The sequence below is a fragment of the Mesoplodon densirostris genome, chromosome 3 (assembly GCF_025265405.1).
Source record: "Mesoplodon densirostris isolate mMesDen1 chromosome 3, mMesDen1 primary haplotype, whole genome shotgun sequence".
Classification (NCBI taxonomy): Eukaryota; Metazoa; Chordata; class Mammalia; order Artiodactyla; family Ziphiidae; genus Mesoplodon; species Mesoplodon densirostris.
In genome coordinates, this window is record NC_082663.1 from 80,304,803 (window position 1) to 80,376,891 (window position 72,089).

The 72,089-nt window shown below is 37.3% G+C and overlaps 2 protein-coding genes across 2 annotated transcripts; one reads left to right on the forward strand and one right to left on the reverse strand.

Moving 5' to 3' along the window:
- Positions 1-219: 219 nt before the first annotated feature.
- Positions 220-21,088, reverse strand: RIOK2 (RIO kinase 2). The gene is made up of 10 exons (XM_060093193.1): positions 20,900-21,088; positions 18,125-18,263; positions 17,253-17,369; positions 14,853-15,028; positions 11,969-12,057; positions 9,780-9,971; positions 8,178-8,270; positions 6,591-7,115; positions 5,837-5,933; positions 220-1,328 (listed from the first exon to the last, which is right to left on the reverse strand). The coding sequence occupies exons 1-10, from the start codon at positions 20,963-20,965 to the stop codon at positions 1,164-1,166; spliced, it is 1,659 nt and encodes a 552-aa protein (XP_059949176.1). The 5' UTR covers positions 20,966-21,088; the 3' UTR covers positions 220-1,163.
- Positions 21,089-67,589: 46,501 nt separating this feature from the next.
- LOC132485312 (oligosaccharyltransferase complex subunit OSTC-like) lies at positions 67,590-68,110 on the forward strand. The gene has a single exon (XM_060091824.1). It carries the CDS (start codon positions 67,596-67,598, stop codon positions 68,043-68,045), a length of 450 nt encoding a protein of 149 aa, XP_059947807.1. The 5' UTR covers positions 67,590-67,595; the 3' UTR covers positions 68,046-68,110.
- The last annotated feature ends 3,979 nt before the right edge of the window (positions 68,111-72,089 follow it).

Sequence of the window (72,089 nt, forward strand, 5' to 3'; positions counted from 1 at the left end):
ACATGTACCTAAGAACCCACTTTCACATCTCACTGGATTATAAAGTCTTTGAGGGAGAAACCATGCCTTACGTATTTTCTTTTTTCCCGCACCCAGTGAAGGGAGTACAGCTGAACGCGGGGCCTAATTAGGGACGATGACCCCCAATCCAGTTGAAAATCCACCTATAACTTTACAATCAGCCCTCCCACATCCACAGATTCCGCCAACCTCAGATCATGCAGTACTGTAGTATGTATTTATTGAAAAAAAATCCGTGTATAGTGGACCCTCGCAGTTCAAACTCACGTTGTTTAAGGGTCAACTATATTTGTTATCTTTGACGTGAAATATGTTCTTGACCCACCAGTTAAGAATATCAGAAAGGACTGTTCACTTCTCATCCCTTCTACTTCCCCCCACCCTTAAGTCTTCTACTTCTGTTCAGGCTGCATAAAAACTGGAAACTGTAAAAATCATGGTGTGACTATCTCAATTTTCTGTTCCCATGACCACATTACCAATTTAAGTAGCAGAAAATAAAAGGAGACATTGCTGGCTTATCCTTAATACAAGAGACTAAAAAAATACATGGCAGTGAATTCTTCCTGTGGCTAAATAAAATGCAACCAAGTCATTAGAAGATTTTCTGAGAGATAAACATCATTATAATTACCATTCCAATAACTACACTTTAAAGTGCTAGGCACTGTTCTAAGTGCTTTCTGTGCACTGTCTCATATAATCCTCAAAACAAGGCTACAAAGTAGTTATAAACCCAATTTTAACACTAAGAAAACTGAGGCAGAGAAGGAGAGAAAGAGGGAGAGAGAAATAAGACTTGCCTAAGGTTGTTTCCACCAGTAAGTGGAAAAGCTGGAATATGAAACCAAGCAATCTACCTGTTTGTGGTAGAGAACAAAACCCAGCAAAAACAGTGATATTTAAATTTTAAAAAATACTCAAATATTCCTAACAAAAAATTACTTGGAAAACTGGGTTGCTTTAGCAGAATTACTATAGTTATTCTTTAGAAGACATGTACTGAATGAGTCAAATTTATTGATGAAAGAGGGTTTACTTATCTATTTATATATATATCTGCCTTGGTCCAAAAAATACTAAAGGTGGCTTAAAAAGGGATCATAGTAACTTTCTGAAAAATATTCAAGTTCTTAAATATATTACTCTCCCCAAAAGCTAGCTGCTTCCAAACTTGATTTAATATTTTGCATGTTTTCTCTCCGTTGCTTTGTAAATATATTTGCTTCTCCTTTCTGTAATCGTCGTCTCACAGCTGATTTTTGCTGTTTTGTCAACTGACGCTTCACCTTCTGTTTCACCAATTCCTGGAAAGATTTCATGAATTAGTATCACTGATAATGGACCATTTTGATAAGGAGTAAACATTCAATAAAAAAAAGATTTACATTGCTAATATTTTTCAAATTTCTGTTAAAAGCATGAGTTTTAAAAATTCCAAACACTGACAGTACTATATTAAACAGCAATAAAATAAAACACCGAACTGTTATAAAATAGGAGGAATATGAATTAAATTCCTAACAGAAATACAGATTACAGCAAAAAGTAGCACATAGTAGTGAATAGTCACATTTCTTTAAATAACAAATCATCATAGTGCCACCTAGTGTCTATCAGGAAAACTGAGAAAAACCAACCAACCATAACCCCAAAACCCAAACCCAACAAGATGGAAAGAAAACAAAAACAAAATCAAAACAACCTGCTTATTCCTTTGCTTTCTAGGTAAAAGGAGGCATGGTTTTGTAGCGGAAAATTATGTTTGAAAGCATTTACTACTGGTCAAATATACGCAAGGGTGCCTTCATAACTTCAGGTGTAGAGATGACCTGATGGCAGCAGTTACTCATGGAAAAGTCCTCATACAGTTTCTGGGAGAAACAGTATGTTTTCACACGGTGAATGATCATAAATTCAAATTATTTCTTATCACTTAAGACGCAGGCTGCCAATGTCAAATGACTTACAAGATGAAGAAAAAAATCTGAATATTCCGTTCATATAATTTTTTTCCCTCTGAAGCAGCCTGTTTAATTGTGTATAATCTTGCATCATCCAACCTCTCCTAAAAAAAGAGTGAACGCTGAAAGGGTTGAAGCAAGGGTCTCTTCTTAATATGCCCCACCCTATGCTAGGCACAAAGAAGCATTTATTAAAAATCTGTCAAGTTAAAAAATTAAAGATTAATGGATTTGAGAGGTAAAAAGGAGCTAGAAAAACTAGTCTGCCTAACGCACTGTTTCTTGGACTGTTTATGTATAATATAAACCTCTGGATCAGATAAGTTAAATGCACACTTCAGATATTTTACACAGTTAGGCAGACAGGCTTTAACAAGTTATTTCTCTTTATTTTAGTCTAATGATTCTCAGTGGGAGGAAAGATAAAATAAGAGAAAGCGAAACAGAAGAATAAAAATGCAAGTTCCTGCAGAGGCTGATATCCCAGGAGATGCAGTTCCAGGAAGACCAGAGTCTTAGAAGCACCTGGTTGCTATCCCAGAAATTTCATTACTGAAAGCATTAAGATTGGCTGAAAGTTTAACACAGGAGTGACTGGCCTCTAGGACTTTTCTTTACCCTAGGAAGCCAGGCAACTATCACAGCCTCCTCACCCCAGCAGACCAGAAACCTGAATCAGATCAGCATTGTCTTAATTATCACCAAGAAAACAAAGCAATACCTTCAGAATTCTGAAGGTCAATTATTTCCAAACCACAACTCTAATACTTAAATTCTCAATCAGGTGTGAGGACACGATAAAAAAGACATTTTTAGTAATAAAAAGTCCTCTCCCCCACCCAAATTCGCTCAAAAAACTACTAAAATCTGTTCTGCCACATAAAGAAGTAAACTCAGTAAGGAAAAGAGATAAAACTAGGAAAGAATGTATCCAACAAGAGACTGAGACAACAGTGGAACATGCACCACATTTAAACTAGAGGAGTTCAGACAGAGGCCTCCGGGATAGTTCCAAGAAAAAAAAATCAATTTATTTTCTAAATATTCTGCTTGAACTTCCCCTTCGTTCTTTACTTCAATGAGACCATAAGATAATCATATCAAGCAGCTAAAGAAAATAAGGAGGTAATGAATTACTCTGCATATACCTCCTAATTCAAACAATTTATAAATCCTACAAGGTTAATTTTCATGTTAAAAAAAAGTGGGAGGGCTTCCCTGGTGGCGCAGTGGTTAAGAGTCCGCCTGCCGATGCAGGGGACACGGGTTCGTGCCCCAGTCTGGGAAGATCCCACATGCCGCGGAGCAGCTGGGCCCGTGAGCCATGGCTGCTGAGCCTGCGCGTCTGGAGCCTGTGCTCCGCAACGGGAGAGGCCACAACAGTGAGAGGCCAGTGAACCGCAAAAAAAAAAAAAAAAAAAAAAAAAAAAGTGGGAGAAAAATCCACATTAGTATATTTTTTAACAAAAATGATGAAATGCGAAATAAAATACAGTTGACCCTTGAACAATGAGGGTGTTAGGGGCACTGACCCACTGTGCAGTCAAAAACCTGAGTATAACTTAGAGTCAGCCATCTGTATCAGAGGTTCCTCTGTACCTGCGGATTCAACCAACCAGATCATATAGTACTGTAGCATTTACTATTAAAAAACCCCACATATTCAAACCAATGTTGTTCAAGGGTCAACTGTACTTCTGTATTATTTCAAGGAATACATGAAAAAAATGAATGAAAATCATGTACTTTGTTGTTGTTTTGTTTTTTGTTGCTATTGATGGTGGCCATGTATGTATTTATTTAAAATTAATATACATTAATGTTTAGCTGGAATTTAATTCTGTTACATATTAGAAAGAACAGTGTTCATAAATGGCAATTTTGCCAATAAATAGGGAACTATAAAAGTATTTTAAAGAGGAAAACAGATTTTACAATTTCAAAGAACACAGCAAATCTTTTAGTTTTGCAGACACGAAAACAATCATCAAATTAATGAAGGTAATAAAACAGTTTGTTTTCTCCTGACCCTTTAAAAAAAATGGAATACGACCTCAAGGAAAATAGTATGACCAAATTTCCAAAAGAATTAGAAGTTAATGTGGTCAATTTGTTTCCAGTGATTAGAGGGAAACCTTTGTGATTATGCTGGCTAGAGAGATCTTTTTCCCCCTTAGACTAAAGGCAAATTTGTATTTTATAATGCAGTTTATTATAGGCTTGACCCCATTTGAAATATAAGTTCCTTCTCTTAGCTGTAAGTTAAATGGCATAAAGACAAGACCTAAAGACAGTGTTAGTGTCATCATCTTTATATACAGAAAAGAGCATAATTTAGAATTTAAGGAAGTAGCAGGAGTAATCTAACTTTTCTTTATATGCAATTGCCAATTTTACACCACTGTATTGGGTTGGCCAAAAAGTTCATTCGGGTTTTCCTATAACATCTTACAGGAAAACCCGAACGAACTTTTTGGCCAATCCAATAATTAGATATAATTGCACTTATGTTTTGAATCTGATAAATCAAAGAAAGGAGGATGAATACATCTCAATAAGTACAGAAAAATATCAAAGCCAAGAATGGACAGGCAATCATAAAGTGAGAGAAACTCTTAACCAAGACAGGTGATAATACTTAAAGGGAGATATTATCTTCCATCATAATTAAAAGATGTTTCAAAGATTTCACAGACAAATTTTATGTTCAGAAAATCAGGTAAATTATGAGGCCATCAGAAAGATATAAAATCAATGCATTTACAGAATTTTATTCTTTTATTTTGGTCTCACAAGTTCCAAATGTTTCTATTATCAAGTAAAGATACCAGTACTACTAAAAGTGAACTATATTAATAAAACAGAATACTGTTATTTTTAGCTTGTTTTTTGATAACTGATTTAATTTTGTAAATGTCCCATATTACCCTCCACAGGGTGTACATTTTAACTTGTTAACAATATATTTGAACTTAAAAAATGAGAAGTTCAGGAAAAAACAAAGTTCTTTCCTTGTGAATTCACTTTCTAAATAATAATTTGATTTCCTCCTTTCTACTTTCTAAACTGATTTTCTTCTTTTGCTCATTTTAAGTAAAGTTATCACTAAAAACTACTTTCAATGGTATTCAACTTAGTACCTTCAACCAGAAGGAAAAAACCTACCATACCAATTATGTAATTTTATCTCTGCTTAAAATCTACAAAGGAAACAAATTGATTCTTCCTTCCAGGTAGCCAGGAGAAATGGCCGGCAGGCATAAAAGCTCATCAGTAGGAGCTGGACTATGCGTTCATTATCCTGTCCAGGAAATGTCCTTTATGAAATTCTTTTGGACATTTGTTTCTAAATGTCCAACAAAGCTTGAGACACTGAAAGTTTTACAATTACGTATTTTCCTCTTTCAAAATTTAAGAACAAGCTAGCTAGCGAAGCTCGTGCATTTTCACATTTAAGGTGCAGTGCTGTCACTAGCTGAGTAATCTTGAGCAAAGTCATGTAACTTGTCTGGGCCTCAATTTCCTAATTGTTAAAATGCAGGGACAAGATCACATGAGAATCTACAAAGTCCCCCTTGGATTTAAATTTCTATGATTTTCATCTTTCAAATTCAAGCCAACTTACATGCTGTGTTTTCCCTGAAAGCTCTGATTGTTTCAGCTAAAAGCGAAGTGAACCCTCTCTCCTATTTACTAAATTTGCACTTGTTATCAACTTTATACTATCAACATGTGAAGTCCAAATGGCCAAGGTGGTCCTGTACATTACCTAATCCTCAGAGCGCCTTAGCTTAATAATCTGTCCACAGTAGTGCTAATAACCACCTGGGAAATGCTGAATGAATAGTTACCGGAGGAACTGTTGAATAGCTTAACACACTGCCCGCAGAAGTAACACTCAGAGTTCTTGTTCTATGTTGATTAGTATCTTCCATATTTTCTTCATCTCTAAAATTAAAAGCAAAATTTAGTTAATTTTTAATAGTTAATTATGCTTGATTAATTTATATCATATTACTACTTTGAAATACATAAAGCCATATTTCATCAAACTACCCCAAATCTACAAGTTAAATTTTAGATCTTTTGCTAATCTAAGCTGAGGCTGATTCACTAATATTTGTCCAAAAAAAAAAATCTTAAAAGAAAAATAACAACAGTAATTTTAATTGTACATTAATAAGTAAAGAAGGTTCAAAGCACGAGGGAAAATTCACTGTAAGTAGATATTTTGAGAGCACACTTACTACATGTTTATTGCACTATACATTAACCAAACATACATTAGATGAATAATTATTAAAAATACAAATAATTCATCCATCTAAACCCCCATCAACTTATCAAGAGATCTTATTAACTATTTGAAAGTAATCAGTTTGAATTTGAAAGCAGAACTGCTTAAAATTGAATAAATAGGCTGTCTAGCATCAAGTCAATTATAGAGGGTTATTTGAATTTTAACTATAAAAGGGTTATTTGCTTTCATTTTGCACATGATGCAGAATTATAGCTCTCATGTCATTTAAAAAAAATACTCATTTACCAGAATCAAAGTATAGGTCTCCAGATTAAAGTAAAAAACCAATCAACAGAAGTCTATACCTGAAAGGCCTGAATTCTTTGTTTACTGATGACAAGGCAATCATATGAGGGCACTCATCTTCATACTCCTCAGAGCCCATGAGGATTCCACCTTGACCTGTCTTATCATCTTGCCTGGTGTCATGTTCAGTTCTGCTATTCTCCTCAGAAAACTCAGTTACCGAATTGTTTTTAACAACCTGCCCTTTTATTTCTTCTAAAGGTTGACTGAATTCAGTCATTTCAAAACTATGTGCATCAGCACTGTCCTCTGACAAACTGTCTTCCTTTATTTGTTCAAGGTCTCCAGATGATCTGTAACAGCAGTCAACTGATTCACCTACAGAGTTTTGTCCATTTTCATTATCTGATCTACAGTCCTTTGCTTTTTCTGATATCTCTTCATCAGAAAATGAGAATTCAGATCCCTCCTCTGTTTCAATATTTTTATCATCTGGACCTACTGGATGAAGTAGTTCATTATCTGCCTGCATTTCCTTTGTGTAGCCGCTGGCAGAAACCTCTACATCAAGAGAGTCCTCCCTCCTAGGGAAAAAAAAGAATGTTATGCATTGAGAGAAAAAAATCCACCTGGCATGCTTTCTCCAATTTAATGAGCACTCTAATGAGCCCATTTCAAACAAGCTCTGGAACCCGTGCGCCTCAACTACAGAGCCCACATGCCCTGGAGACTGAGCACCACAACTAGAGAAGAGAAAACCCGCACGGCACAACTAGAGAGAAGCCTGCACGCCACAAGTAAAGATCCCTCATGCCTCAACAAAGATCCTGTGTGCTGCAACTAAGACCTAATGCCGCCAAAAAAAAATTAAATAATGAATCTTAAAAAAATAAAAGGAATAAAATGACTATGAAGAGCAACAGATATTAGTAGAAAAGTTACAGAAACTTCAGTTGATACTGACTTAATAAATTAACTTTCAGAGGAGGCTAAAGATTTTAAGTTATGTCAATCATCCCAAATCAGAAAACAATACCTTAACTACGTATACAAAATGAGAACATTTGGCTGTGAGAATTTACGTATAATTATGTTCCATGAATCAATTAAAGATAGCTCCTATAGTGAATAAAGGAAAAACACAATTTCTGATAAACACTTGGCCTGATTCCTTAAAAATGGGTTATTCACATAGCATCCTATATTGAATAAGCATTCTCGAATTTCTAAGAAACTAGGTTCCTCCTCCAAATTCAGGAAGGTTAATGGACCACAGGCAGGCATAGTTTTTTTTTTTTTTTTTTTTTGCGGTACCTCTCACTGTTGTGGTCTCTCCCATTGTGGAGCACAGGCTCCGGACGCGTAGGCCCAGCGGCCATGGCTCACGGGCCTAGCCGCTCTGCGGCATGTGGGATCTTCCCAGACCGGGGCACGAACCCATGTCCCCTGCATCGGCAGGCGGACTCTCAACCACTGCGCCACCAGGGAAGCCCAGGCATAGTTTTTAAGTTTCATTTGTATATTATACAGCAATGATACTGAACAACAATAATAATGAAAATGTTTTAGATGAAAGTGTTAACTTTTAGAACTAAATAAATCTGGTATTCAGAATTCTATCATTTTATGCAACATAGTATACAAACCTGATATCACTAAAGGTTGGGAAAAGCTCACTTTCATAGCTGAAACGTTTCATGAAGAAATCTCTGATGCATTTAACATCTCTGTCAAAATACCTGCAAAAGCAAGAATCATTTTTTATATAGCCTTTGTTGTTCATCTTTTTCCTTATTAGCCAAAGACAACATCCTTGTTATTTGTTATGACATTCTTATTGTTACATGAAAGAGCAAAGGATGTTACTCAAAAGAAAAAAGAAACAAATCAGCTGCTGGTGTTTGAAAAACTAAAAGCCCAGGAACAAGGACTACAAGCTGTCAATGGCATACAGTTCTTATGGTTAGAAATGTCATATTATCTTTATTACCCATTAGCTAATATGCAGCAAACACCTATAGGAGATAAGTAATGCTGTGGCTTATAAATGGTTATCTGGAGACATGTTAATCTGGACTGAGAGTAGAAGGACCTCTGAATATCAGGTTGCTTTTTAAGGTACCATAAAGCAGCCAAAACAGATTGAATTCTCTAGAAGGTTTCCAGAAAGGAAGAATTAAGAGACAGGATGACATGGAATTGAGAGAACAGGAGAAAAAAAATAATCTTAATTTGATTACACTCAATTGCATCATAGAATACAAACACATAAAGGAAAATATCCTGTCATATTTCACAATTTGGCTGTTTAAATGGTCAAGTAATATGAGAAATAAGATTATCACAGTATATGAAGTGATTCTGCCCTGTGTCAGGGATGAGGTTTTACGTGAATTCCTTTCTCTTATCAAAATAAAAGCTAAAAACAACATAAGAGATATTACCGGTCTGGTAACCGAGTTCAGTACAAAACCACAGCTTTCATCAAGGCCATAAAAAATTATTAAATTATGCCCGGTGAAGCCCTCTTGGAGGCAACCATGAAGCAGAGAAAAGGGGAAAGGCAGACAGGATGTGGTTCTAGGGTTCCTCCTTCCATGTCCCTACTTCTTCTGATCAGGCTTTTGTTTTAAAAATTGGGCTTCCACCTAAACATTTGTTTGAATAAAGAGTTCGATGGCTGAGAAAGTTTGACTTTCGCAAGTCTGTCAGGTTACAAGAGTAATTCAAATTCTTTTGATGATTTATAAAAGTAGGCAGTTTCTTCAGATTTCTAATATACAGCATTATTTTAATGAATAGGTTTTAAATACTGTATCAAAGTGCATTTTTTTTCACCTTTAAAATACCAAGGAGGGGCTTCCCTGATGGCACAGTGGTTGAGAGTCCGCCTGCCGACGCAGGGGACGCAGGTTCGTGCCCCGGTCCGGGAGGATCCTGCATGCCGTGGAGCGGCTGGGCCCGTGAGCCATGGCCGCTGGGCCTGAGCGTCCGGAGCCTGTGCTCCACAGCGGGAGAGGCCACAACAGTGAGAGGCCCGCGTACCGCCAAAAAAAAAAAAAAACAAGGAATAAGAAAAATTCTTAGGGGGAAAATCAGAGCATTTTGACATCCCAATTTTTAGACTCTTAACATCAGCCACTTCAAACCAGTTATTAACCCCAATGACAGTATGACAAAGCTGAAAAATTATTATTAAATAAAAAATGACTGTATCACACATAAACACAGTTACATCCAGAATATACCATTCAGCATTGGTATGAGAAGTTGAAACCATTTGTGGAAAATCGATCATGGTGATGTGGTCATCTTTATCCAAAATGAGATTGAATTCATTGAAATCTCCATGAATCAGCCCATGATTTGCAAGTTTAACAATTAGTTCCATAGCTTCATCATATATTGATGCAGGATCTTCAACGTGGTGTATCTGACATCTGAAAGTGTAAGTATGAAAATGGTTATTTGTCCTCATTTATGATTTAATGAAAGCAAGTATGTGTGTATTTACATTTAAATACTATTTCCATTTCATCATGCCTCCCTAGTAGTTTTCTCTTCAATCCTATCAGCATACAGACATAACAGCTTAAAAAAAAAAAAAAAGCCACAACCCATTCAATTCTGTATCTTCTCCCCAGTACACCATTCTTTCTTTCATCTTAACAGCCAAACTCCTCTACTTGTGCTTTCTCCAATTTAATGAGCACTCTAATGAGCCCATTTCAAACAAGCTTTCATTCAACCTTGTTCCAATGAAATAGCTATTGTCAAAACTACCAATGACTTACATGTTGCTATATCCAATGGTCAATTCTCCACCTTCATCATTATCTGGTCTGTCAGTTAACCTCTTCCCTCTCCATGAAGCAGCTCCTTTCACTTGACCCTTGGTACACTAACTCTTCACGGTGTCCTCTTTCTGCACTGATCATTCCTTCTTAGTTTTTTTAGCTAGTTCTTCAGCTTTTCCCTGACGTATAAATTTTGGAGCTCCTCAAAGGTTAATCTTAAGACCTATTATCTTAACCATTCTTGGTGATCTCATACAGGCTCATACACAGACTTCACTCTAGACTTCTCTGAGCTTCTGGGCATCTCTAACTTACCATGTCCTAAACTGAACCTCTGATTCTGCCCCACCCTCTAACTCCAAACTGTCTTCCTGCAGTCTTTCCCATTTCTGTAAATGGCAACTTTATCCCTCCAATTATTCAGGCCCCAGATCTTGGTGTTATCCTTACCTGCCCCTTCCTTTATATCAATATCCAATCCCAAACACATCATGTAGGCCCTGACTATAAAACATATCCAAAATCTGACCACTTTTTATCACCTTCACATCTACCACTCTGATCTAAACTACCATCATCTCTTGCTTGCATTATTACAATAATTTCCTAACTTTTCTTCCTAATCCTGTCCTAGTCTCCTTTTAGTCTATTTTCAATACAGCAGAGTGATCCCATTAAAACATTAGTCAGATCATGTCTCTTCTCAATTCAAAATCCTCCAATGGCAGGGAGTTCCTTGGCAGTCCAGCGGTTAGGACCCGGAGTTTTCACCGCCACCAAAAAAAAAAAAAAAAAAATCCTCCAGTGGCTTCCTGTCTCAATCAAAATAGTCCTTATACTATTGCTACAATGGCAATCACATTAGAAAATATAAATGTATCAAATCAACCTTAAAGTTACTGAATGTTATATGTCAAATATATCCTCCCCACAAAAATAAATAAATAGAACATCCTTGCAATGGCTTACAAATCGTCTGCTGCCTCTGTGATCTCATCACTTACAATTTCTCCCCTTACTCACTCAGCTCCAGCCACAGTGGCCTTCTGTTTCCTGAACATGCAGGCATACTCCCATTCCAGGATTTACGCATTTGCTCTTGCCTCTGCCTGAAATGTTCCTAGATATCTGCATGATTTCCTCTCTCACTTCTTTCAGGTTTCTGCTCAAAAAATCCCCTTATCAAGGAGACTTTTCCTGGTCACCCCATGTAAAATAGCAGCCTCCTACACCCACCCACCTCAACACTTCCTGTCCCCCTTACCCCACTTTATTTTTATGCATGGCATTTACCACCATCTGATGTATCAAATATTTCCTTGTTTAGCTATCTCCTGCAAGTTTCCTTCCATCAGAATGTAAGCTTTATGAGGGCAGGGACTTTGTTTTGTTTACTGGGGAGCCTAGAACAGCACTTGGCACACACTAGACTGTTTATTTACTGACTGAGTCAGAGAGTATAAAATCCATATTGTCAGAATGAAACTGAACTTTCAATTTGCCTTTAAGTCTATCTACTACTTTATGTTAATTTCTAACCTCCCAGAAGCAATATTCCATTTACAGAAAAAAAATTTATTTTTAAAAACTGAACCTTACAATTATTTATTAGGACTCAAGGTTTCAAGAATTATACTTACAGAGGATAGCCTTTTATGAGTTCCATGACCACTGCATGGCGATTATAATCAACTGGCTTTGGAACTGGAAATTTCCTTTCATACAATGCCTAAAATATAGCAAAACAGGTAAAAATTAATTAAGAGGTCATTAATTTTTAGGGAACAATAAGATTAAATGTACCTGTCCACAACCAGAAAAAATATATATAAGCCTTTACAACATTACAGTTAACACATGATTATTTATGTATGGCTTATTCACTGCACAGAATGAGCTGTACATAAAAATAACATTGTAAACCAGTTTTTGTAATTCACTTTTTTTTTTGCGGTATGCGGGCCTCTCACTGCTGTGGTCTCTCCCGTTGCGGAGCACAGGCTCCGGACGCGCAGGCTCAGCGGCCATGGCTCACGGGCCCAGCCATTCCGTGGCATGTGGGATCCTCCTGGACCGGGGCACGAACCCGTGTCCCCTGCATGGGCAGGTGGACTCTCAACCACTGCGCCACCAGGGAAGCCCCTGTAATTCACTTTTTTACCAAACATTCATTTACTGAACATTTACTAAATATTATACACTGTGCTAGGGTTACAAAAATGAGTGTGAAAATGTCTCTGCCTTCAAGAAGTTTCATCTCATGATATGTATATCTCCTATTTTGTAAGTTTCTGTCATTTACTGGGAGTGTGCTTAAAAAATTCAAATGGAAATAAATTGTGATTTAGGAAATATTCTGTCTTCTGGCATATCAGGAAATGAAATATTCCAATATATTAGGCATTTCAGTTTATACACCACTGACCTTTTTCTTCAGACCACAATATACAATATAAATCTATTATGTGACAAACAGTCACTGTAGTCACAAATAAACACCGTAGTAGTCTGAGTCAAATGTTACTACCCACCATCCATAAATCCATTTTTTACCCTATGTTTAACTTTTTCTATCTTATTGCTTACAAAGGCCTGTTGTATTACTTTCTTCAAAATATCTTAGATTTATGCCCTCTGCCATTTGGAATGCTACCATTTCTAAGCAGGCCTTTGTCATTGATACCTGAATCACGCCAACAGTGGTTCTAGTTCTTGCTACCACACCAAATCTTTCTTCAGTGTACCAATACCAACTAAGATGCTTGCGTCAATGCTCCATTTTAGAAAAAACTACATTGGCTGTAAATATCAACTTCAGTCTGAATAACTTCTCCTAGTTTTCAAAACTCTTTAATCCACTTATCCAGTCCTAGTTCTCTCAATACTCTGTCCAAAAAACACTCTGGAGTGTGATCAAGACAATCACCTTAGTGACTGTCCCCATACACACAGGGCTCACACGAATATTCATGTCTTTGCCATTCTGGCTCCTTTGCAAAGTACACTGTCTTATTGTCTTTTCCTTACAGACAAATCATATGCAACTCCATTACTCTACTCAACTCCCACTCACTTATGAAACCTCCTTCATTGATCATTCTACTCTACAGAAGATTCTCCAAACTCAACATATAATTTGACATTTAAACTGTTCTTTGTTTTAGGTGTGTTCATGTTATCTTTCCAACTTTAAGACACACACTGCACTCGTTATTTCTTTGGTATCCGCTGTTTACCTCCCCCAACAAAATACTTAATATAGAGGTAGGCACACAGCTGACACTCAATATATGCTTATTAACAGGGTTAATTTTAAGAGTTGTCTACTCTACTTCCTACCTTCTTTGGACAGGAACTGAACCATTTCCCTCTCCCCAAAGATTGTCTGCTTGGCCGTATATTTGTTATTTTTAAATCCAAATGGTTTTGAACATGCTTTGGCAGCTCAACAGTATGTAACAACTCTAACTATTGTCATAGTGGTCTAGCCCTTGTACCATAGCTTAACCCTTAAGTTATAGCTCAATCTTATCTTATTTTCCCTTAGGAAAAGAGAGAATAAATTTAAGAAGCATATTTATCCACAACCAGGCTCTATTCCTGTGCCTTCATATAAACACACCAAGAAGACACTTAATATAGTTTGGGGGAAATGTGTAACAATTCCTACCAAACTGTCTACTTACTATCACAGGATACAAACCACTGATATAACACAAAAAACACAACATGTATGGTATCGATATCACTTACTTATACTGCCTTGAGGATTCTTCCCTCAGGATTACTAAAAATTTAAGCACATGAATTAAAATAACCTACTCAAAGAACATCAAACTGAAACTCCCAAGAAATAACAGGTCATACACTGGAGTGACTTTTAATAATTCAAAATTTTAAAAAGATAAGTTATAACAAATAAATCCTACTGGAGAGAATAATAAGAATGCAGTTATTTTCTAATTTAAATTATTAGTGAAGACAATTAATTTGGCTATTATTAAAGATATTTAGTAACTCTATGTTGAACTTAATTTGGAAGGTAAAAGGTTGAAAACTAAAGATTTTTACCATTTCCAATATACATACAAATTCATAAATTGACATTTCTTCCATTGTGGGGAAAGAAAAATACCAGTCAACTTACCTGAGAGACTAAGGTTTCTACAGAAGGTAATTATCTGGTGTTTTCAATTAGAGACAGACATATGTATAGACAGGTATAGATTTACATTCACATATACACATTTGTGAGACAATTACATCACTAGTTATTTCAGGCTACTCTATCTTGTTAACACTGTAGAATACAAGTTGCCTTTATGCATTTATAACAGCTAAAAATACCTTTGCGTAGAAGCAAACCACGAGAAAAACAAATACCAGAAATAGTCAAAAAAGTTAAAAGTGACTGTAAGGATTGGGATGGGGAGTAGGGAGATGTGGAGGCAACAGACTGATGCATGTCACCACAACCTTTTAACTACACATATTGTTTGGTTAAAAATATAAAATTAAAAATACCTTCATATAAGCAAATTCTTTCATGGCAGAGAGACGAGATAAATAAAGCCAAGACATGTTATGCCTGTGTTTATGATAATCACGCTTGTTTTTCAGATTTCGAAAGGAGGTTCTTCCCAGTCTGTGAAGCTTTAATGCAAATTGCTGCCTTTCTTCATTTGCAACAATGTAAATATCTAGAGTCAAAATTTTAAAAGGATCATTATTATATTTTTTTTCCAGTAAATTTAAACAATTCCAATTTTCTAACTTTGGTTTTATTTGTACCAAATTTTATCTTTCCTAATAACCAGAAATAGTTACCATTCATCAAAATTCTTTTTATTGTAATTTTAATTACAATACAAAATGATGACATGTATTAATATCTACTACAAAAGAAAACAGGGATGCAAAGGTGTCAAAGGTTATTGCTTCCAAAGATGCTCAATGCTCAATTCCATTTAGTGGGAATACATCTAATTGTTCCTTAGTGTCCTACATGTACGAGCAGTGATTAATAATATCTTCCTTTTCAACATGGGACTTGTCTGGCGGTCCAGTGGTTAAGACTCTGTGCTTCCACTGCAGGGGGCATGGGTTCGATTCCTGGTCGGGGAACTAATCCTGCATTACCATGCAGCAGGGCCAAAAAGAAAAAAATTCTTTCTTTTCAACAATGTGAAGTTCAATTATTAAACTGCTTCAATGAATAAATACTGAGTATCCAAATATAATCCTATAATAATCAGAATGGAGATCTTCCCATAAATATTCTAACTATCAAACAAGTTGCTATTTTAATACTAACATTTAGAACATGTCCTAATTACTCATGAGAGAAACAGCCTCTCATGTTCGTGAGATTATAAATTCACACAATTTGGAAGGAGATTTGGTAATATCAAAATTTTGAATGTGCATAACTTTAGCTCTAATAATTTAATTTCTAAGACTGTAATACTTGGCAACTACAAGAAAGACACCTCTGCTGATATGAAATGATGTCAGGGATGCACCAAGTGGAAAAAAAGCAAGGTGTAGAATTGTAAGTACTGTTTGCTTTCACCTATGATTAAAAAGATATGTGAATGTATATACGTACATCCTCAGTACATTATATACTTGTATTTACATAGAATATTTCTAGGATATGTACAATATTAATAAATAGTGATAGCTTTGGGAAGTAGTAACAGGAGAAGGAGACCTGGGTTAGGAGTTAAGATTCACTTTTTACCGTACTCTGTTTTGCAAGTAATGAAGTTCTTAAAAATTAAAAGAAAGCCATTTTTTTAATTGAAAAAAATTGGACATAAAAAAATGAGGAAAAAGAGGTGTTTCATCATTTTATACATTTTTACACACACACACTCCCACATTTAGTAACTCTAATTTACTTATTAACTATATACCATACTCTGGATATTAATATAGTAGACATACAAACCATATGAAGTACCAAAACAACCTCCTTTGGAATAGGTTTCCTAATAGTTCTTTTACTTCTCATTTTAATTTTTTTGCTCTCTCAGTTTAAATTATGTAACTATACAGCACGAACTTTGTAGGACAAAAAGTAGTGTATACGAGAGCACGGCATAAAGAAAATCTTTCTCTGTGCTTTATTTTTACCATACATAAAAAACCACTACATAGGTATTTGTTTAATGCTATTTTAGAATTTTTTTCTGTGGTTCTACACATATCTAACTTTGCCCTGTTGTTCATATTGCTGTGATGGAAAGTGTGGTTTTTGTAACTTCCTTGTGATACTTTAAAAAAATATATATTTATTTATTATTTTTGGCTGCATTGGGTTTTCGTTGCTGCGCGCGGGCTTTCTCTAGTTGAGGTGAGTGGGGGCTACTCTTCGTTACACTGCGGTGGCTTCTCTTGTTGTGGAGCACAGACTCTAGGTGCGCAGGCTTCAGCAGTTGTGCACGCGGGCTCAGTAGCTGTGGCTTGTGGTCTCTAGAGCACACGCTCAGTAGTTGTGGCACATGGGCTTAGGTGCTCCGTGGCATGTGGGATCTTCCTGGACCAGGGCCTGAACCCATGTCCCCTGCATTTGCAGGCGGATTCCCAACAACTGCGCCACCAGGGAAGCCCCCTTGTGATAGTTTTAAAAATTATTACAAATGTTCAATTTATCAGATATTAAAATAAGAACAAATAAAGTATTTGCCAAAGATTTCAGTTATTAGAGGAAAACTGATTCTTGGTATAACTGAACTTTCAGTGGCAGACTTATGAAAAAACAGTAATTTACTAAACTAAGGGTAATTTCAAAATCTGTATTGCTTTCAACCAACTTTCATTTACTGTTTAGTTAGAAAAATAGAAAAGATGAATCCTTTCTCAAGGGGAAACAGAAACTAAAGCAAATAAAATGCACTCAATAGTACTATCAGCACTTACCAGATTCTTTGCCAACACCCATCTGGTTTCCAACAGACTCAACCACCTGTCTAGAAGAAAGTGTTTTCAAAGCTAGGTAATCATAGCCTGCATTTGTCAACCGATAGCCCTGGACAGCTAGACAAAATCAAATGAGAAAGACCATATTTTAGTTACACTGTACCATCAAGTCACATCAGGTCAAGAGAAAAATTTAAACAAGGGAAGTCTTAGCTGGAAAAAGAGTAGCTACCCAGGCTTATGAGTTTTGGCATTTCTTGCTGTAATTTTTATTTCTTCTCTAGAGCAGTGTTACTCAAGGTGTAACCTACAGACTGACACCAGTCTATAAATGTTTGTTACTAGTCTGTGACAAGTTATAGAAACTGAAATTAAGTGGTTCAAAATTTTTTGTATCAATTTGACTAAGTTATTTTATGTCTTCAATTCTAATAAGAAAGAATTTGTGCCTGTATTTTGTCAGTTTTTTATTTTTCTAGTAATTATTTTTATTATTTTATAAAGGTACGGATCCATAATAGGTAGAAAAAGAGAAACTCATCCCTCACCACTATGGTTTGAGAGGTAATGCTCTAGAGTCCTTTGGCAGACTGTACTTGCCAAAGACAGCAACAATATCTTAATCCCACTTGCTCTTCTGCAATTGGAACTTGCTAATCCCCTATGAGGAAATGGAGGCTATTTCTCTAGCCTCCTGGATCTGGGTGGGCCCTGTGATTGCTCTGACCAATAGAACATGGTAGAAGTGTACTGTGTCAGTTCTATGTCTAGTGCTTTCCTAGTCTGGCAGCTTCCACCTGCTTTTTGGAATACCTGCTCTGGGGGAAGCCAGTTACATATGGAAAAGCACAAACGGTGCCTCAAATACTTACTTTTGGTTCGCTCCCAAGCTATAAGTTTATGTTTTGCTAGTTCTCTTAAAACTTTATTACAACCACCATGTTTAAGGCTGGCTATAGAAGCAACCAAACTGCAGGGAACAATTTCATGGTTCTTCATGCCCATTTCAACCTGCAATTGAAGAAATCAAAATGCAATCATAATCAACATAGAGCTGTTGTCTACCAAAACCTTGTGAAAAACTTAACTTCTCCGTCAAACTTTCCTGACCATGCAGTTTCCCAACCAATTGAGTCATAATTTTTACCTTCTCTAGACATATTTTAAATCACAATTTGGTATATAATCATTGATATTCTTAGTCTCTCTCTCTCTCTACTATACTATATGCACTTCAAGAGTATGAATTGTGAGTGCTTAACATAGTTACTAACATATGGTATGTACCAAAATATGTATTGACATCCAAATATTTGTGTTTAATAACTACAGATATTCCAGGTATTTATTAAGAAGGTATTTAATGAGAAGATATGAAAGGACCTGAAATGTAGACCAAAAGTTTTCGATTTTATACTGAGCAAAGTAGGAAACTCATGAAGATGCTTTGGCAAGGGAGATTTAAGGATTGTTTTAAGGATGTTAATCTAGCAGGAATATGCAAAGTGGTTTAGAGAAGGCAAAAACTGGAGGTTCTGTACTGGAGAACAAAGACAACAGTCTAGGCCAGAGAAAACAGAAGCCAGGACAGGGAAGAGGTGGTGGTAATGGAGGGAAAGAATTAAAGAAATTAGTATGGGAGGGATTGGCACTGGATGTGGGAGGGTAAAGTGAATGAAGAGTCAAAGGTGAAGTGAAAAGAAAAGAAGAGGCTTTAAGATATTGATAATTATTATTATTTTAATGGTGTTTGAGAAAGGAGTGAAGGGGTAGACAAAGTTGATTAATTCGGTATGAGCACACTGAGTCTGAGGTGTTGGAAGGTCCTTCGTGGAAGGTACTTCAGATGAAGATGTTTAAGGAAAATTGGAAAGGCTGATCTGCACTTGGGAATGAAGTCATAACTACCGGGAAGAAATCGTCAATTACTTGATGGAGGTAAGAGGTAAAGTCATAAAGTGGATGTGATCATTAAGCGAGATAATGGAAGAAAAAGGAGGGATAAGGGACAGAATTTGGGGCGGGGGGGGGGATTCACACTGAAAGGTAAGGGCAGCCAGTCAAAGTATGATTACTGATGTAGGAGGTACCAGAGAAGTAAAGGGAAGATGGTCAAGGAAAGGTGGCCACTGATACCAAGACTAGTAAGACTCAACTGAGACTGAAATATTTAATGAATTAGGCCATTCCTTGGTGAGCTTCAAAAAGAACTTAAGAATTGCATAAATAAAGTTTTGGAAGATAAATCTGGCATCGTTTTGATGTCCCAACCAAAACCTCACACTTTAAACTTAACTCATCTTCCATGCTTTGTTCTGTTTCTCCCAGCTTCTAACATTCTCGACTCCCCTATTTCTGTCAGACGCATTAAGGAGTGAGTTAATGTGCTGAGGAAGTAGAGAAGGAAGGTATCTTTTGACAGTAGGTATTTAGAGGAAGTGTGGCTGAATTTCAGAATCTATGGGAGGAGAAAGAAGTGTCTTCCAAATTTTACACTGAATTTGCATTTGATAGTTTATTCCTTAAGAAATGCCTATTTAAGCAAAAGATAATAGCTCCTAAATAAATGTGTTTTATTCTGCAAATGCCTAATCTATGTGTTGGTCTTTGTGCTATAAGACTAAGACCATAAAATCTGTTTTTGTCACTTCCTTGCTTAACAACATTCAGTGGCTCCTCTATACTTAGAATATATTCAAAATTCTTTACCAAGCCTGAATGACTATCTATAGCACATGATCTGGCTCTCACCTTTCCCAGTTACATCTCCAACTCTTCAGTCTCTTGCTCACTATGCTCCAGCCACACTGGCCTTTCTAGTCTTCAGAAATTGTTCCTGCCTCGGGGCCTTTGCACTCACCACTGTAGCTTCCTCTCCCTTCAATTCTTTCCAAGGACTTCACTGGACCGGCGCCTTCTCATTCAGCTGTTATGCCCGCCCCGCATTCTTTCTTTTACTTGTTAAATATTTATTCGGTACCTACCAAATACCAGGAACTTTATAAAAACAGACAAGATTCTTGCACTCAGGCAGTCTTCTCTAACTAAACAATTTAAAAACAGTATTCAGGCTCCCTGCCTCCACCATGAGGGGTCTCTATTCCGTTATTCGCTTTATCATCTTCATAGCACTTATTATCTTGATATTATCCCTTATTTATTCGTTTACTTGATGATTTGCCTCCTTCGTCTTGTCTGTCCTGTAACCCGTGGAATTCTCTAAAACGGTTACTACATATCCGATAAGTATGTGTGGACTGAATGAAACTGAAGCAATGCTATGTGACTCAATCTGTGAGTATGGAACTCAATGCTATCAATTACTCTTCAGGATTCTTAAACCCTTCTCACCTGGTCAGAAGCCCAGAATCAGAGAAGCTTCCCAGACTACAGAGATTCGATGTGGCTCTGGAGAAGGGGAGCAAAATAGGAAGGAAAAGAGGGGTCTCTGCTTTACGTGGGGGAAGATAAAAAGCTTCTGAACAAAGGCTTTTGAAAAATCCGACTCTCCGGTCTCTTCCCCATTCCCAACCTCGGCCGCGTTCCAGGGCCTAAAGCTCGCTCAGCTCCCAGCAAACTTGGAGGAAGAGGACGAGCACGCGCGGTGGAAAAGGTCAGGGGAGAGGGAAAAACGGCGAACTTCTTACCGCGGTCAGGACCCTGAAGTCATCCCGGCTCATGTAACGCAACTTGGCCACATTCACCTTCCCCATGGCGGCCCCGGACCCAGGCGAGAATCCTGTTTCAACAACCAGACAGCTCTAGGAGAGCTGGCACCCCGGCTTCTCACGCACCTCACAGCGGCCGGGCGGCTCGCGCCTGCGCAGCTTATACTACAGGTCCTTGTTACTAAAAATAAGTCCCGTTCCCACTGACTTGGGGGCAATAAAACGTCTTCTGAGTCTTATGAAGCATATAGTATGGAACAAAGCAGAGTATTTTTTTAAAAGTGATTTTGTTATGTGGCTTAGTCGGCGGACTCTAAGTGCTCTCTATCATACGCCATTTATTTTTCATATCTGTCAGGACCGGCTGCCTAAGGGATGCGACCCGCCTCTAAGAGCAGAGTGGTAGTTTAATGGGAGGAGCACGTTTAACAGCAACTCCTACTTTAGGCGAAGTGACTTCCACTAAGAGATGGAGAAAATGAACCTGAGCCGGACGCCGGACAATCCAGGAGGTTAGAAATAAAAAGAGTAACTACACTAGCAGGCCCCCTGTCCAACTGCGCATGCTTAGGACAGGGGCCGACGTGGTTAAAGAGAACCCTGGCATCTGCTCACTACTTGATTTAAGTTGGTCCCCAAGACTCCGGAGGGCGCCTGCGCCTGCTGGGGGGGTGGGGCCTGGAGTGACGTGTGGGGGCGGGGCTGTAGCCGGCGTCTCTCCCGCGCTTTTCCAGAAAAAGTGCGCATTTTGACGTTTCCGAGCATACCTATGTGGGCTGTCGGTTGAGGACCCGATTTAAGGGCTTTAGGAGAACTGCCGACACCCGCCCTGGGACTCCAACCTACGTCAACAAAAATGTAGCCGGAGCGGGACCGTAAACAGCTTGCACCCCGACAAAGAGGGTGCGTACTCTACTATACTTTCCTTACAACAAGTATAACAAAACTTGCATTTATATCTCGTTTCATGAACTATATTTTAAACCTTTAAAAGGCATGGGCTTCCCTGGTGTTGCAGTGGTTGGGAGTCCGCCTGCCGATGCAGGGGACACGGGTTCGTGTCCCGGTCCGGGAGGATCCCACATGCTGCGGAGTGGCTAGGCCCGTGAGCCATGGCCGCTGAGCCTGCGCGTCCGGAGCCTGTGCTCTGCAACAGGAGAGGCCACAACAGTGAGAGGCCCGCGTACCGCAAAAAAAAAAAAAAAAAAAAAAAGCCAGTTATTTTGGTTCGCTACTCACGTGAGGTGAGGGTGCTGCATTTGCTCGCGGAGGTTTGTGGGCCACTGCTATTCAGCCTCTCCCTGGGTCTAGCCTCAAAACTTTTAGTGTAAACTTGGGAAATCAGTCTTTACAAAGAGTTCCTATCCTTTCCCCGCCTCCGGTTGTTCACTGACGCGTGTGCTGATTTTCCTCTTCTCAAAGGCCCCACTGGGTATGTTGCTCTGTCCAGACACAGAACTAGCCTTTTAATAAAACATGCACTGGAATTCTAAGGCAGGCAGTTGAATCTGCCCTATCTTTTCAGCCAGGATAGTTAATATTCTGAAATAGAGAATAAAGAAAACAGAGCAACCCTCTATTCCCTCGACACAACCTTTGCCTTCTTTTTTACTTGAATTCAGTAAATCTTTGATTAACCAAGCTCAACTAATGGAAATCTTCATTGAAGTGGAATTTTCCTTTCTGTAATTCACATAAGACATAAAAATGAAGAGTTTTGGGATTTCCCTGGTGGCTCAGTGGTTAGGAATCAGCCTGCCAATGCAGGGGACACGGGTTCGACCCCTGGTCCCGGAAGATCCCGCATGCTGTGGAGCAACTAAGCCCGTGTGCCACAACTACTGAGCCCGTGAGCCACAACTACTGAGCCCGTGTGTCACAACTACTGAAGCCCGCGTGCCTAGAGCCCATACTCTGCAACAAGAGAAGCCACTGCAATGAGAAGCCTGTGCACCACACCGAAGAGTAACCCCCACTCACTGCAACTAGAGGAACCCCGTGTGCAGCAACGAGGATCCATTGCAGCCAAAAATAAATGAATAAAATAAATAAATTTATTTTAAAAAATGAAAAGTTTTTAAGGAAACCAAATGACTAACTTATGGAGCAAGAATGGGATGGGAAACATGAGTCATTTGGCGTGTTTATAATCTAACACTTTAGCAGACATTGTTAATCTATTGTGACACAAACCTTAGCTTACTTCTTAACTCTGCTCCAGGCAACCACCACTAATTGATTGGATTTGGCTAGAATTGCTGTCCTGGTTCTGGAGTATTCCCTGGGGATAATCACACTGAGCCCAAATATTTTATACTTTCAATATTAATATATATCTATTTTTAAAACATCTTAATCAAACCTTTGAAGAGTAAAAGTGATTCAAGTACTGTTCAGTATTCTGCTCTACTCTACCATACCATGCTTAGTAATGACAAACAAAAAATGCACAATATTCTTCATTCACTCATTTACCGTTTATCAAACATATATGTCAGAATTTTTTCTCGATCTTGGGGAAGCTCAATCCCAACCCTTAAGCCTTGTGGTGGAAGGATATGAGTAAAAAGTTAGAGAATAGTATAACAGAGGTATGCAAAGGATTTATCACATCATTATTTCTTCCTCCCAGAGTCTGTCTCCTACCCCTCTCCCCTCCATATACAGGGCTTGTCCTCACAAGCTGCAGAGATCTTGACTGTCCAGAAATTAAAGCTCAAACTTCTTAAAGTTCAGACTTCTTAGGCTGGCATTTAAAATCTTCAGTAATGTATCATTACTTCCAAGTAGCATATACACTTGCTTAATTGAACTACTTTGTTTTTACCTTGTACAACTCCCTTGATTTTCTGTCTCACTGCCTTTTCTCCTCATCTCTAATGCTCACTTTCCCTTCCCCTTTTCTTTTTTCTTCTTTACAGTCACTGTATATGTAAATCCTACTTGCCATTCTTAAAATGCCATTCATTCCATAAAGTGTTTGTTTAATATCCTTATATTAGTTTCCTAGGGCTGCTTAACAAATTACTGCAAACTTGGTGGCTTAAAACAATCAAAATACATTCTTTTACAAAAGGTTCTGGACCATGCTGCAACCAGAGTGAGGGAGAATCTGTTTCTTGCCTCTTCCAGTTTCTGCCAGCATTTGGTGACTGCTGGTGTTTCTTACCTTGTGGTTGCATCACTCCAGTCTCTGCCTCTGTAGTCACGTAGACTTCTCCACTTCTGTGTGTGTCTCCCTCTGTCTGTATCTTATAAAAATACATGTGATTACATTTAGGGCCCACCCAGATTCTTAACCATATCTGCAGGGTTTTTTTCCATAGAGGGTAAATTCATAGGTTCCTTTATATTATGAAAGGGTTGGACTTGACTTGGTGTTTCTAAACTTTTGGTTAATGTAAGTCCCCATCTCAGCCCCATAATCTGCATTCTGCTCTGGTTGAGAATCACTCTCTTCTGTGTATGCCGAGGAACCAAGAATATTTGGTTAAGATTTGTTTTATGAAAATAATATTTTTTTCATATTGATGACTTTGATAGCACCATTCCCCTTTGGAACTACTGGACAGGTGATCAGTCAGACCAGGTTTAGTCAGAGGACAGAATCCATATTAGTTATTTAAAAAGATAATTTAATATTGGGAATTATGAATTTGGCATAAAGCTAAATAGAAAACTGAAAAGGGGAAAGGAGAATAGTAAGACACCACAACTATCAGGAGGACAAGATGAGGATTGGTTTGGCAGGTGTTGCACAAACTGCAAACTACATTCACACATTGTTATGGAAGGGTTTTACTGCTGGGCTGGAGAAGTGTTGGGACAATGCTAACAAGAATGGCGTACAGAAGAAGAATGGAGGAAGCAAATGAGATGCGGACTGAAGGAACAAGTTGATTCTTTCTCCTTCTAGGATTCCTTTTCAGCAGAATCCAACATGGAGGCAGCTGGCAAAACAGAAATGTGGTTTACAGGGTCCCAGCCCTGGCGTCAGAAAGTATAATGTAGAAGTCTGGGTTTGGACTTCTAAATGACAATAGCTTAATAACTGGCACAATCTCTGAGATGTTTTTGAGATTTAAGATTTTGTTTGTCTGCCTCTTAGACCTCCACAGGCTAATACTCAATTAAGAATCTTTATGGTTTGCTTTTTTAAAAAATGTACTTTGATACAGAGAGTAAATGTTTCAGATTTTTGATCTTCTATTTCATTGCCTTACTTGAATTAATGAATGTCCTTGCTTTAGTCCTGTTCTTTTTTGTTGTTGTTGTGTTTTTTTGTTTACAAGAGTTAAAAATAATCCCATTATCCTAATAGAGATTTTTATTAAATGAGGGCTTTTGGTTTACCTAAAATAGTGTAATTGTCTTCGTTCCAAATTAGAACACTTGGTATATTATTCCAAGTTACTCTTTCAAATGATGGAATTTTAAATGTTTCCACTCATTAAATTTTACATAGTTTTTTTACTTTTTCTTTGAATAATGAATCTGAGCTTTAAAAGTATTCTTCAGACTATGGGGTATTTAACTGGCCCTCTGTTAGAACAGCTTTTTTTAGTCTAAGCTACTGCCGAACTTCCAAACTTGGTTAAACATTCTTACCATTCCTCTTTTAACGTGGCTTAATATGCTAGTCTTTAACATGAAAACATTATTTGCTCACAAGGAGTTCTCATGAAAGCAGACTTTATATAAATTGTGATACTCACCTTTCAGTAGGAAATGGTCAAATAAATATAGAATATTAAAAATGAGGTGTTCAAAAGTGGAATGGTTATTTAATTAGCTGAAGAGTACCTAAAAATATCTGTTGACATAAACTGACATACATGAAAATATATTTAGTCATTTGTATTTATCAGTTGAAACTTTATTATAAAGAATAATCTATGAAAAAACTTTAAAAAATATTTTGTCTTTAAGCTATTTTATATCTAAAACTTTTATCTTCTATTTAAAATTTGATTGTCCCAAAATATACATTCTCTAAGATTCCAATTGTGAAAATGAGTTCTAGTTAAGCTAATGAAAGGCAGTAACTGTGCCAGACCCCCAAATACTGCAAATTCTCTCCCATAGGTAAATTTATAAACACCTCAACATGCTTTCTCAAAGTCCAGCCTGAACAGGGAAGTTCATATACTAGGTTCTTTCATCATAGTTTTGGGAAAACCACTGGTCTTGAGACATGTTCAAATGATTCTACTTTTATTACTGCAGGTGTCCCTTTTCAAACACGTCTCCCAGGTATAAGATTGTTTAGTTATCTTGGAATTTGTAACTTTGTTAAACTGCCATCTATAGTCAGAGGACATCTGGAAACTTTGGAATTAGCTTTTTAAAAAGTGACTATGAAAAAAAAAAGTGACTATGGTAATCCCAGTCACGAATTCTCTGATACTCCAAATGAATTTATTAACCTACTAGGGATTTCTCGCCAAGGAAGTCAGAAGTTGGCTTTAACTGATCTGTGGTTGCCGCCTGAATATTGGTTCATGTTGAATTGATTTGTTTTTCTGAACACATCTTAACATATGTTAAGCCTATATGGAATAAAGCTCACACAGTGTAGTTTAGCCAAAAATAACCTGTTGGCTGGTAATTTTTAGAACTTTCACTATGTCTAAAAATATTAGAGGTGGTGTCTTCTAATACTTAATACATGGCCTCTTACAGTCACTGGAGGAATTGATTATTTAGTTTGTGAATGAACAGAATGCTTCTCTTGAGTTTTTCCTCATAGCTCCTGCTCTAGGCATTTTTCTACCTGTTTAAGTCAGGGTAGGTAGATAAAAAAATGAGGTGAAATGAAAACTATGCTATTTTTATTGTTTTAATTTTATTGGCTCTGATGAAATATTTCAGAGTTTGAAGGAATTGAACTGAGGGTCCTAGCTCATCTAAGGATCTTTTCTGTTGTTTTCACTATTTCTCTAAGTCACTGAAAGTAGATCTCAAAGATCTCAACATTAGTTTCTTAAATGTCAAGATAGATTATAATTTATGCAGGTTTAAGATATTTTAAGACTAATTTTTTAAAGAAAACTTTTTATTTTTAAAAGAATATTCTGAATGTAGCATTTCATGTTAAAATTTTCAGTAATTTCCTTTTCAATATTAATTTTTAATTTTGAAATTATTTAGAAGTGATTATTAGCAGAATCTGCTAATTATTGCCAGTGTCTTTTCCTTTTAGCAATAGAAGCTGCTGACTTCCAGCTGGGTACATGGCCCCTGAGCTAGAGATTATATTTATGAGCCTAGGTAGAGTTAGGTGTGATTACATGTGTAATTTTTTTCTATGGCATGTGAGTAGAAATTATAAACGTAATTTCTGAGTCTTGCCTTTAAAATATTGGGTATGTAGATCCGTCTATTGCATTCAATTCTCCTGAAGGCTGTACTTCGACCATCACAGTAGTGAGCCAGCTTCAACTATGTAGGTGAGGGCAATACTCTAAGGGGATGTCCGAAAAACAAAATGGAAGGGCCCTGGTCCTAGGTGACCCCATGGAGCAAGCTGTCTTCTCATGAGGTAAAAGTTTATTCTTCCATAAGGTAGAAGTTTATTGCTCTCTTAACATGAGAGAGCAATAAACCTCGACCTTATTTGAGCTGCTGTATTTTGGGGTCTTTTGTTATAGAAGATTAATCTATACCGTAACTAATACAGATAGGATTTTAAGTGAAAAATTTTCCGATGACTTGGAGTTTCAAAGGAGGCTGTAGGGGCCGAGGCTCTAGGGGCCAAGGCTCATAAATGCTAAGTATCTACATTCTAAATTTAAGGACTAGTCCATCTATGCATAGTTGGAAAAGGGGTTTTTCAAAACTCATTTCTGCTGTCATTAACATATCACCTTCCTAGATATAAAAAGGCTGAAAGATGGAGGCCTGAATTGAGTATTTCTTGTGACAGAGATGTCAGTGTTTAATGATGTTTCCTGTCCCACCTTTCCCAGAGAGAGGAGAGTGGTGCTGGCCTCTACCTCAAGTAAAGTGATGGGGCCTTGAAGAGACCCATTTAGAGAACTTCATATTTGGCACTTTAGAAGATATAGGGCCTGGCAACTGTCTCACTCCTAAGAGTCTTAAGTCCAAAGGTTGGCTTTAGAGGTCTTCGTAAAAACAAAAGGAGAGGGTTGTATTGAGGTCATCCTGTGCTTCCAGTGTTTGGTTGGGTGGCGCTCAAAGGGGTTAAAGAATGTTGCCCATTTACAGCAAGTGACTGAGTGTAAAGCCTTTATGGACACCTGTATCATGCCAGGTGGGTCTCTTTGTCGTCACCACTTGCTGAACATGAGCTTCAGGATAATGTCATATTCTATAATGTCATATTCATGGGCTGTGCATTAGGTTTTATTGAAGACAGTGAAACTTATGAATCAGTCAGAGTTTAGTCAGGAAACAGGAATCATATCAATTATTTTAAAGGAAAAAAAATTTTTTTAATTAATTAATTAATTTATTTATTCATTTTTGGCTGTGTTGGGTCTTCGTTTCTGTGCGAGGGCTTTCTCTAGTTGCGGCGAGCAGGGGCCACTCTTCATTGCGGTGCGTGGGCCTCTCACTGTCGCAGCCTCTCATTGTGGAGCACAAACTCCAGACGTGCAGGCTCAGCAGTTGTGGCTCACGGGCCTAGTTGCTCTGCGGCATGTGGGATCTTCCCAGACCAGGGCTCGAGCCCGTGTCCCCTGCATTGGCAGGCAGACTCTCAACCACTGTGCCACCAGGGAAGCCCTAAAGGACAATTTTATGTAAAGAATCATTAACCAAGTATTAGAGAACAGATAACTCCTTTAAGTCGGGGGGTACAAAAGGGAAGAAGTTGGTATTTTAAAGTCTTAGAGGTTTAGAGGAGGGGTTTTGAGCTGGGACTCAGACCTCTGAGGTGGGGTCATTGCTGGTACTTTAGGAATATGGATGCTGGACTGAGAACTCTGGTAATGGCCACTGGCCATCTGGTACTGGCATATCTGAGGGACACAATGAAGGTGGTTTTGGGAGTGAAGCTGCAACTCACTGCTGCTTTAGGATCAACTGTTTCTGCTGAGGGTAAAGTGTCATTGCTGGGAGAAGCTGACAGAAATAGGAAGCATACAGGGAGAGCCCAGTTCTTTCCTCCTCTTCCTTTCCTCTAGCTTTCTTCAAGTGACCCTATAGACAGAACGCAATAGGGAGCCAGGTGTTCCTTTTGGATAGGATCTTGTTTTGAATGATTCCAGACCAACATACCTACCATGAATTCCATATATATATATATTTTTTTTGCGGTACGCGGGCCTCTCACTGTTGTGGCCTCTCCCGTTGCGGAGCACAGGCTCCGGATGCGCAGGCTCAGCGGCCATGGCTCACAGGCCCAGCCGCTCCGCGGCACGTGGGATCTTCCCAGACCAGGGCACGAACCCGTGTCTCCTGCATCGGCAGGTGGACTCTCAACCACTGTGCCACGAGGGAACCCCTGTCTTTAATTTTTGCCAATTTGATTACTATGTGTCTTGGTGTGTCTCTCCTTGGATTTATCCTGTATGGGACTCGCTGCGCTTCCTGGACTTGGATGGCTATTTCCTTTCCCATGTTAGGGAAGTTTTCTACTCTAATCTCTTCAAATATTTTCTCAGGTCCTTTCTCTCTCTCTTCTCCTTCTGGGACCCCTATAATGCGAATGTTGTTGTGTTTAATGTTGTCCCAGAGGTCTCTTAGGCTGTCTTCATTTCTTTTCATTCTTTTTTCTTCTGTTCCGCAGCAGTGAATTCCAGCATTCTGTCTTCCAGGTCACTTATCCGTTCTTCTGCCTCAGTTATTCTGCTATTGATTCCTTCTAGTGTAATTTTCATTTCAGTTATTGTATTGTTCATTTCTGTTTGTTTGTTCTTTAATTCTTCTTGGTCTTTGTTAAACATTTCTTGCATCTTCTCTATCTTTGCCTCCATTCTTTTCGAGGTCCTGGATCATCTTCACTATCATTGTTCTGAATTCTTTTTCTGGAAGGTTGCCTATCTCCACTTCATTTAGTTGTTTTTCTGGGGTTTTATCTTGTTCCTTCATCTGGTACATAGCCCTCTGCCTTTTTGTCTTGTCTATCTTTCTGTGAATGTGGTTTTTGTTCCACAGGCTGCAGGATTGTAGTTCTTGCTTCTGCTGTCTGCCCTCTGGTGGATGAGGCTATCAGTGGAGTACTTTTAAGAATAGTTTCCATTTCCCCATAGAACTTCCCCATCTGTTCACTTATCATGTCTCTCTTTTTCTTAAGTTTGAGTATATTTATAAAGTATTTTCTGCTACTCCCAACATCTGGGACATTTTTCTGTTGACTCCTTTCTCTCTTGATATGGGTCAGGTTTTCTTTCTTTTCTCCAATATAGTATTTTTTAATTTTATAGTGGACATTGTCAATGGTAGGGTGTAAAGATTCTGTATTACATTTCTGTGTTGTATTATTATCCTTTGGATGTTGAGTTTCTTTTTCCTGGCATGTTAAATTTGCCAGTTAAATTACTGTAAGATTACATATAATAAATGCTGAAGAGGGTGTGGAGAAAAAAGAACCCTCGTACACTGTTGGTGGGAATGTAAATTGGTACAGCCACTATGGAGAACAACATGGAGGTTCCTTAAGAAACTAAAAATAGAGTCACCATATGATGCTACAATCCTACCCCTGGGTATATATCCAGAGAAAACCATAATTCAAAATGATTCATGTACCCCAGTGTTCATTGCAGCACTATTTACAATAGCAAAGGCATGGAAGCAACCTAAATGTCCATAGACAGATGAATGAATAAAGAAGATGTGGTACATATATACAGTGGAATATTACTCAGCCATAAAAAAGAACTAAATAATGCCATTTGCAGCAACATGGATGGGCCTAAGTCCATACTGAGTAAGTAAGTCAGGCAGAGAAAGACAGATATCATATGATCTTACTGATAAGTGGAATCAAAAAAAGACTACAAATGAACTTACCTACAAAACAGAAATAGTTACAGATGTAGAAAATAAACTTATGGTTACCAGGGTGTTGGGGCGGGAAGGGATAAATTGGAAGATTGGGATTGACATATACACTGTGTATAAAATAGATAACTAGTAAGGACCTACTGTATAGCACAGGGAACTCTACTCAATACTCTGTAATGGCCTGTATAGGAAAAGAATCTAAAAAAAAGTGGATATATGTATATGTATAACAGATTCACTTTGCTGTACATCTGAAACTAACATAACATTGTAAATCAAGTATACTTAAATTTAAAAAAAAAGGAAAAAAATGGTTTTCCCATTTAAAAAATTGTTGGAAGATCCTTTAGATTTGTCAGAATTAGAGTAATAATTTGTTAATGTAGGTCTATTTTAGATTTGTCCTTAGTCCTAGGGTTTGTCTCTTCTTTTAGATTTTGGTTCTTACTGTTAAGGCAGACCCTTTTGGGAGTTGCAACTGAGTACCTGAGAAATTATACAAGATCCTTCCATTCCCTTTGCCCTGAACATTTTCTAGCTTTGTGCAGCTTCTCTTCTTTCCCACTCAACTCTTGGCAGCTACTGTCTGCTAATTCTCATGGAGTCTTAGCTTGAAAAGCATGGTTCTGGCTGTGGCCAAAGTCCTGAAGGAAACTACTATGCATAATTCTGTGTTACCTCCTCACCACAACTCCCTCCTCTGTGAATCCTGCCCCATAAATTCCGGTTGCTGCAATACTCCGATCTCCAGTCTTTGCCTTGTCAGCTCTGTGAGAACAATAGTTTTTACTTGAGCTCCTCCTCACTGCACCAGGTGCATAAAGAGCCCCAGAGGCTCACCTGATTTGTTCCCTTTTGTACTACAGGCTGTACAGTTTATAAAAGCAGTAGGTCATATATTTTGCCCAGTTTTATAATTGTTAAGTCTAATACTAGTTACCATACAGTGGCCCAAAGCAGAAGTCTATGCTCCTGCAAATCCTTTATGTAGTTATCTTTTTCTTCACTCAAAATATGAATGTTAAATGGGTACATAAAGTCTTATCTTTTTAAAAAAAATTACTCTGCTTTTACAAAAGCTAGAAGAGAAGGGAAAACTCCTCAGATCATTCTGTGAAATCAGTATTACTCTGATACCAAAACCAGATGAAGACATTACAAGAAAAGACAACTACAGATAAGTATCTCTGTGAATGTAGAGCCCAAAATTTCTCAACAAAATATTAACAAACAGAATCAAGCAAACTTAGGAAAAGGATTATACACTATGATCAAGTGGGGTTTATCCTAGGAATGCAAAGTTGATTCAATATGCAAAACCCAATCAATAAAATGGACTGTAACAATAGACTAAAAACCCATGATCATCTCAAAACACAGAGGAAGCACTTGAAAAAAATCCACATCTTTTCATGATAAAAACACTTAACGTATTAGGAATACAGGGAACTTCTTCAAACTGATAAAGGGCATCTATGAAAAATTCAAGGTTAATGTCTCACTTAATGGTGAAAAACTGATAGCCTTACCCCTAAGATTAGGAACAACTCAAAGATGTGCACTCTAATCACTTCTATTCAACATTGTGCTGAAGGATCAAGCTAGGGCAATTAGACAAGCAAAAGAAATATAAGGCATCCAGATTAGAAAGAAACAAGTAAAAGTATCTGTATTCACAGATGACATGATCTTGTGTATAGAATATCTTAAGGAATACACACAAAAATGATCAGAACTAATAAATGAGTCCAACAAGATTGCAGTATACAAATCGGTGTGCAAAGTATACAAATCAGTGTGCAAAGTATACAGATCAGTGTGCAAAGCTCGATTCTGCATCTATTGACTAGCAATAAATAATCCAAAAATGAAGTTAAGACAATTCTGTTTATAGTAGTAACATCAAAAATGAAAAAAATATTTAGGAATAAATTTAACAAAAGTGTAAGGCTTGTACACTGAAAACTACGAAACATCATTGAAAAAATGAAAAAAAGACCTAAATAAATGGAAATAATGGATTGGAAGACTTAACATTGTTAAGACGGAAATCCTTTCCAAATTGATTTATAGATTCAATACAATCCCTTTCAAAATCCCAAATGCATTTTTTTTTTGCTGGAATTGACAAGGTGATTTTAAAAATTCACGTGGAAAGGCAAAGGACACAGAATAGCCAGAAAACCTGGAAAAAGAAAAAAGTTGGAGCACACTTTTGAATTTCAAAACTTACCTCAAAGCAACAGTAGTGAAAGCAGTGTGGGACTGGCATAAAGACTGATATATAGATAATGATGTAGAGTTGAGAATCCAGAAATGTGCTGAGACAACTGGATATCTGTATGCCAAAAAAATGAAGTTGGATCCCTACCTCACATCATATATAAAATTAATTTAAAATGCACCAAAAACCTAGATATACCCAGTTAGTGTTGGAGAATTTATTGTTGGTATGGTAAAAAAATCCACAGAGTTCGTGTCAGACGAAGTGTCATAAGGAAGAACAACACAGTTTCTTTTTGGGATGATGAAATGTTTTGGAATTAGATATTGGTGATGTTTCACAACTTTGGAAATATCTAAAAGACACTGAATGTTACTCTTAAAAAATTACTCTGCTATGTTAATGAAGAAGCCAACCTGAAAGAACCAATAGCCAAAGTTGGAATAATCTGAGCAACACAATAAATAGCAATGGTATGGATTATAACCCAAAGAATAAAATAAATATCTGTGAGTCCATACTGGCATAAATAAATAATTAAGTAAATAAGTAAATGGAGAAGGGACAAATGTTCCTTACAAAAGAATTTCAAATAATAAATGTAAAAGGAATAAGGTAAATAGAAAATCACAATGAACGTACCACAGTAATAATTGCTGCAGGCAAATCTACTGATGAATGCTAAAATTAGTGGGCAACACTTTAAGGAGAAACAGGATATTTGCATAGCCTGGAAGTATCTCCCCTCAAATATTTATTAATTACTATAATGATTTAACATATGTTCACAAATGCTTTGATACTCCTTCCTCTGGGAGGTTGAGCTTAATTCTCCCTCTTTTGTGTGGTCTGGATTTCAGTGACTCATTTCTAATGAATAGAGTATGGAGAGGGAAACAGTAATTTTATAGTAAAAAACCTGGCTGACATTACCTTAATCAAATGATTAAGGTTACCATCACTAGTTTAGTCATGTGGATACCATATACCTTGTGGTATGATGTGATGGTAAGGGCACTTCACCTCTCTAGTATTCTCAAAAATTCCTAACCCTGGTATTATCATGAGAAAACATTAAGCAAGCCCAAATTGAGGAACATTCTGCAAAATACCACAAGAATGCTCTTCAAAAGTGTCAAGGTCATGAAAAAGCAAAGACCAAGGAACTCACAGATACCGGAGAAGAATAAGTAGTCATCAAGACTAAATGTAACATGGTATCCTGGCTTGGATCATATAACGGAAAAAGAGCATTGCTAGAAAAACTGGTGGAATCTGAATTTTAGTTAATAGTGTTGCACCAATTATAACTTCTTAGTTTCTATAAGTGTACCATGCTTATGTAAGATCTTAGGGTTGGAAAATTAAAGAAAGCTGTACCTTCTTTATGATGCTCTGTAAACTTAAAATTATTTCAAAATAAAGTTTTAAATATTACTATAACTTGCGTGCTCTGTTATTTCTCCTTTTCTTCCATTGGATAAATTATGATCTTCCTCCCTCAAAAGGATCCACTTAAAAATAATATGTGATTGGGCTTCCCTGGTGGCACAGTGGTTGAGAGTCCGCCTGCTGATGCAGGGGACACGGGTTTGTGCCCTGGTCTGGGAAGATCCCACATGCCGCGGAGCGGCTGGGCCCGTGAGCCATGGCCGCTGAGCCTGCGCGTCCAGAGCCTGTGCTCCGCAACGGGAGAGGCCACAACAGTGAGAGTCCCGTGTACCGTCAAAAACAAAAAAAAATGTGATTGGCCCTGAATTTTGTGGGCTATTTATTATTTAAAAGAAAGTCTTTACAATCTTCATCAATCTAATTATTATATTTTAAAACCTATAACAATATACTTTTGTTTCTCTGATTCCAGAATATTATATTGTTCTGTTGAAAAATCTGAATGTTACAGAGTACTCGATCCATCGAATAATTTTAACGTATGTTTAAATTCAAGTGTCATATTTCAGTTTATTTTAATTTACAATATGATGTAGATTATTTTGCCTTTCAATAATGACAAAAATCAGATTAAACTAATATTATGCTATGAGGGTTAATATTTATTTATATTTTATATTCTACCAATTTCCAAAAAGTTTTCAAGTTAGGTTACAGTAAAAACATACACAGAATTATTTAAAAGTCATGTTTGGAAAAATATTTAAGCACCTGGAAAGGTAATTGTTATATTAAAAAAGTTACACAGAGTTTCCACAATATTTTCATAGCTTTGTAAAAGAGAATACATATCTAATCTAGAAGAACATATACCAAAATTTTAAGAGGAATGATTATCTTTGAACTGTAGTATTTAAACATTTTCTTTTCCCTTTTCTGCATTTCAAAAGTACAATGTATATCATTATTTTTGTAATCAGAAAAACATAATGTTATAAATGTACATGCACACATACAATAGGATAGAGGTAGGAAATAGCATAGAGAAAAGAAAGTCAGTGTATTTTGTTCTCCTGAATAAATTAATCTAAAATTTACAAGATTTGTTCATTTCCTGAGGCTTATAAAACAGCTACAAATTGTTCATGCTTAGTGCTTTAATTAATACATACACATTTGAACACATGCAAACCTTGTATATGTCTCCATTCACACAATAGACTCACGCCATTTTTGGTGCAGTGAATCCTCAATTCTTAAAAAAATATATACTTAAAATTTTTTTTAAAATTTATTTATTAGTTTGTTTTTATTTATTTATTTTTGCCTGCATTGGGTCTTCGTTGCTGCACGTGGGCTTTCTCTAGTTGCAGTGAGTGAGGGCTACTCTTTGTTCTGGTGCGCAGGCTTCTTACTGCAGTGGCTTCTCGTTGCAGAGCACGGGCTCTAGGCACACGGGCTTCAGTAGCTGTGGCACGTGGGCTCAGTAGTTGTGGCGCACGGCTTTAGTTGCTCCACAGCATGTGGGATCTTCCCGGAACAGGGCTCCAACCCGTGTCCCCTTCATTGGCAGGTGGATTCTTAACCACTATGCCACCAGGGAAGTCCCAATATACTTTAAATTTTTAATGGCTGGCTGGCCATTATATTGTGTAATGACACCCCACTTAGCCTGCATCATGAGGATAATTTAGAGTTTTTTAAATAACTGAAGCTTAAATTTCAGAGCTTTTGCTTTACTCATTTAGAAAGAAAATATTTGTACAATGCTTGACTTCCATGACTTAAATCCTATTTGAATCTCAAATATTAAACTAAACTGTGATGCATTGACACATTGTTGAATATGTTGTTTTATTATTCATTAAAATTGAATGCCTTTAGGACTTCTCTGGTGGCCTAGTGGTTAGGATGCCGGGCTGTTTCACTGCGGTGGCCAGGCTTCACTCCCTGGTCGGGGAAGATCCCACAGGCTGTGGGGTACAGCCAAAACAAAGGAATAAAAAAAAATTGAATGCCTTTAGATTGTATAGAAGAACCAAAAAGAAGACAAGATCTGGTCTACTCTTTCTAAGTTGTCTACTACCTTTTACTTCTCACTGGCTATTGTATCCACATATAATTTATTATGATATGGTTTACTTAATTGTTGGTGTCTACACATAACTCTGCTTGTCCTGTCATAAAAAAGTTCATGGATTTCACAACAGGCCTTTCAACTTTTTTTTTTTTTATTCCAACTTCTAGAGGACACTAGAGATTGTCAGAGGTCTGACCTGAGTTAAGTGGGGGCATTATTGTATTTTTATATTTAACTTAATTAAAAAAAAATGACCAAACACTTTGAGACTAGTGCTTGCTTATGATATAAAAACAGATTTCATACATTTTTGGCAAGTCTTTATTGCAGAAGGCTTTAGTTGAGGTATAATACCTTTAATTAAGCACTCACTGTACTTGGCTGTTCCATGGCAAGGCACTTAACTTCTCTTGTGGAGATGATAACTGCATCTAAGGTTTTGAGGGAATTAAATGAAATGTGTATGAAAAGTGCTTAATACAGTGCCTGGAGCATAACAAGTGCAAATGTTTTTTATCCAAGAAAGGAAGAGATATTGAAAGAAGGTCAGTATGGATGGAGAAAGGCAGAATGCTGTGGCACTGGAGGAGGAAAAGTAGGCAAGGGTGAGGTCAGGCTGTGTTACGATTTTGGACTTTATTCTAGGGTAAGGTGGGAATCACTGAAGGATTTTAAGTAAGGTGTGACATAATCAGACTTGCATTTTGAAAAGAACATACAGGCCGCTGTTTGGAGACTGGAAACTAGAGGAGCCAGGTACATATTCTTTCTCTTGGACTATATGTTTATGAGTTGAGTGTCTCTGATTTAAACCTGTGGTTTTAAATCCTTCCCATGAATTTACAGCAGGAATCTTGGCTTCTTTTCTTTTGACGTAGTCATAGTACACTTGCATGTCGTGCAGCTCCTATGTTGTTGGTATTTTATGAACAAGTTTGTCTGTATAGGGCCACCCACATCTGGTAGAGAATAGGCAGAATGCCAAGGAGCAGGCCAGCCTTTTATGTGACTCTGCAGTATGGTGCATGGTACTTTTGACTTTCTTCTGGCCTCCTGGATTCTCAGGTAATGCCTGCGTTTTACATGGAAGGTAAATTTCCTTTCCAGGGTTTATTACTTTAACTCCCAGACAAGAAATGGCAACTCTGTGGCATAGGTGCTACCATTTCCCTATTCCTCACTGATCTTGGATTTTTTTCCCTCCTTGGAGTGCCAGAATCTTTTTTTTTTTTTTTTTTTTTTTTTTTTTTTGCGGTACGCGGGCCTCTCACTGTTGTGGCCTCTCCCATTGCGGAGCACAGGCTCCGGACGCGCAGGCTCAGTGGCCATGGCTCACGGGCCCAGCCGCTTTGCGGCATGTGGGCATGTGGGATCTTCCCGGACTGGGGCACGAACCCGTGTCCTCTGCATCAGCAGGCGGACTCTCAACCACTGCGCCACCAGGGAAGCCCCCCAGAATCTTTATAAGAGCACTCTATGTAGCTATCAAATTGTTAGCAAGAGCGTTAGGACTTACTAACATTCCTGATATAGACACTTGGTTTATCATTGGCAACTATGTGATATCATCTCACTGCTGCCTTACTCTACATATAGGTCCTAACTATTGAATCTATGTCTGAGTGCATCTACCATAAATGCCTTTGTTTTTGCTATCTTTTGGTATGCAGCCCTTGGCTCACTTCTTATAGCCATGGAAGGCTTGCCCTATCACATCTGGGATGTCTGTTCTGGTCCCTCCCATTAACTCCTTACTTTATTAAACTAGTTTCATTCTATTGCCCATTTCCCAGGTTGATCATATCCAGTTGATCCTGAGTATCTTTCTTCAGGGGTAAATCACATAGGAAGAAACTGAAGTATTAACTGGGGAAATAATATGTTGACAGAGGTTTGCTTTTAAATGCCCCAGCAAAACCACTAAACAAGAGGGGTAGAACCAAAAATGAAAATGACAAGATCAAAAATGAAAGAATGTTTATACTTGCTAAAGCTGGGTGATGGCTACATTATACTATTCTATTTTGTGTATGTGTGGATTTTCCATAATAAAAAGTGAAAAAGAAAGACACATGGAGGATTCAAACATATTAACTTTCAGCCAAATAGAGGTCCTGGACAGATGGGACAGAGGTGTGAAGAGCAATTTGGTGATGGCCACAAAGAAGGTACTCTGTGTTTTCTTGACAAATTGGACAGGCCAATCATGTTGTCTTCTAAAACATGGCTCTTTTCTGAGGGATTTTTTTTTTCTTTTTTTTTCAGTACGTGGGCCTCTCACTGTTGTGGCCTCTCCCGTTGCGGAGCACAGGCTCCGGACGCGCAGGCTCAGCGGCCATGGCTCACGGGCCCAGCCGCTCTGCGGCATGTGGGCATGTGGGATCTTCCTGGACCGGGGCACGAACCCGTGTCCCCTGCATCGGCAGGCGTACTCTCAACCACTGCGCCACCAGGGAAGCCCCCTGAGGGATTCTTTATGGAGATGACTATTCATTGTTCCATTTGACTCTGCTATTCTGGTGATAGCTGACTGACCCAGAGAGGGGGTCTTAAACAAAGGCATGTATCTGTATAGCAGAGTGTCCCAGTCTGCACACTACTGATATTTTGGACTGGATAATTTTTATGTGGGGTGCTGTCTGTACATCGAAGATGTTTAGCAGCGTTCCTGACTACCCACTAGATACCAGTAGTGCCACTTCCCTTCCTTCCCAGTTGTGATAATCAGAAAATGTCTCCAGACATTGCCAGATGCCCCCGGGGGGCAGAATTGACCCTAGTTGTGACCCACTGAAATATGTGAATAATGTGAATTTTTAGTTAGGCTCCGTCCTTGTGGGTGCTGGCTGACTTGATTTGAGTATTTAAATGCCATAATTTTTCCATGCTATATTAAAAGGCTGATTGTAAGTATTATAAATAAATAATAATTTAAAAATAGAAAATTTCAGGTCTCCTACATGTATGTCTCCCTGTAATAACATAAACATCTTTTAATCCTGAGTCCCCCTGGTTTTTCATCTTAATCATATGCAGTCTTTTTTTTTTTTTTTTCTTTTTGCGGTACGCAGGCCTCTCACTGTTGTGGCCTCTCCCGTTGCGGAGCACAGGCTCCGGATGCGCAGGCCCAGCGGCCATGGCTCACGGGCCCAGCCGCTCCGCGGCATATGGGATCCTCCCAGACCGGGGCACGAACCCGTATCCCCTGCATCGGCAGGCGGACTCTTAACCACTGCGCCACCAGGGAGGCCCAATCATATGCAGTCTTGATTTTTTTGCATAAAATGTTCTTAGGATCATTATTTCCACAATCTCTGCATAAGATTTATTTTACAAAATCTTTTGTACATTACTTTTTTCATCATTTACAGAAAACTATTTTTCTTTTTTTCTGATTTTTAGATATAATTATGTAATGCTAGTTTTTACTTTAAAATTAGTCTGAATTTTACAGTGTCTTTGGAAATGTAGCCTTTGCTTGGATGGGAGAGTCTGATAAATTTTGTGGTTCTGGGCACCGTGTAAATGAAACATTTTCAGGTGCTGCAGTATATAAATAAATGAATGTTTTTCCTGGCTCAGTTTTGTACCGTAACTAGCCAACAGCTCTTGTATTAACTTCTTCAACTGAGTGGAAGCGTACTAGTACATACTTATGGTTTAATAAAATCCTCAAAATAGGTTTTTGTGCTAATATATTTATAACATGCAGGTGTTTGACACAGGAACATAAACTACATGTACATAAAATTGGTCCAGGGAAATACTGAAATGTGCTGGGGAAGATATTAAAATATATAGTTGAACACTTATTTTATAATTCAGCTTGAATATTTTTCAGAACTGTTAGAGAGTTCATAGCTCTATTATATGGTTCATTTTTCTCTGTTAAACATTTATAATCTTTTGTAGTTTTTATCATTTCTCTATTTTTCTTGAAGTGATGTTATTTAGTTAGTCTGGTTGTGTAATTTCTTCTTTTTTGGAGCACACACAGAGATCTGATTACTAAAAAATCTGGGTAATTATTCCCAAGAATCTTATTTATCAGCTCTTTTTATTATGCTTTCCTATAGAAAATTGTATAGTTTATGGTTATCTTGCTTCTCAAGAAACACAAATCTGCTGGTCTACTTAGAATGGCAGTATATTTGCATGTTGTGCTAAAAAATATTGGTCACCTATTTGAGATTTTATAGAGACAGTGCTATTAAATGCATTATTTTAAAGATATTTAAATTAGCTGAAGGATCATCTCTGAAATTTAAACATGCTAATCTAATTTGCCTCTTAAAACATTTATTAAAATATGTTCATTGAGTGCTCACTAAATGACAGTGTTCTTTTTTTAAATTATAGTATTTTATTTTATTTTTATTATTATTTTTAAATTAATTTATTTTATTCATTTTATTTTTGGCTGCATTGGGTCCTCATTGCTGCACCTGTGCTTTCTCTGGTTGCAGCGAGTGGGGGTTTCTCTTGTTGCGGAGCACGGGCTCTAGGCATGAGGGCTTCAGTAGTTGCAGCATGGAGGCTCAGTAGTTGTGGCTCACGGGCTCTAGAGTGCAGGCTCAGTAGTTGTGGCAGACAGGTTTAGTTGCTCTGTGGCATGTGGGATCTTCCTGGACTAGGGGGTCGAACCCGTGTCCCCTGAATTGGCAGGCAGATTCTTAACCACTGCGCCACCAGGGAACCCCAACAGTGTTCTTTTTGATCTTTCTTTTTGATCATTGTTTCTAACAAATTACCTGAAATATTTTTTGAGTTAGAAAGAGTAAGAATAAATTGATATGACTAAAAAGAGGATTAATAGAGAATTAATTGGAATAGAGAATCAGTAATTTACAAATTAAGAAAATTATTGATTATACATCTGTTTTTGGAATGATATTCACATAACCAAGTCTTTCCCCTCCTTCAAATCTTCCCCTAAATATTCTCTTCCCAATGGGACCTGCTCTGACCAACCAATCTGAAATTATAATTTCATCTCCACCAACCCTGTAGTCCCAATCTTCCCATAGTCTGTGCTCTCTTTTAATAGCACTTATCACTTGCTGATATATAATACGTATTTATAATGTTTATTATTAATCATCTGTCTCCTCGCCTCCTTTCCCCAACCCCCACCGAACATCAACTCTTTAAGGAATTTTTGTCTGTTTAATATGCTTGTCATGTAGATGCCTGGTGCATAGTGCTTCAGTGCATTAGAAGAACCTTTAATTGTCTAGAATCATGGCATGCAGGTCTCTGCTAACTGCCATTTCTGCTATTGTTTTGTTGTCATCATCACTTCACACTAAGAACTCTGAAAGATATTGAAGTATGATCTGAATGAACAAAAACACTTAAACTCAGTTTGGTATGGATTTTATGGTTTAGTTTTGTTTTTAATTATTGTTTCTTCAAAATGATAATAACTGCCACTTTTTTTTGGGGGGGTGGTACGCAGGCCTCTTACTGTTGTGACCTCTCCCGTTGTGGAGCACAGGCTCCGGACGCGGAGGCTCAGCGGCCATGGCTCACGGGCCCAGCCACTCCACGGCATGTGGGATCTTCCTGGACCGGGGCACAAACCCATGTCCCCTGCATTGGCAGGCGGACTCTCAACCACTGAGCCACCAGGGAAGCCCTAACTGCCAGTTTTGACCAAATGCTATGCCGCATATTTCACATGTGCTTTCTGCTAGTCCTCTTGCCCTCTTTAGTGAGGTCGGTAGACAGTGTTACTCCCATTTTATCAGTGAGGAAACTGAAACTCAGAGAGGTTAAGTAATTCTAAATGTCAAGTTTCTAACCTCTGGGAAAATGGAATATCTGACCATGGTGAACCTGTTCCCCACATAGCAACCATTAGCTGAGTTGAGTAACTGCACCTTTTGGACCATGCTCCAGTTTGCCATAGTTCCCATCACTCCCTCTTCTCCCTGCCCACTGACATGTGATCATTGTGCATGCACTGTCACTTTTTCTTATATTTGGTCTGTAGTCATGAATTTGCATCCCCTACCACAGAAGGACTGTTCATCCTGCAGAGCGTTTCCCTGGAACCCTTTTCCAATCTTTAGTGTTAGGCTTTCTCTTCCCAGTGCATGAGAAGCTCCTAGTCCATATCTCCTTTTAATACTTACCATTTTTCATGGTAAGTGTTCAATTGTTAACTTTCCTTGCTAGACTTTTTTTTTAAACATCTTTATTGGAGTATAATTTCTTTACAATGTTGTGTTAGTTGCTGCTGTATAACAAAGGGAATCAGCTATATGTATACATATATCCCCGTATCCCCTCCCTCTTGCCTCTCCCTCCCACCCTCCCTATCCCTCCCCTCTAGGTGGTCACAAAGCACCGAGCTGATCTCCCTGTGCTATGCAGCTGCTTCCCACTAGCTATCTATTTTACATTTGGCAGTTAGACATGAACTTCTTAAAGTAAGGATCTTGTGTTGCATCCTCAGGGTTTTCAGACACTTAAATAGTGCTGAATTTTTGCTTGTTGACAAATGAGATGAATTTTAAATGTTTCCTGGAAAATATAAACTCTAGGATACAAGTGAACCTTTAGGAATCTTTAGTTCCTAATGAGGCTCTAACGTTTGTCAGTAAGACTCATTAAAAGGGGTTCTTTGATGATTGTTGCAGAATAAGGCTGGGCCTCGGGAGAGGCAAGAAGGACTCCTAGGCTGAAAATTTAAGGAGGCAGTCTCTCTCAGGGTCAGGTAAGTACTTTCTTAAAATTTTATGCTGGAGGAACTTTTCTTCTTTTGCCTCACCATACTCCCAGCATTGCTTCGGAATTTTATATTTAATTTATATTAAGTATATAATTTATAATTATATATGTTTATATGTGTATATAAATTTCTAACTTAAAAATAAAATATTGGTCCTAATTGGAAAAGCTACAGAAAGAGGAGTTTAGATTGGTTTTAAAGGAAACATGACCACAAGAAAAGATATTTTATTATTATTTTTAAAAATTTATACTTCTGGCTGCTTTAAAGATGTTCTCTTTGTCATCAGTTTTAAGTAACTTGATTATGATATGCTTGTGTGTAATTTCTTCATGTTTCTTCTGCTCAGGGTTTATTGAGTGTCTTAGATCTATGAGTTTATAGTTTTCATCAAATTTGGAAACATTTCAGCCTTTATTTCTTCAAATATTTTTCTGTCTTTTTTTTTTTTTTTTTTTTTTTTGCAGTACACGGGCCTCTCACCGTTGTGGCCTCTCCCATTGCGGAGCACAGGCTCTGGACGCGCAGGCTCGGCGGCCATGGCTCACAGGCCCAGCCGCTCTGCGGCATGTGGGATCCTCCCGGACCGGGGCACGGACCCGTGTCTCCTGCATCAGCAGGCGGACTCTCAACCACTGCGCCACCAGGGAAGCCCCTGTCTTCTTTTTGGTGACTCTAATTACACACATATGGGGTTATCTGAAGTTGCCTCACAACTTACTGATAGTCTATTCATTTTTTTTTCAGTCTTTTTTTCTCTTTATGTTTCATTTTGGATAGTTTCTATTGCCATGTCTTCAAGTTTTTACTTTGCTGTTTTCTTCTTTACTTAACAATCTGCTGTTAGTTATATTCAGTGAATTTTTCATTTGAGACATTTGTAGTTTTCACATCTAGAAGTTTGATTTGGGTTTGGTGTGTCTTTTACATTTAAACATAACATGCTCAAGTTTCCTCTAGTTTCTTTATGTATGGAATATAGTGATGGTGACTGTTGTAATGTCCTTGTCTCTTAAGTGTACCATCCGTGTCATTTTTGAGTTGGTTTTAGTGATTAATTTCTCTGCTTTATGGCTTGTACTTTTCTGCTTCTTTGCCTGCCTGGTAATTTTTCATTAACTGCCAGACATTGTGATTTTAGTTTATTGGGTACTGTATATTTCTGTACCTAAAATAGTCTTGAGCTTTATTCTGGGACTCAGTTAAGTTTATTATAAATAACTTCATCTTTTCTGGGTGACATGAACATTTAAGGTGGTAAATGGAAATAAAAGAAACATCAGGGAATAAATCTGTGGGAAGAGAATTGTCTTAAAAACCAAGAGGATAGTTTTAACAAATAGAGAAATTAAACATGTCACATGCTGCTGATAGTTCAGATGGGATAAGGACAGAAAACAAGCTACTGAGTAAGGTTGTTTATTTGATGTAGAGAATATTCTGTAGTCTCGTGAGCAAAAATCAGATTATAAAGAGTTGAGAAGTAAGTGAGGGAATGGAGAGGGGCAGCAAGTTCCTGCTGCTGCTGCTGCTGCTGCTTTTTCTTCTCCTCTTCCTCCTCCTCCTCCTGCTTTTACTACTTCTGCTTCTGCTACTTTCTCAGATTCACTTTCTCCTTATATTTTTCTCCATTCTTTTAACAAATAGACTAACAACCTTATGATGGAATATATTCTGTTTAAAAAACAAACTTTTTAAAGTTCAGATATTATCCAGAGGATAAAATACCTTTACTTCAGGAGGTTGGTTGGTAACTACCAACCTTTATTTAATTGTGTATATTTTTAGAGGGCGGAAGAATTGATATTCTTTAGGTTTCAAACTATAGAGGAAAGTCCTAAATAAATTTCTCATTGTTACTGATTTGGGGTTACTGTGTGTACAGTTTCCTAGTTCCGGTCCAAAATAGTAGCTTCAGTTCCTTTCTATATAACACACTGTTATAACTTTATACTAGCATTAGCCTTCACTGTTAGCAGTAAAATAGAGCTTGACGACAGCCAGAGAAGACCAAAGCATTCCATTATAGCTTTCCTCAATACAAAATAAAACAACATTTAAAAAATAGATATGATAGAATAATACAAATGGAATTTCAAAAATTTTAGGAGAATTCATCAGATGTTGCTTTCTTTTAAGAAAATAGTAAAGAAGATTTGATCATGGTCTTCAGTATGGTATAACCACATAATGGGTACTTTATTGAGAACTTGTTTAGTGATAAATACCTTGTGAAATTAAATCTAAGGATATAGATTCACTGGTGGTAGAAATAGTCCTGAAAGCATCATTAACAAGTTTGGCTTCTACCTCTTTTCTGTTACTTCCTAGCTGTGTGACCTTAAGCAAGTTGCTTAAATTCTCTGATCTTCACTTTCCTTACTTGTAAACTATGGTAAACTTTGATCTCCCAGCCTCATAGACTGTTCATTATAAACAAATGAGAGCAAATGATAAACAAAAGTATGACATCATAAAGTATTAGATGTGTTATTCATGGTATTTCAAGCATTAAATATTACCAGTCATCATTGGAACTCATTGGGTTCTAATTATTTTATTAATTTATTTTATCTTAATAGCATTCAGTTATAGATTTTCTCCCCTAAAAGTATAGGACAGGGTTATTTTAAGATAACATTTCTACTTGAAGGAACTATGGGCACTGCAGGGCTGTTCTGGCTTGTGATATTATTGAGGAAATTATGGGGACAAATTTGAGGCTTTGGCCACTTTCTTGATATCCTTGTGATCAGCCACTTACAGAATAGAATGATAGTCCGTATACTGCATACACTGTTGAGAGAGAGTAAGGATAATGTTAGTGGAAAAGAAATATTGGTTGTCATTGCTTTGTTGCCTGTGTACATTTGGTGAAGAAAGAAAAGGTAAGGAGGAAGGGAGGGGTGATATTAGAGTGCTTTCCTGGCAAATGCTTTGTTCTTGTGCTGCATTTTGTAACAGGGTATTTACTTTGCTAATTTTCTGTTTTATGATTTGTGCTTTATAAAGCCCATTCATTTCTAATGCGTTGCAAAGAGTATTTACTCTACTAAAAATGTAAATAATAAATTCATGTATTATAAGGAATTGAGAACTTAATGTTACAGAAAAACTGCAGGGTCACAGAATTTTATGAGGATATATTTAGACTAGAAAATAACATTGGGATCACATTTATAGGGTAGACCTTATGTGTACTGATGTATTGTAAATTAGAAAAAGATAGATGCTGTTATGGATAATATGAATGGTCTATTTGTTATTTAGAATTTTTCTGGGAAAAATATCCATGATCTTTACCAAGAAAAGTTATTCTGTTGATCTGGCAGCAAAGTGTGACTCATTTGATTTTTTACATGATAAGGGCAAAAGTGTCTGGAAAGCTTTACAAGTCTATATCATGGTACCTTGGGAGTCAGGAATAACAGAATTTCACAAGTCAAATGAGATAGGCACCATAATGTCAATATTTGTGTACTGATAAATGTGAGTTGTGAAACTTGGCTCCAGTTACAAGATGCTTTAGAGCTTTGCACTTTAAAATTACATTAGTAATGAAAACTAATGAATACAAAATTTCCATTAAAAAAAAGTCCTACTCAACTTGTACACTTTTTGAGAAAAATAACTTTAGATAGTTTTGGCAACTGCTGATTAAATATTTGAATCTGGTTTTGTGCACACAGAGCACATTTTATTCATTACATTAACCACACAGTAAATAAATGAATACCACAGTCATTTACTTTGCTTAGTGTAACTAAAACGTTAAGTATTAAGTGTGCAATAAATATGTAGAAATGGAAAAGTAATGAGGAATACTATGTACAAAAACACAACATTTTTGTTGTGTTTTGTTGTGACCATTACATTTTTCTTGAAATTAAAACTGAATAATCCTAATTTTATTTCTTGTATAATTAGATAAAACCTTTTGGTTTCAAATATAATTTTCATCATTCCTTAATTTTCTTGAACTCTTTGTTTATTATTCCTTTTATTTGTAAGTCAAAACTTGTGCTTAATTGTCCTTGTTGATAAGAACATTTTTAAATATTGAGAGAAACTTTAATTGGCTGTCAGTGACTTCAGATCTTTTTCCTTTTGATATAAAACTATTCTAGGTATTATTACAAATGTGAAGGTAAACAGCTAAATCACAATTTTAACTTTTACATAGAAATAATGTATTACCTGAGCTTTAATCAAGTGGCACTTATCTCAGGTTGTTTTCCCTTTTTTTGAATGTTTTTTACATATATTTGGTGGGTACATATTGAAAGGAATGAGAAGTATGCCTTTGGTAGACACCAGGGCATACATAGATTATTTTAGTCTTCCATTAAAACTGAAAAAATTAGAATTTCAGATGACGTTTTCAGTGATAATTAAATTTCATATTTTTTGCCTTAAATAAATTTGTTATTTTTCACATAAAAATGGGAAGGTGAGTTATTTGGAGGGAAGGTTGGTAGCTATAGTTACTAAGTACAAATAAAATGATGTAAAATTAAGTAATATAAACATAACATAAATCTAAAATTATATTGATGATAACAACATATTCAAGACCTCAAAACAAATTTGCATGTAATATTTTATTCTGTGTAGGAAGCACAGTTGATGGACTCTCCTTTAGGCTCATTATGTAACTAAAAGACATGTCAGGAAGTTGATGCTTACAGAAAAATTACAATTAGACACATTTCCTTATTTATTTTCATTGGTAACCATTATTGGAATATGACACATATATGGTATGTACCTTTTCTGCAATAATTATGAAGAGCTGTGGTTCAGAAGGCCTTTTTGTTTCAAACATTTATAATACTTTTAAGAAACTGTGAAGTAAAAAGCTCCATGTTTGCTTTTCCTTTCAGGATGAGAATTGGAAAATTTAGCCTGGTATGAGGTCAATGATCAGAATATATTATGTTTTAAAAATTTCCCATGGAATAGAAATGGAAATGATTTAGTATGAAAAATATATTTCAAAGCCATTTGACAACGTATGTCCAAAGTAGAGGTGAACTTATGGTTAAAATAGTAGAACTAGGGCCTCCCTGGTGGTGCAAGTGGTTGAGAGTCCGCCTGCCGATGCAAGGGATACGGGTTCGTGCCCCGGTCTGGGAGGATCCCATATGCCGCGGAGCGGCTGGGCCAGTGAGCCATGGCCGCTGAGCCTGCGCGTCCGGAGCCTGTGCTCCGCAACGGGGGAGGCCACAACAGTGAGAGGCCCGCATACCGCAAAAAAAAAAAAATAATAAAATAAAATAAAATAAAATAAAATAGTAGAACTTAAGCTTTAGGGACCCTTGCTTGAGCGGGCTTTTTAAAAGGCTGACATGCTGGAAAAAAAGACCAAATTAGCTTTCCTGTCTTCATAGGAAATGATATTTCAAATGATTGATATTTTAAGAAGTGGTTAAATAGTATAGAGCCAAAAATATGAAAAAATGTATTATGGCAGTAGACGGTTAATAAAAATATATTTGTCTCCATTTTTGTGAAGTTTTTGTTGTATTTTTCAGCTTTTAAAAATCTATAATTTGTTGTGATTTCTTTTCTAATTTTAAACAAATCTTTACTTTTTTACAAAATTTTATGTTTGTCACTTTTTTCGTTAAAGAGAGGCCCCAATATTGTAAAATTTCAGACCTCCCAAAGCCCTCAGACCAAAGAAGCCTCTTTGTTGTTGATAGATTTAAGAGTAATGTAATTTTCAAAGTCAAATTCTTATAAAGGATGAGTTTTATTTATTTATTTATTTTTTATTTTATTTTTTCCCATTCTATAGGTTGTCTTTTGACCTTTTTTTTTTTTTTAAAAAAAATGTTTATTTATTTATTTATTTATGGCTGTGTTGGGTCTTCGTTCCTGTGCGTGGGCTTTCTCTAGTTGCGGCGAGCGGGGGCTGCTCTTCCTTGTGGTGCCCAGGCTTCTCATTGTTGTGGCTTCTCTTGTTGCGGACCATGGGCTCTAGGTGCATGGGCTTCAGTAGTTGTGGCACGTGGGCTCAGTAGTTGTGGCTCGCGGGCTCTAGAGCGCAGGCTCAGTAGTTGTGGCGCACGGTCTTAGTTGCTCCACGGCATGTGGAATCTTCCCAGACCAGGGCTCGAACCTGTGTGCCTTGCATTGGCAGCAGATTCTTTTTTTTTTCTTAGAATTTTTATTAGTTCCCTTAACAAATTTAAATATTTAATGTTTTGGAGTTTATTTGGTACAAGATACAAGGGCTAGCACCAACTTAATTTTTTTCAAGACTGTTATTTTTTATTTTTTATTTTTTTACGTTCCCATATCCCCTCCCTTTTGCGTCTCCCTCCCACCCTCCCTATCCCACCCCTCCAGGCAGTCACAAAGAACCGAGCTGATCTCCCTGTGCTATGCGGCTGCTTCCCACTAGCTATCTACCTTACATTTGGTAGTGTATATATGTCCATGCCGCTCTTTCACTTTGTCACAGCTTACCCTTCCCCCTCCCCATATCCTCAAGTCCATGCTCTAGTAGGTCTGTGTCTTTATTCCTGTCTTACTCCTAGGTTCTTGATGACATTTTTTTTCTTAAATTCCATATATATGTGTCAGCATACAGTATTTGTCTTTCTCTTTCTGACTTACTTCACTCTGTATGACAGACTCTAGGTCCATCCACCTCATTACAAATAGCTCAATTTCATTTCTTTTTATGGCTGAGTAATATTCCATTGTATATATGTGCCACATCTTCTTTACCCATTCGTCCGATGATGGACACTTAGGTTGTTTCCATCTCCAGGCTATTGTAAATAGGGCTGCTATGAACATTTTGGTACATGTCTCTTTTTGAATTATGGTTTTCTCAGGGTATATGCCCAGTAGTGGGATTGCTGGGTCATATGGTAGTTCTATTTGTAGTTTTTTAAGGAACCTCCATACCGTTCTCCATAGTGGCTGTACTAATTCACATTCCCACCAGCAGTGCAAGAGTGTTCCCTTTTTTCCACACCCTCTCCAGCATTTATTGTTTCTAGATTTTTTGATGATGGCCATTCTGACTGGTGTGAGATGATATCTCATTGTAGTTTTGATTTGCATTTCTCTAATGAGTAAAGATGTTGAGCATCCTTTCATGTGTTTGTTGGCTGTCTGTATATCTTCTGTGGAGAAATGTCTATTTAGGTCTTCTGCCCATTTTTGGATTGGGTTGTTTGTTTTTTTGTTATTGAGCTGCATGAGCTGCTTATAAATTTTAGAGATTAATCCTTTGTCAGTTGCTTCATTTGCAAATATTTTCTCCCATTCTGAGGGTTGTCTTTTGGTCTTGTTTATGGTTTCCTTTGCTGTGCAAAAGCTTTTAAGTTTCATTAGGTCCCATGTGTTTATTTTTGTCTTTATTTCCATTTCTCTAGGAGGTGGGTCAAAAAGGATCTTGCTGTGATTTATGTCATAGAGTGTTCTGGCAGCAGATTCTTAACCACTGCGTCACCAGGGAAGCCCTATATCTATTTTTAAATAGTTTAATTTATGTGGATTTTAGTTGTCCAATGTAGTACTGGATGGGCCATTTTCAAATCAATCTCTTGATATCACCATGAAACGCATACCTTTTTTTAGAAAAGTAAACAGAAGAATTATTTCACATTGCAGCTTCAAGTTTGTATACTGTTTTTCCTAATATAGATATGTTGTTTGTTTTTCCAAAAGTAAGATATTTGTTTTGATAATTAAGGGTGATATTTTCTGTTTTTATTCCAAGTTAAGTTCCTTCACCTTCTTTTTTTTTTTTTTTTTTTTGCAGTACGCGGGCCCCTCACCGCTGTGGCCTCTCCCATTGCGGAGCACAGGCTCCGGATGCGCAGGCCCAGCGGCCACGGCTCACGGGCCCAGCCACTCCACGGCACGCGGGATCCTCCCGGACCGGGGCACGAACCTGCGCCCCCTGCATCGGCAGGCAGACTCTCAACCACTGCGCCACCAGAGAAGCCCCCTTCACCTTCTTTTACTCCCTATTTTACTTTTTCAGTTTGAATTTTAAAGAAATTTCAGGAATGGAAAACCTTTAAGAGTGTAAAAGGTTTTCACAAAATGCAAAGGAACTAGTCTTCTTGAAAAGGCAGAGTTCTTCAAGTTCCAAGTGTAAGAATCCTTTCTCTGTTTTGAAACTTATATTAAGAATATTCATAGGGCTTCCCTGGTGGCGCAGTGGTTGAGAGTCCGCCTGCCGATGCAGGGGACATGGGTTCGTGCCCCGGTCTGGGAAGATCCCATGTGCCGCGGAGCGGCTGGGCCCGTGAGCCATGGCCGCTGAGCCTGCGCGTCCGGAGCCTGTGCTCCGCAACGGGAGAGGCCACAACAGTGAGAGGCCCGCATAACGCAAAAAAAAAAAAAATATATTCATAGACGATTCATCTATGACTTTCAAATGTTCCTTCTCTTATATTGTTAGTCAGAGAATTTCTAACCATTGCATTTCACCTGTGTCTCTTTTCATTTCTTTAAATAAAGTATTTATTGTCATTCTAAAGAACATTATTGCGGTGCTGTACAATTTTTAGGCTAGCTTGCTAAGATGGGGAAATCTCTGCAGTATCTTTAGGATCTAAGCACACATTTCCTTACTAGACTTTTTGGAGGCTTTTCAAGGTAGTTGGGGCCCACAGCCAGACTGCCTGGGTTTAAATCCTGGCTCTGCCAATGGTGAATTTTGGCAGATTATTAACCTGTCTATGTGTCTCTTCTTTGTCTGTAAAATGCCAATAATAATCATACTCTTAAGATAGGTTAATATATAAAAAAGTGCTTTTATAGTATGCGACATGCAGTAAGTACACAATAAATGTGAGCTATTATTATAATGGCTCAAGAACAATAGATAATTTGGGGACCTTTCGTTCTCAATAGGGGATAGTACCGGGCCTCCTTTCTTTCCAGGATGCTTCGGGTATGTTTGGAACACCGATATCCGTTGTGTACATTATTTAACCTGTCATGCAGTCAGTCACACATAAAGGATTTGATCATATTTGGGGAGACCTTTAAAGGGCGTGATTAATTTTGAAAATGATTTATTGAAGATAGCTAATATAACATTATTACATCTTCCAAGCTTGTGTGAAAGGAAATCAAGGATAGGCTTTGGATTGAGAGCTGGGTTGTGACACTAATCATTGACTAATTTTAAACGTCTCTTCTCCAAAATGTTTTTTTGTAGAAATTTCTGGTGTAAAATCCTCTTCTTCTCTAATTCTTTGTCTATTCAGTTGCATTTCTGCTTAGTTATATCAGACAGTTTCTTAAGTGAGAGAGTTATTTTTAAACCCTGTTATGTGAAGACAAATTATTTGGCAGTAGACAAAAATGAGGTGGCTGAGTTGGGGGGAAGAAGGGATTTAGCACTTACCAGGTAGGTTTGGAGGAGAGGATGGGAGAGGCTGGAGGTAGAGCAGTGATGGAATTTGGCTCAACTGGATGGATAAAAAAATAGAAGGGCTTCTGAAGTGCTTGCTAATTGCAAGTTCAGAGTAGTAAGCAACTTCTGCAAATGTCAGGAGAAAGTGGAAGGGATGTTCTAAGAGTTATTCAGGAAGAGTTTCGTTTCTTCTGTGGTGGTGCTGCCACATCTGATAACTGCTGGTGAAGAGGGGATGAAAACAAGCCAGGATTGATGTAAGCCTAGCCAATTTGGATTCCATGATTCCATGAGTATAAGTAGTTTGTGTGCTAAAATTCCTCATGCCCTGGTCAAAGAATCTTTGCATTCAAAACAAGTGACTGAGAATTTCACAATATGGTTGAATCTCAAGATGCAAAAAAAACTATGGTTCCCAGTTCCTTTCCTAAAGAGTAGTTTAATCCTTTGCTTATGGAAAATCAACAGAGAGAGGCAAACCAGAAACTTCTCTTGGCAATTTCCCTTAATAGTTCATTAAAACCTCTCATCCTGCTATCTTGTGACATATTAGTAGATCTGTAAATATTTAAGACATTTATAATGTGTAAATATTCCATGGTACCTTGGAGTAAGACAGAAGTGGGAGGGACATGTCTAATTATGAAAGTCATGTGAGATAGCTGGTAGGTATTTGTTGAGGAAGACAAATGCCATGTTACACAAAGAAATCTTCTGCATCATATAGTGTGTTTAGACCCACAATGTAAAATATTCTTCTGTGTATTTTCTACAAGTCTTCTACAATGTCGAATCTAGGCTAAGAACATATAATGCTCTATGCTGTTTTCATCCATTTGCTTTAGGCTTGGGTTTGTACTTCCTGTTATCTCTCATTTTAGGAAGTAACCTGAAGCAACCAGATCTTTGTTGCTGCCAACCCTGGAGAGGGAAAAACAAAGGAAATAGTTATATAATCTAAGAAGGGAATTTAAAGAGACCAACAGTTTTTAAGCTGCTTTTTGTCCTCTCCTTCCCTTCTTCTCTCCCTCTCTCTCTCCTTCTCTTTCTTCCTTTCTTCCTTTCTTCTTTCCCTCCCTTCCTTTCTCTTTCCTTTTTTCCTTCCTTTCTTCCTTTTTAAAACCTGGAACTGTTTAAGTTTATATGGAACCCTAACAGAAAGATTAGAGAAAGTCTGCTCTGGTAGAAACATGGATGAGGCAGTGCCCATAACTCTTCCTGGTTGTGGTTCTGGGGAGAATAATTTGAAAACAACTGATTAATTATATTAAAAGCAGAGACCAGGATGTTTAAACAACTCAATTCAGCTTCTGACTTGGACTCTTGGGATGATGTGAGCAGGCTGAAAACTCTTCTGGTATTAGGGAAATTCTTGACATGGATTGCCAAAATAGCCATTGAAATTTTAAATTCTCTTGTATTTCTTACTTGCTTTTAAACTCCCTAAATATTAAGTTTGAATATGGTAGCAAAATTATATGTGTCAGTTTTGTTAGCCACTTTTCTTTATAATTTAATATAAGATCATATGTATTTTACATACATATGGTTCTGTTGTTTTAGTAGCTGGGAAAAAGTCTGGTAGATTTAAATCTACACATTTTAAGAAAACTAAAAACTTTCCATTTTCTAAGACAGACCTTTATTTCATGATTACAGTACAAATAATTGGTTAAAGGTTTATAAATTAATATACCAAAAATTAAAGCATTTACTAAACTCTTGAAAAATTCTAAATTTATTAAAAAAAATTTTTAGCACTTCTTATACCAAACTTATTTTCTATTTCTTTTCTATACCCTACAGAAGAACATAAACCTGAAATTAGCAGGACAGTATGTATATAGCAACATTACATTATTATGAAATAGTTATCTGCTCTGGAGAGCTCTTTTTCCTCTAGAGGGCAGTGCTTTACTTTTACATCGCTAATCCAGAGGAAAATTTAAGAACAGCTTTTTTTCTTAGGAGACAAAAATGGTTCATTTTGCTCATTCTCTCTCTTTTAAAATATATTGTATAGCTGAGACATTTAACAAGACATGCTTTTAACCAGAAAATATTGAAGATAATTAGAACTTTCATAAACTAATATTTGATTTGGATTTTTAGGGAAGATTTCTTTGGCTTTCCTTTTTTATTTTCTAAGAAAGCATTAGAAAAAGCTTGACCTATACTCTAAATTTAGATATAATTGAGTTCTCTTTTTTAAAAGATAAACTTTCTTTCCCTCTTAAAAAAACATTTTGACTTAAGGTTCCAGATTTGTCACTTGACTTGCTAAAAAGCAAATGAAACAAAAAGAAAAACCCAAAATTAGAACTAAAAACTCAAACTCTCCTCTTTGTTCTACTTTTCTATTTGTGTTTTCATGCTATTTAAAATTTTAGGCGATTCCTCTTGTGCCATAGCTTTCTTTTTTGTGGTATTTCCACAAAACAAGTGGATTTGTTAAGAAAACAAAAGCCTTCCCCACCCCCTTTAGCACACTCTTACTCTACCCTCCTTAAAAGTGAAACCAAAATATATTAGTGTAGTAGACTGAACTCTAAGATGGTACTTAAGATTTCTGGCCCCTGTGCATATATACCTTCACCTAGTTATTCAATCAAATCTAGGTACTGCTGTGAAGGGATTTTGCAGATGTAATTAGGATCCCAAACAGTTAATCTTAGAGAGGGATTATCTGGGTGGGCCTGACCTAATCATATGAGTCCTTTAAATATGTGGTTAGAGATCAGAGACAAGTCAGACAGATGTGAAATGTGAGAGCAATTCAATTGGAGAGAGATTCTTCATTGGTGGTTTTGAGATGGAGGGGTCCATGGTGCAAGGACCTGAAAGTATCCTTTAGATGCTGAGAGTGGTCTCCAGTGGACAGCCAGCAAGAAAACCAGGGCCTCAGTCCTACAACCACAAGAAACTGAATTCTGCCACAACCCCGTGAGCTTGGAAGTGGACCCTGAGCTTTGGATGAGAAAGAAGCCAAGACAACACCTTGATTTTAACTTCATTAGACCTTGAGTAGAGGACTCAGTCAAGCTGTGTGCAGACTTCTGACCTACAGAACAGCAAGACAATAAATGGGTGTTGTTTAAAGCCTCTGAGTTTGTGTTAATTTGTTATGCAGCAATAGAAAACTAATACAATCAAGGTAAATAAATTCCTTTAACACTGTGCTCACAGATTTGGCTTGAAAAGTGGAAGCTCTCATATGATATGATACTGAAACAGTAGTGTTCAACATTTGAAGATCTGCTATCCCTGTTATAGTGATAGTTTGCTGGCCAAAATCCATGCTCCCTTTTTCCTGATACCATTCCCTATTGGGTTGACTTCATGCCTAACTTCAGAGGTGAGACTCAGCTTAATCTATTTAGAGTATACCACCTGAAGACAGCACATGTATTCTAAACTGGTCCAGAGGAGGATTTTGGTGAGAATGTTAGGGCACATACTCTCTTTACTCCTCTGAGCTTGGTGATGTGAGTATTGAGGTTTATGGCTATTGAAGCTCCAAGAGAGAGCCTGGAGTTTTGAGGAGGCTATTATATACAGCCTAAAAATTAAACCAGAGGAAGCAAAGCTAAGAAAAGGATTCTGATGAGGTTTGAGGATGGCATCATGCTGTATGTGAATATAAACCTATTCTTGACTGTTCAGTTATATGGGCCAATAAATCTTCCCCTTCCTTTAAACATTTTTTTTGTTTAAGCCTATTTGCATTGTTTCTTGTTTCTTGCTACTGAAAACAATCTAAATTAATAGACCAGTCATTATCTCTTTGATGTGGACCTTTTTTTTGTTTTGTTTTTGTTTTTGCGGTACACGGGCCTCTCACTGCTGTGGCCTCTCCCGTTGCGGAGCACAGGCTCCGGACGCGCAGGCTCAGCGGCCATGGCTCACGGGACAAGCCGCTCCGCGGCATGTGGGTTCTTCCCAGACCAGGGCACGAACCCGTGTCGCCTGCATCGGCAGGCAGACTCCCAACCACTGTGCCACCAGGAAAGCCCCCAGTCATTATCTCTTTGATTGTCATGATACCTTTCTCTATCTTTCCATAGAATATGTTCTAGACTAGTAAACTCTCATCATCTGGATATATTTTCTTTTGTCTTTGTCCAGTTTTAGGTCTAGAGGTAGAAATTGGTGAAAAAAATTATAATAAAATGTTATAAATTTATTGTTTTTATATTTTAATCTAATTGAACAATTCAGGAAAATAAGTATTGTGGCTCCCATAATATTCCTTTTGTAACACATATTTGAAAACTATTAACTTATTATTAGCTTTGTCTAAAACTTGTTCTTTTAGAAATTATGTCAATAAAGTAAAACCCATTTTGTTTAAAGGTTATGTTTCAAATTAGTGAAAATGTAAACCATACAATTCTCATTAATTTCCATTATAATTCTGTTAACTGAAACATGTTGGAGATAGTTGCACATGAAAAAAATAATTAATATTTGCCCTATGTAAAGATGAAAACAGTTGGTTTGTGTTGCTAAAATTAGTATTCAGTGCCTCTTCATAATCACAATCTTACTAGCAGAAGTGAATAGGGTCAGTGATACAAAATGTAATATTGCAAGCATAATAGTTCCTCTTTAATAATTTAAAGTACTTTGAAATGTGTGTATTTTAAATATGTGTGTGTGTGTGTGTGTATTGAAAACGTTGTGGGTTTTCATTTATTTGTTTACTTGCTTTTTATACTTTAAGGTCTTGTCTTTTACTTGCAGGCATTAATTTTCCCAGAATGTAGTTGTGATAACAGACCTCCCTGGTCTTAAGGTTTTCCTAGATGAGCTAGCCCTTCTAGGAGGGTATCTTAAATATTAGTGTCTTAGCAGGTTAGAGTTGACTCAAATAGAGTATAGCAAAAAATACTTCCATTTTTATAAGCACTTAAAAGTAATTTGGGGATGAGTAAAATGTACATGAGGTATATCAGGTATTTTTAGATTTCTTAAGGAAAGACCACAAAGGAAATTTCCAGCATAAGAGATACATACTTTAAATATATGAATTTCAAAATGGAATTTGACTATTCTTATAAGAGGAGGTAGAATACAAGTTGAGTGAAAAAGATCAATTATTGATATAGGAGGAGCCTAGTAGTTTTTTTTTTTTAATTGCAAGGATGGACCTATAGAGGAAGCTTTAATTTAAAGAGGAAATCTAGGGTGAATTGATCTTGAGTGGCATGACTGAGGGGAAGTATGGTAATGGATATAATTGAGAACATGGAAAGGAAGGGTAGAGGAGGAGCAGAAATGACACCTAATGTGTGTCTTTTATATCAGGGAAATTGCATAAAGAGGCAAAAACCCATAGCCAAGAGAAAAACATGCTAGATATTTACTGTGGTCAGAGAACAAGGGGTCATTGGCCAAGTTAATGGATCAAATAATGAGATGGATGTTGTATTAGTTTGCTAGAACTGCCGTAACAAACTACCACAGACTCGGTGTCTTAAACAATAGAAATTTATTTCCTCACAGTTCTGGAGGCTAGAAGTATGAGATCAAGGTGTAGGCAGGGTTGGTTTCTTCTGAGGGTCTCTCTTTTGTCATCTTCTTCCAGTGTCATCACATGGCCTTTCCTCTGTGTGTGTCTGTGTCTTCATCTCTTCATATAAGGACACCAGTCATATTGTATTAGGGTCCATCCATATGACCTCATTTTACCTTGATTATCTTTTTAAAGGTCCTGTTTGTAATACAGACACATTGTGAGGTATTTGGAGTAAAGACTTCAATATGTGAATTTTGCAGGGGTGCGGGGGCTATGATTCAGCCTACAATAGACATGTTTACTTCAAGTTTGCTACGGACCTAGCCTAATATGGTGGCTGTGGGAATTGAAGGGAATAGCCTGGTGAATAAAAAGAAGAATCATTAAGATGAGTTATTTAGAATGCAGGATAGATACATTTTTTTTAAACTTTTGTTTTTATTTGAACTTTTGAAAAAAAGGGAAAACCTTGTTTTGAATAGGAAGCTATATTTGAACACTCACTGAGCATCAGAATGATAACTGTTATAAGAAAGCACACTCTCTAGTAGGTAATATTATAAAAATGTGTGAGTTGTCAATGGAAATAAAAGAAAAAGAGCAAAAGAGAAAACTTAGCTCCATGGGATGACTTTAGTGAGGAGTGCTGTTAAATGTCTCAGATCTTTGTAAAAGCAGGAAAATATCTGGGATTGTGGAATGCCACCTAAACTAAGACAATGGAAATTATGAAATGCTGGCCAAAGAATCATTGAGAAGAGGATTTGTCAAGAAGGAAGTCATTGATATCTTCAAGGCAATACTTTCTTTTGTAGTGACACTGTGGGTGTGGGTGTGGGTTGCAGTCAGTGTATGTTGAGATGGAGAGGTGTTGTAATTAGGGGGAAGGGGTTCAATTTTATCCTTCACAAAATTCATCACTATCTTTTCTGAGTTATCTAATACACTCAATTGTTATCTATAGCTTACCAAACATTTTGAGCTATCCTTATATTTCAGGAAAGCTATAGCTCATACTTAAATGATATTTAATGATCAAATTGTGATTGAACCAAAAGCTGCAGTTGTGCTTTTCAGTGGTTACCTCAGAATTCAATGCTTGGATAAGCAGAAAGAACATAGAAATCTTTATAGTCTCAATACATGTCTAACTTTTTGGCTCCAACTCTTATTCAAATCTGTTTCCAGGACCTTGGGGCTAAACATTTAATCCATGTTTATTCCCTTGAATAAGTGGCAGTATAAATTTTATGGTAGAATCAGTTCAGATGGAAAGTACCAGAGCCAGGTATGGGATTACTATTCTGAGAGTGGTGAACTAGAGCCAAGGTGTTTAGGGAGGGGAGACCCCTGTGCTAAGACGTGTCCATGATGGAGAAGGCTTTCTCCAGCTGAGAGTGATGCTAGAGGTCCTGGTGGTATGGCACTTTTTCTTTATTGAGAACAAATTAACTCTTCTTGGAGATGATTTTTAAAAATTATTATCTGATTCTGTTGTACTGTAAAGTATCTTCAGTAGAATTATTTCCTTCTTTTAATTTTCACTTTTGTATTTTATTCATTCATTCCACAAGTTTTGTGGAGTGTGCCAGGCACTGTTCTACATGCTTGGTGAACAACTATGAATACCTCTGCCAGAGTAGAGCTTATATTCTAGCAGAGAAGACAAATAATGATCAATAATATGATAATATATTAATATATTCTAGTTACATTAATTAATGTATAATTTATTAATTTTAAGATATTATATATAGTTAATAAATAAGAAAAAATGCACCCTGCTAGAAGGTGATAAGTGCTATCACCTTCTTTGATCGCGAATAGGCATACTTTATATTTTCCAGGTAAACCTGTTGGCAAACAAAATATATGACATAAAGTTATAACAGCCAGTTTTAAAACTATGAGCTAATGAAACTTTGTGATGCTCTTTAATATTTATATTTACCCCCTGCAAGCAATTGATTTTCAAATTCACTAACTTTCTTCCAAATAATGTAGCTTGCATCTCTTAGTGTGCCTTTTGAAATCACCAAGTCATTTGCCCAGTCTTCTGGTTAACCCAAACCTCTGTTTCATGAGATCTTTGAACATTGAGGCCTGATAGAAGGCTCAGGGTGCTTTTGAAAATTCACCAAGTATAATTCTCCCTTCACCTGAGAAGAGATCGGGCAGATAAAGTGCCTTTGTTTTTCCTGGAGTCATGGTACAGCAGAGCCTTTACTGTTCTGCCCCAAGAGAAAATTGTTGCCTGTCCAAAAAGGGAAGGAAGAAGAAACAAGGATAGCTCTACTCAAGTCTTGCATTTCTCTTTTTCTCTCCAGAGTCTATGTATGCATTCTATTTTGAAATATTTCTATTAGAGAAAACAAAAACCCTGATTCTCAGTGTCTTGACTGGGAAAACAAATGTACAATTTGTAATCTCTTAGTTCCATAAAGTTGAAATCACTGGGGACAGATGTATTTCAGAATTCAGATTTTTTTTGCCTTTTTTGCCTTTTTAGTACTTGTGCCAGATATTTGCTTTGCAATGCTCTTCATTTAAAAATTTTAACCCCAGTTACTGGACTTTAAGATTATTATTAGTGGTTTATTACTTTATTTACTTGGGGCTTATAATTCTTAAGAGACATCTTCTAGCAAACTCAATTAGCATTTTACTATTGAGCCATGAGTTTGTATACCTTTTGAACAAATACTGGAAGACAGCAACTCAGCATTACTCGAATTTGTAAAACATTAGTATATATGTATATATATAGACACATATATACCTTCAATATGTAATTGAAACCTTGTGTTGCTCTACAATGTTTGTATTTACTCTCTACAAGCAGTTGATTTTCAAATTTAGTAACTTTCTTCCAGATAATGTAGCTTGTATATATGTGTGTGTGTGTGTGAATATATATACACATATATATGAATTTATAAATATATATCAGTTTATAAATATCCTAAAAGGCTTAGCTAATTTAGGTATAAAAAATTGAGTGGGTAAAGTAGGAAAAACCAGTGATTAATTTAATAGTTATTTACTTAGTTTATCAAAGAATGCATATTGTTTTGGTGAACAGTGAAACATGAGTGCTTTTCCCCCAGATTCAGTTACATTAAATAAAAAGAGTAATTTTTTTGTTTTTTACTCTTTTAAGAGTTTGTGCAGTTAAGAGTAAAAAATCATGTATGCCTAAGCAAGTCAGAAAGAGGAAGACAAATACCATATGATATCACTTATATGTGGAATCTAAAATATGATACAAATGAACTTATTTATGAAACAGAAACAGACTCACAGATGTAGAAAACAAATTTATGGTTATCAAAGGGGAAAGGGAGTTGGGGATGGATAAACTAGGAGTTTGGGATTAGCAGATACAAACTACTATATATAAAATAGACAGGACTTCCCTAGTGGTGCAGTGGTTAAGAAACCACCTGCCAATACAGGGGACACAGGTTCGAGCCCCGGTCTGGGAAGATCCCACATGCCGCGGAGCAACTAAGCCCATGCGCCAAAACTACAGAGCCTATGCTCCAGAGCCTGTGAGCCACAACTACTGAGCCCATGTGCCACAACTACTGAAGCCCACATTTCTAGAGTCCATGCTCCACAACAAGAGAAGCCACTGCAATGAGAAGCCTGCGCACCGCCACGAAGAGTAAGCCCCCGTTCGCCACAACTAGAGAAAGCCTACGTGCAGCAACGAAGACCCAGTGCAGGCAAAAATGCATAAATTTATTAAAAAATTAAAAAATAATAAAATAGACAACAAGGTCCTACTGTATGGCACAGGGAACTATACTCAGTATCCTTTAATAAACTGTAATGGAAAAGAATTTTAAAAATCATGTATGCAAGAAACTTTTGGGAGCAGTAGTAATTTTTTAGATTAGAAGACAAGAAGGATATGTTCTCATTTACTAAGAGTTTGGGTCCTTGGCTTTCTCGTCATTCTAGGTAATTCTAACCACTGTTTGTGTTTGCTAATGAACTTTTAGCCTTTAAACTGAGATTTGTCTCTGATCTTCAGAGAAGTTCCCAGATGTTCCCTTATCATAAAAGTTGGTATCTGAGAAACGTTTTCAGAAAATATATCTCCTCCACCAAGTCTTCTGTTTTCTTTACAGTAATTCAACCAAATAATATGGCCTATTAAATTGTTTCATCTTAATTCAGGGATAAAAGAGGAATGCTGCTCTGGAGGTTGCCAGTATATACCAAATATTTTCTTCTCCTTTGCCAAGTGTGCAGTTCATTGTTTGGTCACCTGTGTCTGTCAGTTTAGCACATTTAAGGCAGTTCTCAGCACCCCCATTCTTCTCTAAATCTTACATGGAGGCTTCAAACGTTGTCTGGCTCATTATTTCCCAATGAAGGTTAAGCCCTTGACTGTCAGACGGAACCCTTTGCTAATTAGAGCCCTTGCTTTGGCACTGAACGTGTCATGTCTGTGAGCCTTCCCACTGCAATCAGGGGCACGTTGCTCGCTTGCATTAAGTAAGTGTCCAGTGCCCACAGATCTCCGGGGAGAACTGCTTGCTATTTTCTACGTGACAAATTTTTAGCTTGCTAAAATTCTAACTCCTCTTTAACAGGCTCTAAGTAGAATTGGATGAGGTATTCCTCAGTTCACTAAGAAGAGTTTGCTTAATACTACCCTGTTTAACCTCTTCAGTTTTGATGAAGTTGAATCCACACTTGAATAATGAAAGTAATACTTTCAAATGTGGAAGAAATAGTAAAATTTCCCACTCTTTAAAAAATAAATGTGTCAGTGTATCTGTTACATGGTATTTAACTTCATGTTAGGTTAAAAACCATCTTGGTTCTTTTTGATTTCATTAAAAAGGATAACTTAAGATTGGTTCACACTATTAAAATGGTATCATAATACTACATTACTTCCTTTGATTCTGTCTTTGCTTCAAGAAATATATAATTTATGGTTCCTTTTTCAGTTGATAGGGTTTTACCAGCTGCACGGATAGAAAGATTGAATTGACAGGCAGGTTTCATGCCTTTGAATGGTCAAAGAATGCTTTTGGGAGTAAGTCAGGATTCTTCATTAGTATTCATAGGAGTGCTCCCATGTCTTGTGTTTGATCACTGCTTCTTGCTTCCATTTCCAGCTTTCCTTGGTTAGAGCAGGGAGCTGGCCCGACTGATGCAAGTGTCTTGGTGTTTGATTTCTTTATGGGTTAGCTTTTTGAAGAAAATTCTCTACATGGATATAGGCCATACTCTTATATTTGGCTGGTTGATTCATGGGTTAATGTTAGACACAAGAGTAGCTCTACAAGCTTAGTGCATTTTTCTTTTTAAAAGAAAGTACATTATAGAAGTTAAAAAAATTATAGTTCACTTATTCTTGGGGAAATACACTATGTAAAGTTATTCATGTTTCATGACTGTAATGAATGTATTGAGATTTCATTATACTTACTCTATAAACAAATTAACATCTTAATTTTGGAATTTCTGATATTTTTGGTTTTAGTAGCTGATCCCCTCATATAGGAATTAAGTGAAGGCAGAAAAAGCACATAAAGTTTCAAAGTGAGAAACAAGGTATAATAAGTGTCAGAGTTGTTGAAGGCCAGAGGAAAACAATTTTCTTTCTCACTGAGAAGCTATAGGAAATAGTTTATAGAAAGTTGTAAAATTATAAAAAAACATACTTATTGTTTAACTCAACAACTTTTAAATTTCTTTGTATGTGTTGATGTTTCTTTTAAGACTGCTATAATAAAGTTTCAGTGACTTTTTAAAGTATAAAATCAATTATAATTATCAGATGGATTAAAACTGTTTTAAAATATTTGCTTCTCTGGGAAAAGGATAAATCATTAGGTTTACATATTGGGCTCTTAGTTTCTATACTGCTCTCTGTTTACTTCACTAGTATTGGGACTCTCTTACCAAAAGTTTATATTTGGTATATATATACATATATACTCTCTGGGGAGGATAGCGTGAGAGGGGCTTTATAAAAGTTTTTTTCTCTTGATTATAAAGAGATAAATATTTATTGTACAAATTTTGTAAGAAAAAAGAAGGGAAGAAACCCCACCAGTAATCCAATACCCCAAGGCAAGCAATAGATATTGGTTTATTTTCAAACTTAGACAATTATTTTTTGTCTTTTATGAATAGTTAACTCATGTTTCTAGCTCATTTAACCATTAGGGTTTTAATAAATCTATTTATATGAGATAAGCATATATACATTTATTTATATGAGCAAATTATTCATCTTTTAATTTTCTTCATTGATTTTATGGTGACAAAGCCCATTCTGTGATTTATATTCACTATTATGTTTTTTTTGGCTGTTAATAATTAGTTTTAAATTTTTCATTGTTTTTGATTTATTTTAAATTACACAAATAATATGGGAATATAGTCTTGGAAAAGATTCAGATGTACCTTTGTAAGTTCCCTTTTTTTATGGTTTCCTGTGACAGTCAGTCCCCTACTAGATTTTAACCGTGGTCACCAGTTTCATGTGATATTTTCCTTTGCATTAGTGTATGTATTAGGATTTTGAGTGGGTTTTTTTCTGTTGCTCTTGACTAGGGGACAAAACCAAGGACACATTGGACAGCCAGTATCTCATATTCTAAAGAGAGCTGGAGTGAGACAGTCCCTCCAGGACTCAAACAAGATCTGCACCTCCCCACCATATACTAACCCCTTCTTCTAACTATAGGCTCCTCTGGTTTATATAAGGGAACTCTATGGAGAGAGGAAGGCAGGGTGAGAGAGAGGAAGGTTATATTTTGCTCCCAAGTGAATTGCTTGTAGAGAATGGGGATTCTGCAAGAACAGTTGGCTTGCAGCTGACTGGCTGATTTACCCCCTGTCCTGTTTGAACAGGAGAACTGGGAAGAGACAATGAGCAGAGACAGGAGGCTGCAGGAGGCAGCCTGTATTCCTGTATTTTATGGGAATGGCAGCCATGTGTGAGCATCCTGTGGGACAACTGGACATGAAGCCAGATGAATGGGTTTAAGTACCTTATCAGAAGGTGTTCTCCTGGATGAGGAGAATGCTACAGCAAGAGGTGGTGAGGGGACCCACTTTATATACCTATCCTGTACCATGGGGGCAGGGAGTGTGGCCAGAGAGGAGGGGGAGCGGGAAGAAGGTAGAGCCACCCTAGGTCTCCCAGGGTTTGGATCTACCACCTTTAGTGAATTATCCTCTCTCTCCACTGATGTTTTTGAAGCTTTATATCAAAATTTTAAATATACTAAGACTAATACACTATATAATATCTACATTTTAATATTATTTAAAATATACTATAATCAATATATTTAAAATATGCTATTAATCAGGGGTCCCCAACCCCTGGGCCGTGGACTGGTACCAGTCTGCAGCCTGTTAGGAACCGGGCTGCACAGCAGGAGGTGAGTGGCAGGCAAGTAAGCTAACCTTCATCTGCCGCTCCCCATTGCTCGCATTACTGCCTGAACCACTCCCCACCACCCTGGTCCGTGGAAAATTGTCTTCCACGAAACCAGTCCCTGGTGCCAAAAAGGTTGGGGACCGCTGCTATTAATCAATTATTCATGTTATTATTATTATTTTTTTTTGCGGTACGCAGGCCTCTCACTGTTGTGGCCTCTCCCGTTGCGGAGCACAGGCTCCAGACGCGCAGGCTCAGCGGCCATGGCTCACGGGCCTAGCCGCTCCGCGGCATGTGGGATCTTCCCGGACCGGGGCATGAACCCACGTCCCCTGCATTGGCAGGTGGACTCTCAACCACTGCACCACCATGGAAGCCCTTCATGTTATTTTAAAATTTAGAACAATTTTAACTATACTTTGCCCATTTGTTCTTGCAGATGAATTTAGATTCCAAAACAAAATTTCTCAGGATTCATTTGCGTTTTGGCCCCTTCTGTATTTGTTTCTCTTCCTCCATAGTAAGAAACTTGACTCCCATTATCATTACTATGTCCTTGTTCGGAATTACTTTCTTGTTCAATCCCCCAGTATGTAACCAGTGTCATTGTTTCCTGTGTGGATGCCTCACACCACAGCCCCTGTTCCAACACCCCAGGCCAGGTCTTAATGTCCAGCACTGAAGGGGTCTGGCCAGAGTCTCCTTAACACCCATGCAAGTGCCTTTCTCACAGTGCTCAGACACACCTCACATCATGCCCCCGACCTATAAGCCCTTCCTCTGTCTGTGTAGGCTCAGACTCCTGCTTCTGACTGTCACCCCTTTTGTCCTCCTCACTGGCTTAGGTACTCTGATCCCCACATTGGGTCACCACTCTTGCATAGATACCCTCATCACTCCATTCAGGCTCAGACCCTCTGCAGGGATGCCCTCCTCAGTCTGCTGGGCTCTGAAACCCCATCCAGGGTTCCACTCCACTCCAAGTGGCCACCCCCTCTCCCAGCTAGAGCTCTGATGCCCTGAGTTCGGTGGATGCTCTCTTCACTCTCTTTGGGCTCTGACTTCACACTGAGCTACCACAATCCATGGACTCCTTCCTTTCTCTGCTGTGGCTCTGATACTGTGTACTTCCTGCAGGGACCCCTGTGTCACTCCACTTGGCTTCCGACTTCCTGCCCCAAGTCAACCCCTCACATGAATGCTTTCCTCACCTCACTGACTCTCAGGCTGGGAGCCCTCCTACCTGGATACCTTCCTCACCCTGCTTGGGTTTTACACCTTGATGCCAGTCTTGTTCTGCCCCACATAATAATGGTCTGAATTGTTCAGAAAAGAAAGGAAGAAGGGGAAAGGGGAAGGGAAGGAAAGGAAATGTATTTGATTTTTTTTATCTTCCTTTCCTCCAAAAGTATTTATTAAATGCAATTAACAGGCGAATAGGATTCCTGCCTTACAGGGGTTTACTTTCTATAAGTGACACAAGCATGTAAAGATATTATTGTCATAGTGCAGTATGCTACCACAGAGCTTTTCTCTAGGATGCTGTAATGGCAGGTTGGAAGGACACCTATTCCAACCTAGCGGAGTTAGCAGAGGCCTTTGGGAGGTGGTGGTGATAAGGGAGTTTCCTCTATAAGGGACAGAAGAATCTAAATAGGTGAAGAGGAGGCCAGGGTAGGTTGATGAACCCACACTAACTTTTGTATCAGATTCTTTAGAAATTGAAGTAAGCATCATATTAAAAGTGTTAGGTTTACTAGGAAAACAGAAGTAGATTTATTTAAAAGCCTTTGTTAATGAGAAAAATGTCATTACGGGAAGAGTTTGGACTTTCTCTGCCTTTCTGCAAAACAAGGAAATTGGTTTAAAAATGAATTCTTGCCTGTTCCCGGGTGGCACGTGGGGCTGGTGGCCAACAGCTGACCCTGCTGCCACCAACATGGAGAGTTTGTACCGAGTCCTGTTCTTAGTGCTCGAATGTCCCATCCTGAAGCTGAAGAAGCCACCCTGGGTGCACATGCTGTTGGCCATGACAGCGTACGCTCTGGTGGTGGTGTCTTACTTCCTCATCACTGGAGGAATCATTTATGATGTTATTGTCAAAACTCCAAGTGTCAGCTCCATGACTGATGAACGTGGGTATCAGAGACCAGTAGCTTTCTTGGCCGGCAGAGTAAATGGACAATATATTATGGAAGGACTCACATCCAGCTTCCTGTTTACAATGGGAGGTTTAAATTTCATAATCCTGGACCGATCCAATGCACCAAACATTCCCAAACTCAATAGATTTCTCCTTCTATTCATTGGATTCATCTGTGTTCTATTGAGTTTTTTCATGGCTAGAGTATTCATGAGAATGAAACTGCCAGGCTATCTGATGGGTTAGAGTGCCTTCTGAGAAGAAATCGGTGGATACTGAATTTGCTCCTGTTAATGAAGTTTTCAAGGCTGTACCAGTCCTCTGATATGAAATATGGAAAAGGATGAAAAGCAGCAGAAAAGAAACATCTAGTGAAAACGTAGGAAGCGTATTATAGCTTGGACTAGAATGTCTTCTTGGTATCAAAGAGACAAGCTTATCAGTATTTTTTCCTGCTGTCCTATGCTGACATACCAACGATGTTAAGTGGCATCTTCTTCTTTTTTTTATTTCTTAAAGAAAATATACTTCATTTCTACAACTATAATATTGAGTAAAGTGATTATTTTTTACAAACCCCTTTAAAAAAATGAATTCATGCTGCTTTGAGGGCCTGGAATCTGCCTGAATATGAATTACTACAAACACAAAAAAGAATTTTAAATAAAGCCCTAAATATTTGATAATGGGAATGCTTAATTTATTCTTGGAATAAGCATGACAAACCTCTGAATAAAAGAGAAAGGGAAGTTATTCTTTATGTATAGAATGCTTTTCTGTTTCTTTTAAATTTTAAAAAATCAGTATTTTTTAAAAAGAATATTACTGAAGAGAGTTTTCTCCCACTTTGGTGCCCTTGAACTTGCCTCTGTGACCCACACTGTAGGGTCAAGAGGTTTGACCTGGGGAGGACATCATTCAATAGGCATGAGAATCAGTGGTTGGGTAAGAGCTTTTTGTCTGATGGGAGGCTTAAAATTGGGACTAGAGATTCTATCCTGTGTGGACTTTTTTGGGATACATGTTTAGTTCTCTTAACTTGCCTTTTCTATGTATATGAATTAGGGTGTGTATATTTTTCCTGAAAGAAAACTTATGCTTAAAATAGTTTACTAAAACAAAAATTTAATGAATTATGAAATATTTTTCTAGCCTGAGAAGACATAAATACTTCTTCTAATAATGATTTTGCAAAGCTGAGCATAACTAGTTTATAGAATGTGTTCTGTGTTTTTGTTTATTTTTAGAGTACATTGAAATTGGATGTTCATTGTGGAATGAAGCAGGAAATTTTGGTGGTCCCAATCTGTTGGAAAGGCCCAGGTGGTTGAGGCCCAGTTTTGCTGTTCACAAACTATATGATCTTGGGCTAGTTACTTAATATCTCTCAATTTCAGTTTCCTCATGTGTGTATTGTGAATAGTAATATTGAGAAAAATTATGTCTTTTTCCCATAGCATGTTATGTTGTTTGTAAATTACTAGACTGAATGAGCTGTAGACTTAATCCAGTTTCTCCATAAAAATTTCATGTCCAAATAACTTTTTTTAAAGGAAATTACTCTTAATGCACCCAGTTCTTTACAATGAGTAAGTTTTGGAATTAAGATAATTTTACACACGCAGAAGATAAAAAATAAAACTTCCTTCAAGCCAACACATTAAAAAAAACAGAAAACAAAACTGTACTGACTCCTCAGTACTAAGGAATCACAGGAGAAGGGATAATATTTTTATCTCTAATGCAAATGTTGATTACATAGTAAGAAATAACTGTGTTGTTTGTTAATAGATTTGCCTGAGAATGTTGCTTAAATTACATAATATTATCTTTTAACTGCTCCTACAAATAGTGGCAATGCTCCCTCTTTGTGTACTGAGATTACTTATGTAATATAAGACATTATATTAAAAAGATAACCAGTTGTGAGAAATATGAGGCTATTAAATCAACAGTTATAATACTTTACAAAAAATCTAGTCTAATCATCATATCAGGGGTCAAGGCCACAACACTTTTAGAAAAACGATTTTGAGTTGTAAGAATTTAGGGTTCATTCCTGTTATTTCTTTGGGAAACAGTTTCCTTTTTACAAATAAAGCTGCTTAGCTAGCTACTGAAAAATCTTTTATTTAGGCAATTGTCTTTAAAAATATTCCAGGTCGCAATATATCATTTCAGTTTCCATGGCTGCTTTTATGGTAAGTGTTTCTAATAAAATGCTTTAGCAAGTGGAAATGCTATCAGACTTTAACATTAAGTAAATCTAGGCATATTTTTAAACAAAACCTCTGCAGATTTAGTTTGATTTTTAAAAAAACAAATGCCTAACTTTTAAAATTAGAGCTTTTTACTAAGAAAGCATGCATTAAACTGCTTTTTTTCTCTTTGAAATTATTTCTTTAGTCTCAAAATACCTGACCAAATTATGTACTACCCATAAACCTCAGAAAAAAGGTAAACTATTTCAACATTTTAAGAAAGCATGTCCTCCAAAACTGTATAAAAATATAGTAAACCTCCCAGAATACACAATTTAAAAGGATTGTCTCGCTTTAAGATTTAGAAAAGTTATCTTCCCTTTATGTATCTCCATAAAGAATTAAAGATGTATAACTAAGAAATATTATTTTTGGGGTCACTAGTAATTTTATATTTGTGGGGAGAGGAATTAAATGCATGAAATTATGAGATAGACACATAGATAGATTAGTATTCACCATCGTTAGCTCCTTGTTTAGAGAAAACATTCAATAAATATCTGTTGAATGAATGAGTTTTAATGACAAACTATATTAATTATTGTGATCACATCTAAAGTGTGTTTTGTGAAAGCATAAGTAATATAAGTAATATAATTACATCATCTTTATGACCAAAAGACAGATAAGCTCTTCTAAGAACGATGGCTGCCCTGTGCTGTGAAGTTTCTTTTCGAAAGACTATACTGTGTTACAGTAATTTGGGTTTTGTGTGTTAGTGTGTGTAGTTGTGGGTGTTTATAGGCTTTTCTAAGTTAAAAAAATGTTTATAATTATGTTTTTCTTCCTGGAATATAAAAATTTGGTGGATAACTTTTAAAATTATTGTGAAACGGGGAAGTTTGGTTGGTAACTTTCTGTGGAAAAGAAATTTCTTATGCTGCTTTTTTGGAAAGTTCCCAGAAATAGCATTTTAAAAAGTTCTTTAGGAAAAACAAGGTGATTATAAGTAGGGAAGTTATTCTGGGCCAAAGGCCTATGGAATTCCCAGTAGATGAATGATTGTTCGCTTTATGGCTATTTTCTATGGTTTTAAAAAATAATGACAGTTATTTCTCAGCACATTATTTATTTTGCCTGAAATATTTTTTCCTACATTTTTAACTTTTAGTACTTGGGGTGATGCTGAGGTACTGATTTTGAATCATGTTGTTTTAGCTTCTGTGCTTCGTATTTGAGTTGGCAGGTAGGGGTGACTTTGGTGACCTGGCTTTCTATTAACTGTGTCAGTTTCATGCCAAATGTTTACTTCCTTGATTCTGATCCTGTCCTGGCCTCATGACCTCAATTTCTGCCTTAATCGTTTGCCTGACAATTGAGCATTCTTAGGCTATTCTTACTTCAGTTAGCCTGGCGATAGCAGTTCATCAGTAAGGGCCCAAATCTCCTGCCTGATATCTAGAAATAAGCTTCTTTACCTTGTTATTTGGCCATAATGAATTCTCAGATTGCTCATGTAGAACTTTTTACGTGGGCTCTTTATTTTTCACTTTTCACATGATAATCCTCAAAGGAATTGACTGACTTTAGGAAATTTCATGTATAACTAGCAAATTGTTTTCCAAGTGTTGTTCTGTAGATGTTGCAGAGAAGAAAGTTCCTGGGTCATAAATATGTGAAAAACACCGTACTGTTTTCCTTTTCTCTTAAAGATACATGGTACTCATTAGCTCTGCAATGAAGAGATCTGTTAAAATATTTACTCTAGCATTTATGAAAGACCAAGCTTTGGCTCTTGTTGACAAGCTTTGAAGCCATTTTTCTGTTCCCCAGGAAATCTTGTTCCTTAGGAGTAAGTCTGAAGTTTCTGCAATGTCTATATTTGAGGTTTGTGCTCCACTAAACTTATATTCTTGGCAAATGTCTTTCTCTCTGTTGTTGGAGAGAATTGGATGAGGGCGGGTGGAGTATGTTGGGAGGATGAATTACATACAAGGGGCTGGGTTAAATGAGTGAAGTAAATGGCTTACTTTTTTCAGTTTGATTGGTGAGTAGTCCTGGTGTCATTCCTCCAGATAAAAGCCTGGGC

Excerpts from the sequence above, each read along its gene's own strand:
- RIOK2 (XM_060093193.1), bottom strand. The coding sequence starts at position 20,965 with ATGGGGAAGGTGAATGTGGCCAAGTTGCGTTACATGAGCCGGGATGAC. Across the intron at positions 18,264-20,899 it reads ACTTCAGGGTCCTGACCGCG|GTTGAAATGGGCATGAAGAA; the intron begins GTAAGAAGTTCG and ends CTTCAATTGCAG. Across the intron at positions 15,029-17,252 it reads GGGTGTTGGCAAAGAATCTG|ATATTTACATTGTTGCAAAT; the intron begins GTAAGTGCTGAT and ends TTTTGACTCTAG.
- LOC132485312 (XM_060091824.1), top strand. The coding sequence starts at position 67,596 with ATGGAGAGTTTGTACCGAGTCCTGTTCTTAGTGCTCGAATGTCCCATC.